Below are 63,683 nucleotides of genomic sequence, written 5' to 3' on the forward strand. Positions count from 1 at the left end.
CAGCACTTATGCAGGACACCCAAGAGCAACCTTGCATATGTCCATTCAAAATCAGTGGCAGCAGAGGACAGAGGCTGCTTAGATTTTACATTGTTTAATCCCCCAGGTTTGTTATTGATTCTACCTGTGACATTACACAAAAGCCCCCACTGACTACTTGACCACTCAGGGTGATTTCTGATATACCAGCATCCATCAAGTCAGATCTGTCTCAAGGTGATTTGCCAGCTCTGTCCCTCCATCACACAGCATGTGGCTGCTTCTAAAGCACCCTATTCTAATACTCCAGTTAAATACTGTGGGGAGGGAGACCTGCAGGTCCTGTTATCATATGAAATTAAAATTCATTGTCCTGGTTGCATTCCTAGGTTTAATGTATTGGCACTGCTAGCAAAACAGCGAGATGCCACACATTGTATTAGCTACACTGCTTTGTAGATGAGGAATGCACAAACTGATGGCACACTGTAGTCCAATATTAGAGCAAAAATGCCAATGAAATGTAATGCTGTTACAGAGATGTGAGGTGTTCCCAGGTGTACTAACAGTCAGGCTGAACTGGCAGGGAAAAGGTGGTGGTGTATTTGTTACTGAATATTCTTGAGATTCCATGTGGTAAAGTGATGCTGGTCTGTTTGACCGTGGGTGATGTTATCCTCAGCAAGGGCATGCTCATCCCAAGGTCTTTCGGGGATCATCAATATCTTGAGTCCTACTACAGATACTGTCAGCGATTTAATTATGGCTACTCAATCACTGGTGGTGGATTAGCTCCTGGTCTCCTCCAAACACCAGCATGCACCTGCAGCAAAAATTGATTTTCATCCCAGCTCCCAGGTAGCTTTGATTTCCACACGGTTGTCTCTGCACCCTGAATACCTTTCAGTCAAAGCCAGGTGGATGGGCATAGTCTTCAGCAGGTGTTTGCTTCTCACGTAGTGAGTCCATTTTCAGAGCCAGGGCAGAGCCCACAGGAAATATTTGGCAGTGGACTCCATTTTTGCAAGGTTTGAGATATTGCATAAATAATGAGCTGAGGGACTGGTTCAACATGCAATATTGCAGGAGGCACCATGGTCCCCCCGTGCCTATGACAGAGTGTGCTATATGTGCCATATGCATCTTGCTTCCCCAAAGGTTTCTTAGGGAAGACACTCTGCAGGGCATCAGATCTTAAAAGTACTTGACACTCAGAATCAGCCTCTTTTCCTCCCATTTTCATTCCAACCCAGTCCTGGTTGCTCCTGTCCCCACAACTTCTAACTTATGCTGCGCACAAACACTAAGTTTTTGTAATTTTTCCTCTTCAGTGGGTCAAGGTATTTGTCACTGACACCATGAACAGGAATCACTGGTCATCACAAGATTGATGGAGTCCCCAGAGGCCAGGTGGGACAGCAAGGTGGCACACAGGATGATTCCTAGGATATAGTTACCATCTATTTCATAGTATTGATAGATATGAAAATCAGCTGTGCACCTGTTATGAATAGTTTACTAAATTTAAGGGACTTCTAATACCCATGTTTTAGCTGTAATTCCGTTTTCCTATCAAAACCTAACATCTTCTGAATCCTATGTCACTGCTGACAAAAACAGCTCCTATTTCTCCATTCAAAAGAGGCAAAAATAACACATCAACAATAAGAAATATAATGGGTATATTTATTTTTTAGCATCATCAGGATGTCAGGGCCAGGATATAGAAATGGAAGCAAGAGCTATGGTACAGCCTTGTTGCCTGTGCTGCTGGGAAGCATCATTGCAGAGCAGCATAGAAACACTTCTCTATTTTATTTATTTTGAAATCAGAGGGGTTTACAGGCATCATAACCCCTGGGAATAAAACATATATATAGCAGTAAGGGGCAGTTTGGCAGGAGCAGCTCCAGAGAGCAGCAGGAACACTCGCTGGAGCAGTAAGCCAGACTGTCTCGGGCAGGAGCAGCCCAAGCACTCAGCCCTGGAACAAAACTCAGTGTTCCTGCTCCAAAAAAGGCTCACAGATCATCCCAGCACAGCCAGAAATCTCCAGTCAGCCCTGCACCTCCCAGGACTGCCCCAAGATCAGCCCAGCATTGACCTCCAGGCTCACCAAAACAGCCCTGGAGATGTGTGCTGCAGACAGATGTGTCAGCAGTGGGGAATGCACTGACAGCCTAAAGGAAAAAATCAGGGCAAGGGCTGGACATTTTAGGACATTCACTATCACTGGACCCAGATACCATCTTCTCCCAGCTGCAGAAATGGCTCCTTGCCCAAGATCCCAGGGTGCAAATCCTGAGGAGCAATCTCATAATTTCAGGAACTCCTTTGCATCAGAGCATGAACCAGGCTGAAAATGATGCTGATCACCACAAATTCTCCAGATGTCCCTCTGTCCAGCTGCAAATACACACAATGCAAGTTCCCTTTAGATGTGAAATAATGCGAATAAGACAACTCCAGAAAACCTCAACAAGGTCATCCCAGGACATGCCATAACCACTTCTAGTGCCTTGCTAATGAGTAAGATAAATATTTAAATCATGTATCTGCTTTCTCACTAGCTACTTGCAAAGCACCCAGATCAGTGGGAAATCTGGGCTCTGCAGCCCACGAGGGAGATGTCAACCTACTGGACAGCACAGAGCTTGTTCCTGTTGTTGAAGAGGAGGAAAAGACACCACAGGAGACGAAGGGTTGTCCAGCAGCATGCCAAAGGCTGGATGCTCAGTACCCTGTGCCAGTGCATGACCAGCCTCCTGGGATGGGACATGGTCCCAGCCTGCTCTGTCACCACTGAGCTGAGCTGGGGACACACAGAGACACTTTTGTATCTGTTTGAAAATACATTAAACCCTTCCTCTTGATGGACACATTTACAGTTTAAATAGTTATGTCCTCTTTATTTCACTCTGAGGTTTAATTAATATATAAATCAAATGCTTATAAAACTCACAAATGCTTGGGAAGATGTAAAATTTAATTAGTTTGCCCACACAACTCCATATGTCAATTGTTAGCTCAATTACTCTTTGCCATGAAATACTGACTGCACTTTCCCATATTAGTAATTTCCCTCTATCTTGGAGTCATGGTTAATCAACACCCTGAACTCAACACACACACTTGTGCTAAATTAAATATTGAGCACAAGGAGCAAGAGCCTCTTTAATGAAACCACAGCTGGATTTTGCTCAGAAATGAGATCCCCGCACAATATTGGGGCAGAGGATAATCCCTGGGGCACGAGGCAGGCTATCGTCCTGCTCTGGGATGTGCTAGCAGACCTGCTTGCAGGAGGTGCACTACCATGCTCATGCTTTTCCACAGAGTGCTGGAGGAAACACATCCCTGTCTCTGTTTTCTTGGGATGGGAGAGGGATGGAGCAGATTCTGGTTGGTCAGGGACTGGAGGAGGTGAGGGGAGGCTGAGAATGAAGTGTATGGCAGGATGGGCGAGAAGGGGCAGGCAACAGATACCCTGTCATTGGCTCAGGTGTGTAGTGAAGAAGTGCAGCTGTGGCAGCCAAAGACAGGGACGAATGACCAGTGTATCCATTAAATTCACATTAAAATCACATTTAAGTCAGTCCCCAGTCTGACAGCCACAGTCAGTACAAAGGAGCACCACCACTGCATTTATTCATATTTCAAAATTTTCAAGTGACAGCAAAATGTCAGATTTATCATCTGGAAAGGGTCGAGCCCGTAGCCTGCCTCCTCCCCATCCTCATCCACAGAATGAGGGCTCCGATAGCCCCCTTGGCTCACACAACTGAGCTCTGTGCCGAGCCGTGCCGGCTCCTGTGCCCGCAGCTCCCTCCCCGACCAGCCACGCCACAGGGTGACTTGGAAGTGACCTTTGTTGGCTCATCCACAGCACCCAGCGTGCTCGGCTGCTCCCGGCACAACAGTCAGCCAGTGGCACCGCATGGGCTCCCAGACGGGCCCATCCCACTGAGGACGGATCCTGCCCGGCTGTGGGAAGCAGGGGGATGTGGCCGTAGCAGCCTCACCATTGCCTATGGGACTGTTGAGTGGGGAGGAGGGTGCTGATGGCTGGATGTGCTGTAGCAGAGGGAGCAGCAGCCAAGTGGAAATTAAGAAAGCTGTGGAGGGATGCACTAAGCCATTTTGCCACTTTCAGGAGAACTCCCGTGGAATAAAGATGCCTCTAAATCTAAAAAACACTGTAAATTAAGCTCTTATTTTTCCCATTTGTGCTACTTGCCTGTGTATAATTTTCCTGTTTGTGCTGTGAATACGAACTATTTATTTTCCTTAAAACTATTTTCTTACTCATTTTGCTTTCAGGAGCTGAGCCCAACCACAACCACCATACACAAGCTGCCTGCCCCTGTGGCTTCTGCTCAGAGCCACTTGCACCGGGTTTTGACAGTCCTGGAAAGGTTCCTTCCACTGCCTTTCCTGAGGAAAATGTCCACCTGTCACTGACCCCTCTGGTTTCCCCTGGGGTTTGGGTTTTACTCCCCCTCCATAAGGTGGGAAATGCAGACCTTGCTACCTGAGACCTACCTCGTACCTGAGATGATGCTGGGAAGCCATAAGTCTTGGATCAAACTGTCCCATTTTACCATACATACTTCAAATCTCCCCTAAGCCCATGAGATCAAGTGAGTAGATCAACCATTTCCCTATGCACTGTGACCATCTCAAAAAAAGTTATAATTTCATCAAGTGTAAAACCACTTTGAGGGTGGTGGTTGGGTCTTTTTCATAAGTTATCCTATATAAACAGAGCTGGAACCCAGATACAAAATAAAATAATTTTAATCCTCCTTCTGCATTCTTCAGGCAATCAGCTTGTTTCTTTAATTCAAATTAGCTTTTCATATTCAAGTCTCATTCTGTTTAATCTTATTTTTCAATTAAATTCAGTTGTCTGTGATCTTCTTAACTTCCAATGCTTCCCTGCATGTCTAATACAGGCAAATTTTGCACTTGTTCCTTTCACATTCCTTTTTTTTTTTTTTCCAAGCTGGTGACATTTTGCTAAACAAAACCAATTTCCAGCAATGGGGGAAGAGCAGAGCCATGGCTTGGTCTGATCTTGAAGCATGTCTGTGTTGCCCATACACAAGTGATGGTTACTAAAAGGCACTGCTGGGAGGGGAAATGTGTTTCCCTGGTCAGGATGGAGGGAGCTGGGGAAAACCAGTGCCATTCAAAAGAGAGGGAAAGGAGCTGACAAAAGGAATGAGAATTTTTGGGACAGTTTTTTGTGAAGGACCCAGAGAGCAGAAGAACCGCCTTGGTGCTGAAGCTGCCACCCATCAAAAAAACCGTTGGCAGTGGGCAGACTTCAAAAAACACTTAGTAAAGGGGTCATGGAATAGAGAATCACAGAATGGTTTGTGTTGGAAGGCACTTTAAAGATCGTCTCGTTCCAACCCTCCTGCCATGGACAGGGACAACCTTCCACAAGAGCAGGCTGCTCAGTGCCCCATCCAACCTTACCTTGAACACTTCTAGGGATGGTGTATCCACAGTTTCTCTGGGCAACCTGTGCCAGTGCCTCACCACTCTCACAATGAAGAATTTCTTCCTAATCTAAACATGTTTCAGGATAAAGACAGGAAAGCTGCAGCAGCCCAAGGATAAACCTGAGCAATGTATATTGTCAACTACACCTTTACCTCGCCGCTTATCTGACACAAAAGGCAAAAGGCAACTGGAAGCACTCTGCCCTGCCCAGTAACCACAAGACCTGGCATTTGCAGGGGAAGTGCTCCTGTGGGATTTGCTCAGTTATTGCATTTAGGGGTGTTTTGCTGCTTTCACGCTGTAGCAAAGTCTGGCTGTTGCACCATCAGTGTTGTCACGATGCTTTCAGCGCTTCTGGAAAGGTTACAGGAACCAGAGGACCAGAGATCAGGTGAGAAATTCAGTTTCCGCCACCTTTTTTAAATACTAATAAATGCTGGTTATGATAAAAAAGCTAGAAACAGCCCCCGAGTGTATTTCAAAGACGGAAAGACCAGAAGGCAAGAAAAAAAAGTCCTCCAGTTTTATTATTTTGTATAATCAGAGTATAATTGGAGAGCAGACGCTGTCTGTAACACACTGCCATTGGGGACTCCGGATTTCTAATAAGAAACCCATGGGGGAATTAAATGCTGTTCCAGTGGTGTTCTGGCTGATTTACAGGGATGCACCTGGAGCCAGAATCCATGCCCCGAGTTGCTGTACTTCACCAAAAGCAAAAAATTTAGGTGCCATTTGTAAATCCCTGCAAAAACTGGGTCTGCAGTGGGAACAGCAATAGCCCCTTAATTATAGAAGTGCTTTTGGGAGCTGTGATAATTAGGAGTTTCCGGTGTTCTGGAAATCAAAGTGGTTTCTATTCTCTTCTTTAATTAATTCAGGCTTTTATCTGTGAAATTGGAGATGAATTAAGGTTCTGCTCTAGGCAAAGGGCAATGATGCTTGTGCAGTCCCTGGCAGGGTAAAGCCACTGGACCGCCGTGATGGTGATGTCACTCACACTGCAGAATCCCTGGCCTCCGGTTCTTGGTATTCTGGGGGATGAAGGGGAAAGGCCAGAGGGTGACATGCCTCAAGCAGGACTTGCCACAGCATACACCTATCACAGGGACCTGCTGCATGGGGGTGTGCATCCGCGTATCTGTGGCAGAGGACAGCCTGCCTGCCAGAGGCAGCAGATAACAGACATCCAGCTTTATCAGCTCCCCACACGGAACAGGGAGAGCCAAGCTGCGTAAAAATCGCAAGATTGGTATAAAATCATGATTTTTTTTTTTTCCCCCTGTTTAAAGGAAATTAGTGTTATAGGCCCTTTTTGTTTTACCCTGGGAGGGGTTGATTTTGGGAGGTTTTCCCTGGCAAAGCCCTAGGGCTGGGAAATCACAGTGTTAAAAGATGACAACAGCAGTATGGGATTTGTGGTAAAATCGTGTGATATGACCAAAGCAGATACCTCCATGATGTGAAATTGTACATGCAGGGGTGCAAGAGAGAGGTTTTCAACTGTAAGTAAAGCTCCAGCTGATGGGATGACATTAGTGCTGGAAACAGAAGGATCTACCACCCACCAAAGCTAAACCCAGTGTTTTGCAATTAAACTCTGCAGCTAATAAACCAAATTCAGCCCTGACAACGTTATCAAGGAGCTCCCTGGAAATGATTCTTTATGTCAAAGTCTATTTTTAGATCAAATAAATCCAGATCCATCCTGGACAAGTTGAGCTCCAGTTTGTGGCATCTCCATACCTCACCATTTCCCATGCAGTGAATTCTGCTGTGGGTACCCAGACCACGGGCTCAGCACCAGAACCATGCCCCAGAGCAGCTTTGTGCTGGATTAAACAGTTTTCCCAGAAAGAAACTGCATTTCTACATTCACCTTTCTTGGCTTTTGGTCTTTCTCTCCTTTTCCTACTAGATGGCGCCTGCATGACAGGCGGAGACAAGCCCCGGCACCGAGCATCTCTACCGTATCTCCTCCGTGAAGGGCCGATAAATTACACTTTTCTCTGAAAAGCCGGGCAGTTGTGAAAGCGATAACCTGCCGGGAGCTGATTAGCAGCGGGAAGCCGTTTTCTGGCAGCACCACGTGCCTATTTTTGCAGTCCCCAGCTCATTCCCCTACACGTGCCCTCTGTTTCACAACCGCGCTGAACCAATTTCTGGCCTCTGCTCACTGGCAATAATTAACCACACATTATTGATTCTACCCTGCCAGTATTGTACACACACCTTTCCAGCCCTTCGGCTCCTTTCTGGGCTCGGCAGTTTTGGCACTGACGGGCCACATGCCAGTCCAGAGTACCATGCTGGCAAACCCTGCTGTGCTTATAACCCAATTTCCCAACACAAATGGTATCCCAGACCCCAAGAAAGCAGATTCCAGCCCAAAATGCAGCTCTGGGAAGGCCAGAGGTGGAGGTATATTTACTGACCACCCTGCCAAATAGGCTGGTTTGCCAATGCTAGGTTTGCCAATGCTAAGTTTGCCACTCACTGTGTCTGGATTTCGGAGGAAAGTGGAGTCATTCCCTTGCCATGACATTGCAAGTGGCAGGGTGAGGTGATGTCCCCAAGCTCTGCTTTTATCACAGGGTCTGCTCAGGTGCAGCCACCGCTGCCCAGCACTTCTGCATCCCTGGTGTCCTCCGGGGGTACACCAGACCTTGAGATGCACCCAAGGGAGCCAACAAGTGGAGAGGGGCACAGGGAGGTTTGGCGACCACTCACTTTGTGTCTGGGTGCAACAAAGCCAGGGAATGCCCTGGGCCACCATCCCTATTGATTAGGTGTGGGACAGGAGCTGTCCTGGTGCACCGCTTCACACTGTCACCTCAGATGACTTGAGCATCCCAGCAGGAGCCCCAAGACACTGTGGGAGTTGGGGACTCCTCATGGCTCCCTGGCCTGGCAGCCAGGAGCTGTCAAGGTTCATCTGCTCACCAGAGCCACACTGTGCTGGCATACAGGCACTGGCAGAACCTGCCAGCCCCAGCCCTGAGCAGATCCAAAGCAACTGCCCAGCCTTCTGGGGGGGAAGAACAGGGAGGAGGGGGTGCAGCTGGCACTGTGGCTGAGGGGACGACAGGGGCACAGGGCACAGATGGTGCTGACAGAGAGTTGCAGTTCTGACCAGTGAGTGATGGGCCAGGATAGATGAATGCTGTGAGAAGAAGGGTCCAGATGACACAGGGAAAAGCCCTTGCTCAGGACCAGCAAGGAGAAAGGGGGGGGAAAAAACCAGATAAAGATACAGAAACACTGGCCAAGTCCAGCACAATCCCAGCACATTGAGTCTCTCTGGGTAGAAGAGAAATTAAGCCAACTTGCAAGGCTATATCAGATCATCTCATCAGAAAGACAGTTCCCAAGGGAATTTCTTGAGCAAAAGATAAAGTTAGTCAAGGTCTGGGAGCTGGGGAGGCTTTAGCTACCTGCTGAAATGGCTGAAGGTAAAATAGAGCTGCAGGGTTTAAACCATCCAGCAAAGGGGTGGCGTGGACAGGGTTTGAGGAGACAGGTGTAAAACAGGTGTTTATTCTGAGAAGCTTCTCTGTGACAGACAGGTGGAAAAGCAGAGTATGTTTTGGTGAAAGTGATGGGGATAAAATCTGCAAAGTTTGCCAATTCACAAAAAGGAAGAGAAATCTTAAAAAACCAAATCAAACAAAAAAAAAAAAACCAAACCCAAAACCAAATACACACAAACAAACAAAAAAGAAGTAGATTTCAGCATTTCAGGAACTCCAGTGGTCATTACCCACCATGGAAGTGATCATAAACCTGTGGCCTTCACCCATGCAAGGGAAAGGTACAGAGGGAGACCAACCTGGTGCAGCCATGGCTCTGCAGAGACCTGAGAGATCAGAGGAAACTGTAAAATGAATTGTGATGACCAAGGCAAACAAGGCAATGACTACAGGTTCTATAAATAAATTGAAAGGCAAAATTTGTCATTTACATAATGTGGGAGAGAAGGTAACAACATACATAAGGCACAAGAGAGTTCAAAAGTTTCTTTCCTTCAGTCTCCACAGAAAGGTGATTGTGGCATATAAATTATTATTAAGATAGGCATGAGAAGGTAGGGGTAAGAAGGAGGTAAGGAATAATCTGGATCTCTCAGCTGCATTCAGTCACAGATGGATATCACAGAGGCATGATGAAGTACAGCTGTCCCAATGATCCTCCTTCTCCTAACCATGCCAATAGGTTTTCTCACCTTTCCAGTATTGTCCAATACCCAAGGGACTCATATCTCAAAGTTTGCAGCTTGAAAATCCCAAGCCTCTGGAGCTCTCTCTTATCCAGGGTCCAAGCCACCGGGAGCCACCAGTGGGAGCTTTCCCTAGCAATCTCATATCTTTGCTGCAGCTTCCCATATTAGCAGGTTTCTATATCTCTCACTCCTTAGATCTGAGAAGGTGGTGAGTGCCCTTTCAGGCTGGGACTGCCCTGGCTGGCAGCTGACCCTGTTTGCAGGCAGCACAGAGGCAGGAGAGGGGGGATGTCTGTGTAGGGCAGCTGGTGACAATGGGCTGAGATCATTAAAATCATGGCCTGCCCAAGAGAGAGGAAAGAAGTGGAGTTTGTTTCATCCTAGGAACACACACCCCATGTGCAAGGTGGACACAAAAGGGATGGTAGTCAGCAAAGATTAGGAAAAGTCTCCTAACTGCAGGGACTAAACATCCTCTGCCCAGGCTAGAAACACAGATCACATCAACATATCCTCAAATATGCCACAGTTTGGGGCATGAAAGAGATGAAACCATCCCTTCGGGTCCCTCCCCTCCATGCTCCTCTCCTCTACTGAGAGAGCTAACCAAAGCTCCCGAGGGATTTGTTTTCGAGTCCCTGTGGGTTTGTCCCAGTGCTTTTGCCAGAAGACACTGCCAGCTCTCGGCAGCCCCGGAGCGTCTATCGGAGCTGGTCTATCGGAGCGGGGCCGTGTGGCTGTGTTGGGGTGGTTGCAGCAGGACAACTCTTTCTCCGAGTGTGGGTAAGAACCATTATCTGCTCCACACCTCGTGGCACAGCTTTTCAGAACAAGTGCACGGCCCCTGATAGCAGGGCCAGAAGCGCAACAAGCCGCACCCTTCCATTAAAATAAGACACCGGCTGGCTTTGAAATAGCGTTTATAAATAGAGAAATTAAGGTCTGCCTTCGATTCCTGTCTGTAATGGACACCGCGACCCCGCTGCCCTGGCAGCGGTGCCCTCCTGTCCGTGCGTGTTTAACCTCGGCGCGGCAGTGCCACCCGGGCGGGCGCTGCGGGACGGGGCTGGGGGTCCCACCGCTCCCGTGCTCCCACCGCTGGGCCGGGCAGGGCTGGCCGGGCACTGAGCCGGGCTGTGCCGAGCCGAGCGGAGCTGAGCGAGCAGTGGCTGCGGCCGCGGCGGGGACAACGGCAGAGGGCGGAGCCGGGCCTGACATCACGGCTCCGGCTCCCGCTCCCGGGACGGCGCCGCTCTCCCTCCCGCCGCCGCGCAGAGGTGAGGACCGCGGGGACGGGCACCCGCGCGGGACGGGCACAGTCCGCGGCCAGCGGGGCTGAGCCCACGGCTGGGGCTCGAACCGGCAGCCGCAGGCGCGCCGGGCGTGCGCGGTGCAGCGCCGGGGCGGGGTCGGCTCGCTCGGCCTCGGCTCGGCTGCCCCCGCCCGGGGAGAGACGTCTCGGGTCCGCAGGGGCTCCCGTCGCGGAGCGGTGCCTCCTAGGCTCCCGTTCCGGGATCCCCACGGCCGGGCTACGGAGCGGGGCTGGTCCCTCTCCGCGGCCCGCTCCGCCCATGGGCTCGGGCTGCGGGGTCCGGGCCCCCGGGGAGGTTTCGGACGCAGCCGGCTCGGTGCGAGTGTTGCGTTTGGGGCTGGAGACAGATCTCGGGTGGAGATTTCCGCGGGGGCTGGTGTGTCCCAGTCCGGGAGGTCACTGGGAAAAGAGGTCGGTGGGATGCTCGTCCCTGGTAGGTCCGCCGGGTTACGATGCGGGGTGCCCGCGGGAAGAGCTTTCCCGTAGCTACTGGACACGTCCGTGCGGATGCGGCAAACTCCCTGGCACCGGGCAACCCCCCCCCGCCCCCCGAAACAGCTCGGGTTTGCTGTTCCAGGTGATGTGGTCCTCGTGAGTGCAGAGGAGATGGATGGATGGATGGATGGATGGATGGATGGATGGATGGATGGGTGCACTTGTGTTCCTCTGGGACCACTTGGTGTTTGGGTTTCACTTTTCATTCTCAGCTCTCCAAATGCTTTGAGGAGATGAGTGGTTTCTTCCAGCCAGGGAGAAATCAGCACTGAGATATAAAAAAACTTGGAGAAAATCTTGGCCAGGGCCCAGGATCCCTCAGGGGCGAGTGGGGAGGGCTGTGTGGTTTCTGTGCTGATTTAGGGACTTGTGAAAGCTACAAAGATTGGATACTTATTGGGGAGGACTTCAGCATTTGATTCCTGTCAGAGTAACAAAGGATGAAAACTGTGAAGGAGTTGGAGAGCTGACTTTGTAGTATGACCATCCCTCAGATGATGTAACCTGTGGTGGGACTTTCCCTGTATTGTGACCCTGGTTAGGGTGTAACACCTGCCTGGGGGGTACACAGGGCCGTCACAGCCCCATCAGGGAGCCTGGGGAAGGGTTTGTGTTCCTAATGCCTGCACCACACTGAGCAAAGCAGAGGGCAGACAGGTACTGAAGACCCCAGATGATTTCTGTCAGAATAGTCTAAATAAAACTAACACAGAGAAAATTGGCTCCTGTGGCCAGAAACCAAAACTGAGAGACAGCAGGAGAGGAAGGCCATCGCCTACAGCATCAATACTCTGTGGGCTGGGGAGATGCAGGATTAACAAGATTTAAATACTGCATCAAGCTTAAGTTTTCTCTTCTTTTAAAATCACATTTGCCATGAAACAAAAGTACAGTGATATAAGATGCCACAGTCACTGCACATATTTGATTTCCTCTGTGATTGTAAAGAAGAAAATGTTGATGACTCAACAAGTCTGTGTTTAACAGAACCACATCAAACCCCAGGAAAACGTGCTCTTTGAAAGCATAATAATTTTTTGTTGTTTGCTTTGCTTTTTATTTTTGTTTTGGGTTTGTTTTGTTTTGCTTTTTATTGTTAAGAAATATGCTTTGACTGTGACCTTGTAACATCACTCCCATAAATAGAAGCAGGTTTAGATTCAGGGGAAACACATTTTTTCTGATGGTGGAAGAAGTAGGCCAGCCATGCTCTCTCTCTTGAGAGGTGGGAAAGGCAGTGGCAGCTGTGTTAAGAAACATCACATACCAAGAATTAAAACCCACCAATTTGTTATCTCCAAGTTTACCATCAGTGATTAGAGTTAGCTTTTTGTCAACCCCATAATGGAAGAAAATGCTATTTTCAAATTTTAATTTACTGCTTCTCATAGGGTAGTGTCATGGATTGACCCTGGCCAGATGCCAGGTAGCCACTAAAGCCACTTTCTCACTCTCCCTCTGCAAGTGCACAGTGGAGAGAGAAAAAAAGCCAGCTAAGGATTCATGAGTTGAGATAAGAGCTAGGAGAGGTGAGTTACTGATTATCTTCACGAGCAAAACAGACTCAAAGTGGGGATAGTACTTAAATTTATTACTAACAGGATCAGAGCAAAAGAGTGAAAAGTAAAATAATCTTAAAAACACTTTCCCCCCCATCCCTCCTTCCTTCCATGTTCTCCCTTCTCGCCTCCAGCAGTGCAGGGGGATGGGGAATGGAGGTCGTGGTCAGTTGTTGTCAGCCACTGCTCAGGGAGAGGAGTCCTTCCCCTGCTCCCGTGGGGTCCCTCCCACGGGAGACAGTCCTTGATGGACCTCTCCGGTGTGAGTCCATCCTTCGGGCAGCATTTCTTCCCAAACTGCTGTTCCGTGGGTCACTCCTCCATGGGGTGCAGTCCTTCACGGATGAGCTGTACTGACGTGGGTCCCCCACAGGGGCCACAAGTCCTACCCAGGAAAAACCTGCTCCAGTGTGAGCTTCCCTCTCCATGGGTCGCAGGTCTCCCGCAGGACCCCACTCCATCTTGGGCCTCCCGTGGGGTCACAGCCTCCTTCGTGCATCCACCTGCTCAGCATGGGCTCCTCCATGGGTGAAGGTGGGTCTCTGCACCCCGATGGTCCCCCATGGGCTGCAGGGGCACAGCTGCTCCACCCTGGTCTGCACCATGGGCTGCAGGGTCTCAGCTCTGGTGCCTGGAGCACCTCCTGCCCCTCATTCTGCACTGACCTTGGTGTCTACCTTGTTCCCATGTTCTCACTCCACTCTTCCCTGGCTGGAATTCCTTCTGTGCCACAATCTTCTTTTCTTAAATATGTTCTAACAGTGGTGTTACTATCAATCCTGACTGGCTCGGCCTTGGCTGGCAGCAGGAAGTCTGTCCTGGAGCCGGCTGGCATTGGCTTCACGGGACAGGGGAAGCTTCTAGCATCTTCTAACAGAAGCCAGCCCTGTAGCCCTCCAACTACCAAAACCTAGCCACAGAAACCCACTACAGGTAGTTTTCCCTGCAGACCTGCAGTGGATTAAGCAGCTTCCCATCTTCATCTAAGTTTAAGTGAACTGTTGCTTAACTGAAAGGATAAAACATTTTGAAAGCATGTTGGTGATGTGGGAGTTTCCATCACATTTCCAAAAGCCATTACATACTCTGGGGCCTGAACCACTTGAACATTTTGAAAATTTTCCCATGGTTTAAGGAACTGAGACAGAAATTCCTCCCATCCTTTTTCCAGGTTCTCAGATTTTCAGTGAGTCTCTCTAAAGCCTTGGTTGTGGCAACACATGCGTTTCCATTTAGTTTATATGAACTATACTATGGTAGTCTTTGGAAAAAAATGTCCTAAGAGGTCCCTATGGACTGTAGGCTTCAAGAACCAGGGTCTGTGGTAACGTGTCCACCACTGAAGTAGGCTGATATCAACTACCCATCATGAGCAAGCACTGATAGATCATAGAGTCATAGAGTAGTTTGGGTTGGAAGGGACCTTAAAGATCATCTTGTTCCAATGCCCCTGCCATAGGCAGGGACACCTTCCTCTAGAACAGGTTGCTATAAGCCCTGTCCAACCTGGTCCTGAACACTTCCAGGAATGGAGCATTCACAGCTTCTCTTGGCCAGTCCATCGCCACCCTCAGTGAAGAATTTCTTCCTTATACCCTCCTTCAGCTTAAGGACATTCCCCCTTGTCCTGTCACTACAATCCCTTGTGAAAAGTCCCTCTCCAGCTCTCTTGTAACCCCTTTAGGTACTGGAAGTTGCCCTAAGGTCTTCCTGGAGCCTTCTCTCCTCCAGGCTGAACAACTCCAACTCTCTGAGCCTGTCTTCTTAGGAGAGGGGCTCCAGCCCTCCGAGCATCTTTGTGGCCTCCTTTGGACTTGCTCCAGCAGGTCCATGTTCTTCTTAGGTTGGGGTTAGATACTAACCTGCATCACTTCAGGTGCTTAGAGTAAATTAACTTCTCACCACAAGGCTGTCCTGGTCAAACATGGGTGCAGGAGTCAGTGCTCCAGCACAGCTGGCTTTACAAAACTCATTCAAGACCATCAAAGAGAAATCCCAGGCAGACAGACTCGGCCAGACAAACAGCATCAGCTCCCTCTGCAGCTGCCAGCACAGCTTGGCACAGTATGGCTCTCCTGAGCAGTGGTGAAATACATGGTGTTTGTACTCATTCAGCACAATGAGTGGGGCTCCCTAAGTCTTTGGGGTCCTCAGGAGAGACATGTTGTGCACACCTGCACATATTTGTCTCTCTGGGCTGAACTGCAAAACCCCTGCCAGTGCAGTGGAAAAGTTGAAGCAAGCTGGATCTCCTCTGTGGGATGCTGGACCAAAGGCATGTTTTGGCCAGGCATAGACAAACAGTGGGGGAGGAAGGGGAAGGCAGAGTGCTCTGGGATCCTGGCATGTCAGGGAAGAGAGTTGATTTCCAGTGAAGAGCATCTCTCTCCCACCCAACTCCACCCATCTGGGTCCCCAAAGACTGACTACCTGGTCAGCCGATTGCATTTGCCCTGTCTCTCCCAGGATCTTTGCAGGAGCTGCTGGGAAAGGTGGAAGAGGCAGATCATGGGCCTACATGAGCTTTTTTGCCCTTCCTGGGCAGAGCTCCATGTTTTCACCACTGGGCTGATTCAGGGCTGGCTCAGAGCTACCTGTGCTGTGAACACGGTGTGTCACGCCTGTGCTCCCCAGGGGGAAACCAAGGGATCAGCAAGAGTTGGGCTGGCCCTCTGCCATAGGCTGTGTCTTCCCTTCACCCCACACTGCCCCCCAAGCCATCTTCTCCCCATGTGGTCCTGTGCATCTTCTGAGTCACTGGGAGAGGCAAAATCAGAAAGACGAGGGCGTGCTGATCTTGGAGACCCTTCTAACAGGCACTGCGGTGTGGAAATAGCCAATACAAATATTTAAATGCACACGCAGTGCAATTCCTCCCTGTCTTTCCTGGAAAGAAACAAAGAGGTTTTAAAGAGCTGGAGCCTCTGCCAGCTCCCTGCAGTGACTGCTGAAGTCAGGTCTCGCCATCCCTGAAGCCCTGGAGCTCCCAGCAGAGCAGCACGTGCTGCCCGGAGAGGAGCGGAAGCACCAGCTCATTGCAGGCAGGAGCACCTCCTCTCAGCGTGTCTGGCCGCAGGGCGTTACTAGATCTACCTGAGAAACTTCCACCATCCTGGCTTTTGGCTGCTTCCCTGTTCTCCTTGCACTTTAGAGAGGGGAAGGCTCAGAAATAGGTGAGTCACTGAGATGATCATTAACTTGTTAAGAGCAGCAAGAGATTGAAGACCGCCAAAAAAAGCAAGAGAAGCCCCATAACACTTAAGTACAGCACCTGAAGTTGTTGTAAACCACCCCTTTATATCGCTGAAGAACTGTGAGCTGATAAGCAGAGGAAATAACCTTTTCATTCCAAGTCACATCAGCCAGATACAGTCCTGTGTGCTATGTCAGCAGCACTGCTCTACCAAGCTCTGTCTTGCTTCAGGTCTGTGCTCTCCATGGTCTTACAGTGAAACCTCTGGGCTTCCTAGACTTTCAGATTCCCATTTTATCATGTTTTATTACAGGGCAGGTCTTTCCCAGGCTTCTCATTACTCTGTCAACACAGTGGGCACAGGCAGCAAGATCTTTTTGCAGAAGAGCAAAGGAAGCTCTTCAAACAAGGACTTTGCTGTAGAGAAGTGGTACTGCAAAGGGGGGCCCCTTGCCTTTGGAGACAAATTTGGAAGTGGAGAGTTTGCAGGCATCTATGGCAAAACCTGTTGGTAACTGCTTAAAAGTACATAATTTTGATGAAAACAGACCAAAAGTTTGTTTTCCAGTTCTGTATTATATACGGGTGATTTTTCTGCTCAGCACTGGGTGTTTAACCTTGGGGAGGGAGATTATTCCTACAAAGTGACCACAGGCTGGTGTAGTTCTATACAAAAACTGTAGCCAAAATGTCTGAACTTATGTGGGAAAAAAAGAGACTATTTTGCCCCGTAGGAAATTCTGGTTGGCCTTTCTCCTCTACTTTTCTCTGTTTTGAAAGATGTTCTTGACTTTTGGTCATGGTGAAGAACATCTTGTGGTCAGGGACATGCCTTTGGCTTCACTGCTGGCTTCCAAAAACAACATTCTCAATATTTATCAATGTTTAAACCTGAGGGTGTGCGGAGTGGGGAGGGTCAGTGCCTGTCAGCCCATGTTTTCATTAGCGGGTGATGGAGTAGGGAGGCACATACTGAATTTGTAGGTGACACTGAGCTTGGAGGGACTGGAACCATTTTAGAGGAGAGACTAAAAATTAAAAATCGTTGGAGAGCTGGTCTAAAAAAACAGGGAGAGTGTTATGTCCTGTGTGGTCGGACTGACTGACCGCCTGGACACTGGGTGAGCGACCGGCCAGACAGTGGCCGTGGGGAGCCAGAGGACAGGGTGATGGACACTGTGCCCCATGAGTCAACAGTGTCACACAGTTGTGCAAAAGCAAACACTCTTCTGGGATGAAGAAAGAGAAGTGGCGCGTTGGGGAAGCGGCGTCTCTGCTCCAGCTGGTACCTTTTAGGGGCTCAATTGGAAAATGCAGTTCTGGGCATCCTCCAAGAAAAATGAGAGCAAGGAACAGAGGCTGAGTTGTTGGACACCCTGTAAATAACAGCTCTGATGGAGAGTTGGGTTTCACGTGGGCAGGAAAAACTGAAGGGAGATATGAAACCTGTTCTCGAAATGCAGAATGTGTCTGCAGAGAATGACAGGGCAAATCATTTGCCGAGTCCTTTGGGGGTAAAAGAAGAAGCGATGAGGTTAACTGGATTGAGAGATTAAAGACGAGAGAAAGCAGGTCTCTGCAGGAGCTTATGGAAGTGGTTTTAACAGACAAATACCTGATAAATGAGATAATCAGGTAAACACCTGCCCTGGGGCAAGGGAAGGGATGAGGACCTGAGAATACAAAGTGCATTAGAGTGGAGAACAGGGCAGGTCTGTCCCCACCGCATTGCAGGGGACAGACTCAGCACCCCGTGATGCCTGCTTGGGGCAGGACCATCTACCCTGGGACACGTCCCTGTCCCACCTCCCCACCCCAGCAGTAGGGTATGGGGTCAACAACTCCCCGTTCCCTGTCCCATATGCCTGTGGGCAAAGAGGCCGAAGGACAGCAGCAGGGAGAGCCTAGCCCCCAGCATTTCCTCATTCTCATATCCTGGCTGGCAGCCTGGGTAGGTTTGCAACATGGCTTTTCTGGCTGAGGCAATACCGAAGGGTGATTTATACCCTTTGCCAGTTCCTGGTTTGAGCCACTGGGGATAAAACTCTGCTTTGGAAGGAGAAAGAGGAAAAGGGGCAGCAAGCTTAGTTTCCCCAACTCCTTCTCTCACCTGCAGAGCAGAGTAAGTCATTTCCAGTCAGCCTGGGCAGCACTGAAAGGTCTCCAGAAATGTGCACCAGAGCCAGGATTAAAGCGGCTTTGGATAAACCCTTTTATTACTTAAATCTCTTCCAGTTCCAACAGGTTCAGGTTCATGGTACTTGCTGTGTTCCTGGGAGGGATGCTCTGTGTGTGGGAAAAAGAGTTAAACATTTGATTTTCCTTGGAAATAAAAGAATTGTAGCCAAAAAAATGAATATTTCTGCTCACAGCAAGACCTGACTGAAGGCTTCAGGTCCTGAACGTTCCTCTCCAGCTGGGGGTTCTCGAGGGTTAACACAGCTGGAGATGCTCTGCAAACAGAGGCTGTAGGGCTTTGGCTTCATTGTTCAAAGGTCCCTCCATGCAGACTGAAAGTCCTCTGGAGGCAGAGATCACCCCTGTCCTCCAGTGTGTGTGTTTGTGGGGCTGTGCTCCATGGAGCCGGATGCCAGCCATGCAATGACCTCTGCAATGACCTGACCAAGGGCTCTGCTACGTCATTTGATTCCTCATGTGCCTTGCTGGTCTTTCAACCCATGTGCTCATTAAGGAATGTAGATTATAATTGTGTGCTTTATGTCAAATAACCCCCAAGCAGAAGCTGAAGCACAGAGCAGGCTCTCTGATGACCTGCACTGGGCTGAATCCAGAGCTTCTGGAGACTCAGCTGTGGAAGGTCTAAACAAAACCTGACTTCAGGGGAAGACACAAAAGCAGTTGTTTTAGCCAAGGTAGTGCATCCTAAGACTCCATCCGTGAGGCTGAGCTCAGAGATGAGTTTTTGTGCAAACAGGAACCAGTTTGCTTGCACAGAACAGGATATTATTTGAGCTCCTTATGAGATTGCTGCCATGTTCTTCAGCAGAATTTGACTCAGTGATAAGTTTAAGGCACTGCCTTTTTATTAGAGTTATTGTAAAACTAACTTGTCTTTTATCTGATAAATCTGAATAGCAGGGCAGTGAAATGAGTCTTAGTTTTTTTTGTCCAGAACTGAAGCGAAGCTCGTGCTTTGCCGTTCGAGATCCATCCTTCTTCAGAGTGTACAACTCAAACACTTCCAGACTGCAAATTACAGGAACCAGCTAGGCTATCCTGCTGCACCAGAGGACGTGAGAGGGGCCCAGAAAGATGGTCTCATTGTTAAAGACATGGTCGAAGATATCTGGGTCATCCCAGACAAACTTGCTGGAGTCTCATCATTGTTACTATCTTAGTCCTCCACGTCTGTTGAAAGAGGATAACCTATGAGCTGGCTCCTCATTAGCTGTGGGGGATGATCTGCTTGGCAGATTGACTCTGCTGTGAGCCCAGAGACACCTGAGTGGGCTCCTGCAGCCCAGCTCCATCCAGAAAGTCTGTCCTGCTGCAAAACTTGTGTGAGGCCTCTCAGTGTGGGCAGAGAGGCAGAAAAACCTTGTTTGCCTGGCACCGAGCCTAAGCTAACAGCCTCTGCCAAGCCTCAGGTGCAAAATATGTAGAATTATCCCTGTTTTTCTTCTGTGAGAACCCCCCCCTCCCTCTGCCTGGGCAACAGCGATTTGACTGCTTCGTTTCACTCAGCTTCTCTCTGTCTGATCCCATTCTTTGGGGCAGAAGTGGCCTTCTGGCCAGTTTTTTAGGGTGCCTGGCAGAGGGGAGGTCCCTGTCTTGCTCACTTGCCCATCATTGCTCTTCTCCTACAAATAATAGCAGTAATTGCAATGCAGTTGGTGAACTGCACATGGGAACAAGTGTGCTACAACTGGACAGACCATCCCCACACAGTGATAATAAGGCTGTCAATTAACAGTCTAGCTCAAGGGCAGCTCTGTATTGTATTCAATATTTTAGTTATGGAACTGCTGCGCAGTTAGGATTGAAGTTAGTTTACTTCCACTGGGCTGCGCTTTAAATCATTTTGTAGCTTCCTTGGTAAGAAACTGATCTTGAACTGGCTTTGGATGGGTTGACCTTGCCCTGGAGAATTAGCTTTGGCAGGGAGAGTTTTAAGCAGGTAACCCATTGTCCATAGCTGCAGAAAAAGAAGTGTGGACTCAGGGCGGTGGCAGGAGATGGGGGTCTGAATGCTCTGCAGAGATACAGAAGTGAAAAAAAGCTGTTGCCTAATCAGACAGTTCATTGCCAGGCATCTGTTAGGCAGAAACCACAGTGTTTGTCTCAGTGAAATGCGTTCATGGTGAAAGAGGGATTTTCTCTTCCTTTCCTCGGGAGGATTTCAGCGCATGACAGTGACAGCAATGCAACCCACGGGGGTAAGCAGCAGCCAGCAGCAGGGATGGGTCCTGCTCCAAAGCCCCAAAGCCAGAGCATGACTGAAATAATCACACCAAAATCCACAGAAAAGATTTTGCGTCTTTTTAACTACCCTGCTGACTTCAAAGGCCATTTAATTATGTCATCCCTTTTAATCAAAATAACTGGAGACAGCAAAGCTGTTTATCTCCAAACATTGCCAACATCTCTATACATGTTCAGTGGCAGATACAGGACAGAGAAAACATACTACAAGAAAATTTGCTTGCAGCAAAATTTACGTCCCAGTGGGAGCACAGAGAGAGCTTTTGAGGTGCCTTAAAGCAATTATGAAATGAGTCTGTGGGTAACAATCACTTCACCACCCTGAATACTGATTTCTCTCCGCTTGGCTGAGAGCCAGAGATGTGTTTCTTTATTTTGGGATAATATTTTGTGAGTACAGGTGGTGGAAAAGGAGGAGGGGTGCAGGAAAGCAAGCTCATTATGCTAAACAATAGCACTGGCCCTAGAACAAATAGTTCTGGCCATGAATAAATTTAAGTGGAGCAAGAAGGTTTCTAGAAGGTAAAGCAGTGAGTGTTTGATAAAGCGTCTGATAAGAAGGGACCAGGGAAAAAAACCCACACACACCATCTTTTCAGATAGAGCTGCTTTACTTTACACAAGGGGCTTCCTGTTGACCTGAACTCCACTTGTGAGGTCACTCCTCATCTCCAGAAGTTTCAAATGGTCCCTGCTCCCTCCTCACCCATGTGTTTCTTTTCCAAGCTGAAAGCTCTCATCATCTCTCTCACTCGTTCCCTATGACCCTTCCTTAGGTTTATTCCCTTTTTTTTTTTTTTGCAGTGGGATGAGCAGAACTGCAGTGTGCTGTCCAGTCTATGGATTTATAGACTGGTATAGTTGTGTTATCTCCACTGTTTTGTATGCCTTTCCCACTAATTCCTGGTGAAACTTCCTAGTGACTGTGATACACATGGAATACACCTAAGGCAGGGGTGTGTGCACAGGCAGCAGCCTGGGTTAATCACTGACACAGCCAGCATCACCAAATCAGCTTTGCTTGGTGAGAGGCAGGGAGAGCAGACAGACCTCTGCCATAGAAACGGTATTGTCTCTGAAGCTGTGGTGGTTTTGTATCCAGGACAGTGAATTACAGTTTCAAAGTCCATCTGCTGAAGGTGTTTGGCAGGCTTTCGATGAGGATCAGGACTGAGATTGTGGTCACTGTGTGAGAGTAACTCCCTCAGTAACTCGGCTGTGTTTGATGTGTGTCTGCCAGGGACCACCAAGTTGGTATTTTCAGAGTAATGTGACACTCTGATCATTTTTCTGAGTGTTGCTAATAAGATTACAGCTCATTAAAGTGTACATATATGCTATGGGGGATTATGCCCATAGGCAGTTCTTGGCATGTATCAGTAGCGAATTTTGGTGCTCAGGCACTTGGAATGAAGAGATCCTTCTGCAGATTCTTCACAATAGACCGACTGTCTTAAATGATTTAGATTAGATATTATGAAGAAATTCTTTACTATAAGGGTGGTGAGACACTGGCACATGTTGCCCAGAGATCTTGTGGACTCCCCATCCCTGGAGGTGTTCACAGCCAGGCTGGATGGGGCTCTGAGTAGCCTGGTCTAGTGGAAGGTGCCCCTGCCCATAGCAGGGGGTTCGAACAAGATGATCTTTAAGGTCTCTTCCAACCCAACCCATTCTATGATTCTATGATCATCACGCACAAGCTCTATCTTCTCAATAGTCACTCCCTTTCCCAGATCACTTATGAGCATGTTGAACAGCACAAATCCTCAGGGAAATCCCTTGACAACCTATTCCCATTATGAAAATCATTTATTTCTTCTCACCCTTTGTTTCCCATTGGTAACTATTCATGCAGAAGTGCCCTTCCCCTTTGCACTACTACTGCGCCAATTCCAGAAAAGCCTTGGGCAAAGGATATTTCCAAAAGCCTATGAAAAACACCTCTGTGCCAGGGACCAGGTCACCCCAACTGAGTGGTAACCTTCACTTTGAAAGAACTTGACCAGCTATAGGGCACTCCAAAGCCAAGTTGTCTCCCTCCCCAGTATATCACACATGGTCTTTATTATAATCTCTAGCAGTGTGCCCAGTACAAAAGCCAGATGTCCTGGTTTGTAAGTTCCCTGAGCCACCTTCCGAGCCCTTTAAAAATCTGACCTCCAGGAATTTGCCATTCCATAAGGGTAAATTTGCTGTTCCTTCAGTCGAGAGGCAGATTTGAGCCACAGGAACAGGCTGAGAGCAGTCTGGCAGTTCCCTGCCCAAGTTTCTTCTGACCTCCAGGTCTAGCTGCTGTGCTGCCTGTGAATTTATTGATCTGCTTAAAACCTCTCCATGCCCTCAATATCTAATCTGTTACAGGGCAAAATTCATTAACGTTTGTAAAGCTCATCAAGATCTTTCATGAGCAAATCTCATCATGTTTTAATATATTTTTTAAATGTCACGAGTAAGTTCTCATTACTCATTAAAGAGCTGAAGCAAACAGCACTTGCCAGACCCAAATATTCGAATAGGCAAAGGCTGCAACTCTCTTCGCTTACCACTTTTAGAACACTTTCAATTCAACTTCAACTCCCTGCATTGATTCTGCTCCTGCAAATCAGAAGCACCCACCCCTCCGGCTTTTCCAAATGTAGGCTCAGGGATCCTCTTAGACCCCTGGACCAGGACTTTTCAGGAGATCCCACATGGGGATCTGAGAGCTGCTGATCCCGATCACTCGTAGCATTGCCCTGGCTTTGCAGTGTGAGATGGCAGCATGAGGAACAGCAGAGGGTGGATGAGTGCATCCATCAGGTGTTGGATCACACAGACCTGGGAAACCTCCCTAAAAGCCTTCACCTTCCAACCTAGAATGGTATTGTGTCCCCCTCCAATGGTGCTTGTACATTACTGCACCCTTGCTGGCGGGTTTGGCAGTTGGGTCCTGGGCTACTGGGGCCAAAACCACATTCACCTGTTCAAGTGGCCTAAGTGGCACTTTTCCCCATGACCGCAGGTGTGATCTGGGTCTCTGCAAGAGCTCCACAGTGAGTTGGTATTTCTCCTTGGTTTTCCTGCCAGGATGTCCAGAGGAGACATGGCCAAGCCCCTCCTGGGCCATGGGAGCACGGAGGGTGACCCCGGCGTGACGCCTGCGTCCGGCCGCACCATCGGGGTGCTGGGGAGCGGGGACTTCGCGCGGTCCTTGGCCATCCGCCTGGTGTGCTCCGGCTTCAAGGTGGTGGTCGGCAGCCGCAACCCGAAGCGGAAAGCCAGCCTCTTCCCTTCCGCGGCAGAGGTCACCTTCCAGGCCGAGGCGGTGAAGAAGACAGACGTCATTTTTGTGGCAGTTTTCAGGGAACATTACTCCACCCTCTGTGACCTGGCTGATGTGCTGGCGGGCAAGATCCTGGTGGACGTCAGTAACAACACAGAGATCAACCATCACAAGGAGTCCAACGCAGAGTACTTGGCTTCCCTGTTCCCAGCCTCCACTGTGGTCAAGGGGTTTAACGTGGTTTCTGCATGGACGCTGCAGTCAGGTGCCAGAGATGGAAACAAGCAGGTATTGTTTTCTTCCAACAAGGGCTAAATCACAGCTGCTTCAGCAGCTAAGGTCTGGCAGCATCAGCAAATGGCCTTAGGCTCCTGGAGGAGTCTGAGTGCTGGCCATGGCATCCACCCCTTAGCTTCTGTGTTTCTTTGCTCAGAAATGAAGTACCCTCACTCACTTCATGCTTTGTAGTCTTTGAAGCATCTGCCTAAGTGAAAAGTATTGTTTAATTGTCTGTTTATCTAAACAGAGCCAGTAAAAAAACTGGCGGTGTACACATGAAAGGAAACCTGTCCAGGAGAGAGGTCTTCGGCAGTTGTGGTAAATCCCTGTCAAAAAGCTTGCCAGGAATCATGATGCTCAGTGGAATAATGATGGCTCCCTGTAATACAGTATCCTTCCTGATGCACTCGATCCCAGAAGCCTGATCTCCTTGCCCTATATGTATATTTCTGTTTGTTGCAGGTTCTGATTTGCTCAAATAACCAAGAAGCTAAGCGCACTGTAGCAGAAATTGCTCAAGTCATGGGATTCACCCCTGTGGACATGGGCTGCATGTCGTCAGCCTGTGAGATCGAGAACATTCCCCTGCGCCTCTTGCCAGCCTGGAAAATCCCCATCTTTTTGGCTCTGGGGCTTTTTCTTTGCTTTTTCACTTACAACCTGATCCGGCAGGTCATCCACCCTTTTATCAGGGAGCAGAAGAACAAGCTGTACAAGATCCCCATCGAGGTGGTTAACACGACGCTGCCTTGCGTGTCCTACGTCATGCTGTCCCTCGTCTACCTGCCTGGGGTGCTGGCAGCCTGCTCGCAGCTCTACTATGGCACCAAATACAGGCGCTTTCCAGACTGGCTCGACCAGTGGCTCCAGCACCGAAAGCAGATCGGTCTCCTCAGCTTCTTCTGTGCAGCCCTGCATGCCGTGTACAGCCTCTGCCTGCCCATGCGCCGCTCCCACCGGTACCTGTTAATCGAGACGGCCGTCAAGCAGGTAACGTGGGTGCTCCTCAGGTCAGCACCCGGAATAATCTACATCCAGGTGTTGGGTGGCAGGCTTAATATCTTGGCTTTTTTTCACTTGCTTTCCAAAGCAGGTGTGGGACAGTGGGAATAAGCTGTTACGTATAGGAGTCCTTTCCCCGCAGGTCAGTCACACACCACACACTGGGCACCCACCCATCCATGCTGAGGACCCACCACCTCAGAGGGTGTTCCCTGTGCACTTACAGCCAGGCCTAGGATCAAAGTGCCCCATGCCATTGCTCCCCAGTAGCACAGAGAAGCCTTTGAAACCAGCCTTGCCTGGCACCTGGCATGTCTGAGACTAAGGCAGAGGCAGGAAAAATGCCAGGAGAGGAGAAATGGGGGAGAGAGCAGAGTTTCCCTCAGCTTTTCTCTCTAGGTTTTGGGATATTCCTGTTTGTTCATACTGATGTTCACAGTATGTGCTGCTGGAGTGACCAAGTCATAACCCAGGGCAGGTTGTGTGTCCTTATCACAGTGTGCCTCCAGGAGCTTAACAAAATAGTGGTGAGGAACTGGTCATAGTCTAAGAGAAGGAGTAAATGGAAAGGGACTTTATTGCCTCATTGAGACTCTCGGCATTGTTTGTCCACTGTGAGATTGCTGCCTTCAGGCTGTTCAGCCAGCTCTGTAGCTCAGCAGTGCCACAGGAGAATGTAATTTCCCTCTTTTGTGCCCCTAACTTCTCACTGCTCCACCCTACTCCCTCCTGGGATGGCACAGGCTTTGTGCAGCTGAGTGAGGAACCTGATGAAGGAATTACCTCACAACCAGTCTGCTTTCTGCACTGGGGTATTTGCACAAGTGATTCCAAATGTGTATCCCAACACAGAGGAGGGAAGGGGCTGTGGGGGCAGAGAGGAGCAGGATGGCTGGTTTCAGCAGCAGTGCCTCTTCAGAGCATCCATCAAACACCATCCCCAGCCTCTCAGCTCCAGCCTTGAGCAGGTCCTTCTCAATTGCCACAGTTGCACATTAATCTCAGGCAAGCATCCTGTGTTCATTTCCCCTCTGCCTCCTGTTTTCTAGCAACATCTTTGTTTAGTATATTAAACCCATTTAATGGGCTAAAGAGGACAGTTCTAAATGTTCCTCTTTGCCATGCAGTATAAAACCCATCTTCCCTTCCATTAGCATGAACAATTTCCCCCCTAAATGCACTTAAAACAAAGGTTATTAGGAGAGTACTGCATATTCAAGCATCTGTATTTGTTTTCTTGTCTTTAAACTAACTTCTCATTGTAATTATCTTTCCAAATGTGACTTTGGGGCTTGCTGCTGTGGTTACGGGGACGGGAGCTGAGAGCATTCAGCAGTTCTTCCCAGCAGGCTTCAAATCAAGTCTAGCTTTGGCCAAATGGTGGTGGGATAAGGGAGCATTTCCACATCTCCCAAATAGGCAAATAGTGCTGGAGGTATGAGTAGGACCAATGCTCACCCAAGAAAGCTGCTTCCAAAACCAAAACAAATAAAATTCAGTTCCTCTATTCCTAAGTGCTCCATTTTAACAAACCTTCATTGTCATGCCAGGCTGTGGAGAAGAAGATGAATATCTGGGTAGAGGAGGAAGTCTGGAGAATGGAGATTTATATCTCTGTTGGAATTATTGCCCTGGGCTTGCTGTCGTTACTTGCCATCACTTCACTTCCATCCATCGCAAACTCTCTCAACTGGAGGGAATTCAGTTTCATTCAGGTAAAGTTGACATTTGCCAATGCCAGAGAGTGATTCTGCAGAGTCAGGCCCTCACACAGGCCAAAGAGGGCAGGGTTTGACCTGCTGTCCCAGCCCATCCCTGCTCCAGCACTGCAAGCTGTGCACTGGTGTCAGCAGCAAATCCTGCTATGCCACAGCTCCCCCTGCACCCCAGAGCCATGGATCCCTTGTCCAGGAGGTGACACCAAGAGGGGTCAGAGAGTAGAGGGCTATAGTGTGTCCTGGGGTCCGTGCTGCTCTCACACAGGAGTTTGTCCTGTCTGCAGAAGGTGCTTCTCTCAGGGGGAAGGGGAAATGCAGTGTGTCAGTGGCATGACACATGAGGATCAGCGGCAGCAGGGCTGCTGCAGGGAGTTTGCACCAGGCTGCAGAGGGCAGGCAGGTAGCCCACTATGGAGGCAGCTGGCTGCAGGCCACAGATCTGCCCTTGCATTTCAGGGAGAATGAGCTTCTGAAAAGGAAAGTGCCTGAGAGGACAGTGCAAGGGAAAGACAGGTTTGGCAGAGCTTGCATGCACCCAAGTATTCAGCAGATAAGTTCGAAAAGGCTTAGACTGGTCTATAAAGTGCCAGAGCTCAAGCAGCACAGAGAACTGGGTATGATGCCAATGAAAAGTCCCTGTCTGATTCTAAAAACTGAATTAGGAAGGTAATTTTTTCTTTCTCCAGAGTCAATCAGTGGTTTAGGAACCGTTTTCCTGCTTGCACCAATGCCCAAGTTCCTGAGAGTCAAATTCCCTTAGTGACCTGAGTCTAGTCCATGGGACTTTCACAGACCCCAAACTCGGGAACTGCTGCCTTTTCAGGAATGTGCTTGGAGCCAGGCTTAGGGCTAACTAATGAGGATAGCAGGGAATGAACCTTCCAAGTATCCTCTGCACATTAGAGCTGATTTTGAGGCCAGGTTCCACTCACTGTGTCACAGTCGTATCCCACAGCCCTAAACCCCCTTGTTACTTGTGCCTCTTACACCACTGCTTTTTAGCATGCACCAGGCTTCATGTCCCACTGCAGTGACCCACGTGGCACCCCAACATGCATGAGCCCCCATAGGACCCCTGCTCCTCCCCTGCAGAGTCTCCCTGTGCTCCACACTGGCGCACACCTAACCCTTCCAAAGGGGAGGGCAGGGTTCAGGGATGCAGAGGTGAATATCTTATCATCCAGCCTCTGTTAAGCTCTGTTGAAGCTCTTCAGTGGTACATAAATAATTCAATATTCATTGGAGCAGGAGTTTGAAGTCTGCTCCCCTGCTTCCCCCACAAGTGCCCCGACCAAGTCAGTTTGTCTTTTTTCCTCTCTTGCTATGGGCTAGCCAGCAATTATTTACACTGAGTAGAAGAGCTGCACCAGGAGAGCTTGACCCCAAGAGATCATCCCCTGAGGAGAAGAGAGACCTGGCTTTAAACCTCTCCTTCAGATTGGACAATGGAAGCATATTAATTCTCAGCATGTCCCAGGGGAGGGCTGCAGCTGCTGGGACGTTGGATAAATTGATCCTGACTTAGGCATCTCATACCAGGAATCCTAAATGAAGGGAAGTATCTTCTTGCAGCCTGGAAGGAGGCTTTGAAACCCCTTGCATTTCCCTTTTGCTCCCCAGGCAGCCTGGCAGCTGTCCTGGAGAGTGCTGGCATTGTGTCATGTAATATATATGTTGTCACTGCAGGTAGTGCTGCCATGTCCCACCACTGCAACACGACTGTCGCATCTGCCCTTTGGGAGCCCTTCCCGTGTCTTTCTAAGGGTATGTCAGCACTGGGACCAGACAAATACATGATGGTCGGTTCCAAAATAGCTCTTGGCTGCCCCACATGGGAACTGGCTTAGTTCGTGGAAAGATACACCTATTTCTGTCTGCATGGAATAAAGCATGACAGTGTGACATGAGCTGATCACGTGCCGGAGAGGCATAGCTGGTATTGAGCCCTACTGTGGAAATACCATGTAAAAAGAGCAGGTTACAGGTCTCTTGGCATGTTACCTTCCATATTTATTTTTTTAATGAGGGTTGTTTTAAATTATTTACTCCTCAATAGGTTAGTGATGCCTTTCTTGAGGAAATTAAAAGAGCAGCTACAGCTACTGCTCCCAGGCTCCAGAGGTTACATTCACATAGCTCAGTGTGAGCCTCCCTGAATTAATGCACAGTGGCACAATGTAAATACAAGGGGTGAAGCATGAGGCTGCTTTCTCAAATATTTGGGTTTTTTAACATTTTTACAGCATGAAAGAAGAGAAATGCAGAGCACAGACATCCCAGCCAGATGTCTTCCAGAAAATGCATCAATTTGTTACCATCTCAGTTTAAATAGATGATGTTTGAGAGATGCTGTACCAAAAGCCACATGTGAGACAAATTCAGAAGCCACTTTAGTCTCCTCCTTATCCAGAGCATCACAAGTCTGACATTTTCCAGTGTTTACATCTGTATTAGTGTCATGGGATATACTGCCACAGTCTTAAAATATACATCTGTTGCCTGATGGGATGAAAATCCTGTTTGTGTTGTTGCCAAGGCTATAGAAAAAAAAGCTAATTTTCACAGTAGCTCCTGCACATACACCAATTTCAATTAAATGTGGTTAAATTGGATACACAGTTCCCCTATGTGTCCAGTTTTGATTAACAGGATATAGACACTGGATAGCAGGAATGATTTTTGTGTAATTCAAGTTATAGGAGACATTTTTAATGTTCCCCAGTGATTTACAAATCAACTCTAATTGGTTGAGAAGTAAAAATGTGTATGATTGCCTTTACCTTCCCATCCTGAAAAGTCCTCCTGGAATTTGAAGGTTGAATTGACCTGGTTTCTTTCATAGTTCATGTAGCATGAGATGTAAAGAATCCGTAACCAGACCTTTTCTAACCCTCCTGTCGACAGAGTGCGAGAGGCCAGAGCCACTTCCATGGAGCTAATGACTTCGTGGCTGCAGAAGTCAGGAACATATCTGGGTCAGGAAAGGGCTGTTTGCTTTTGGTGCTGCCCAGACATTTCTAATTGAGCCACATGTGACTGGATCAGCTTCACTGATGCATTACAGGGAGGTCACAGACACCAAGGAAATAGAAAATATACACAAAGGCTGCATTAGTAAGATAACAACTTCATGCAGCATCTTTCAGAGGGCTTTAACACCGTATGAGGGTACTGGCCCCACGTTCCCCATGTTGCGACAGTGCAAAAGAAACCTCTGCCTGTTTAAGACAGAAAGGTTTCATAGTCAGAAACTGCATAGAGAGGATAAAGGAGAGCAGAGACTCAAAACTCTGTGTGGTATCTGGGCTAATCCTGCTGGCAAATCAGCCCCATAGGGTGCTCAGCAGGCTCTGCATCGTACTATACAGAATGTATGCAGAGCTGTACATACTGAACCAAGCTGCAATCAGCAGAACTTTTGTTTTTTGTGCACTTACAGACCAACCTGTACCCAGCTGTCAGCTTGTCTGGCGGGTGCAGCCATGGGGCTCTACACCACTAATCCCAGGCACCCCCTGCTCTCACCAATCAGCCTCTCATTTGTGTTACAAGCAGATCAGCCCATTGCTGTTGTCAGAGGAGCTGCCAGCCACCAGCAGCTTAGCCATTCTCTTTTTGCCAATTAGCTTTTTGTTTCATGTGCCCTGCCATTCACACACAAAGGTGGGTTACTCAGGGCCTGGATATTGTCCTACTAATTTCCACTCCTGCTCTCCCCCAGTACCATCAACAGTTGAAAGAGAAATTGTAGAGGAACAAACTAATTATCTCCAGCTCTGGCACCTCTGCCATGCATAGAGCCCTGCTCAGGCTGACTCTGAACACTTCCTCTGCCCAGAGCAGAAAGCATCTGCTGCCCTTGGACTTCATTCTGTCCCCTTTCCCCTGCCCTGCTTTACATCTCTGCTCTGCCAGATGAGTCCCAAGCTGATACTTCCAACCTTTTGCCACCCAGAGTTTTTTTTCCTGTTGGAGAGAAGCTCAATCAATAAATGATGAATGATCTGTGGGTCAGGTCCTGCTGTTAAGTTCAACTGCGACCATGGCACGTTGCAGCAAACTCCTTAATTTTCCAAGTGCAACTAGTCTTGCCCTTGTTCAGGTTTGCTGCTTGTTACCACTTTAGTTTGGACTTGGACATGGCTTCTGGTAAGAATGACATCTATCCCTGAAAGAAAGGAAAAATGTGGGTTTGCACGCAGGGCTGAGGTTCAGTTCACAGAACAGCTCCTGGCATGACCTTGAGTAATGCTCAGCTGTAACACAGAAGGAGTTCCTTACTTTGGCAGGGGTCATATAGGTGAAATGACCCTTACTTTGGCAGGACTCAGTGACACTCCCATGACTGCCTGACAGATGCTGTAAAAATGAAGTACCGAGATCTGGTAGCACATTTTAGAGCTGTCCTTCCCTTCCTTGCCCAGTCTTCTTAGCTGCTTAAATGATTAGCTCTGAAGTTTAGAGGAGTCTTGGTCTAGTTTTTTGGTAACACCATGGTACATTTTTAAAAGTCGTCTGGGTTTTTTAATAGTTTCCCAGCAATCAAAAATAGGAGGGGAAGGTTTGAATTGAGTAGTTTTCCAGATGAGACTGGTTTTTCAAAAGAAAACATGAATCCTTTCTCCCATCTTGCCCTGGTCCCTTATTTCCCTGCTGTGCCCTCTTTCCTGGACATATCTTCAGGAAGACCCTGTTTCTTGCTGATTTCTGATTAGCTGCACCAAGACAGATATTTTGGCTTGTAAAGGCTTCATTCCCTAAGTTAGGAACATGAGCAGCAAAGCTTGGGAGCCCCCATCTCTGATGCCGGCAGGAAGCCACAGATGAGGGAAAAACAGTTTAAAACCCCTCTTTGAGAGCAACCCTCAGAGGGAGCTGGAAATATCCAGGAGAAACATTGTCTCTATGGGTGCTTGGGAGCATGATCTCAGCTGAAAACGGGGGAAGTTCTTGTCTGCAGAACAGGGGCTGGGTTCTTGCTGCCTCCCTGAGTGGCTAAAGAGCTCTTGGCTCTCCATTTCAAAGGCTTAGTCTACCACACAGCCTGATGGTCTGGCTCATGAACTAACACAGATCTCTAGGACAGAGAAGGAAACCCTTCAGGGCTGTTGCTCACCTCAGAACAGAGCACTTGTGTCTCCACAATCTCATTTTCCTGTAGGTGATACCAGTTACCTGACAGTGTCTTCACTCCGTGCGAAGCCACAGCTTCACAGATTTCCGACAGTGCCAGCTGTGGGTCCAGAGCCACGATGCTGATGCTTCATCCCTCTCGCCAGCCATGGACTGGGAGGCAGCAGAGTTGGCAGCTGCAGCTTGGGACGAGCATTTGGGAGCTGCCTGTGCCCACCTGCTCAGCAGGAGCTGGGGCTGCTGCTTCACATGGATGTAGGAGCCCACATCTCTGCTGAGTTGGCAGCATCTTCCAGGAGACTCCTGCTGAGTTTCTAATATCACACTTAACCTCTGATTAGAAAAAGAAAAATGCAGTCTGGCACTCTACCCAGGAAAGGTTTCCAGTCATGTTTTATTCTGTCCAAGAAACACAGGAATGAATATTCATTGCTTTCTCCGTGCTATGTACACTTACAAAATGATGTAAAAAATACAGGAAAATAGCCAGGCACAAGGTCTTCTGCTAACTGGCATGTGTTTCTGTTCCTTTTAGTCCAGCCTTGGATTTATTGCCTTGGTGGTCAGCACTCTGCACACGCTCACCTACGGATGGTCGAGGGCCTTTGATGAGAACCAGTACAAGTTCTACCTGCCTCCCACCTACACCCTCACACTGCTCGTCCCATGTACTGTGATCATTGCAAAGGTCATCTTCAGCCTGCCCTGCATCCGGCACAGACTTCTGCGAATCAGGAGGGGCTGGGAGAAGGGGAGATATGTCAAATTTGTTCTGCCCAGCGCAACAGGGGAATATTCAAGTGGGGAGACCTCCAGCAATGTCTGACAGCCCCAGCTGTGATGGAGGATTTCAAAGCACTGTCAGTGTTTCTATAAAGGTGTTTCTTTTTCTTAAATATATGTACGTTTTGGTATAATTGTGTTGTGGATAAAAAATAAAATTTGGTGACTTTAGAAAATGGATAACCATGAAACTAGTTCGGACAGTAGCAGTTAAATTGTATTGCTGATTTTGCTAGAACAATTATTGCCTTAAAAATGACTGTGAAAGCTGAGCTAGGATCACTAAAATATGTGGGAAACTGATGGACTCTGTTAGTCAGATCAGTCACTTGAAGTGCTGTCTGGCAGCTCCCCAAACCAGTTCTTCTCAGTTGCTTCCCTAGCTGCTCTCATAAATTTCAATGCCTTCTTTTTAATATGAAGTTGCACCGATTTTCTGGGTTTATGACAGCAAAGATACCCTGCCTCTTGAGTGTCTGGATCAATCAAGGTGGTGAGATCTAGAAAGATCAATCCCCTCTGGTTTTGTTCTCCTCAATGAACTCTATGGACAAGTAAGAACAGCAATATCCATGTTACTAGTCAGTGCAGATATTACTAAAGCATCCAAACCTGACAGCAAGCCCAGTATCCCTGTTCTCTCAAATACGGACAGAATTTCTGGTCCTGGAAGCAGTGCCTGGTGCATGTTTATAAGCTGCAGAAACAAAGCACCTCTTCCAGCAGTATAAAAACATTTGAAGAGAGAGATAACCCTAACACCAGATGTCTGGTCTGCACTACTGGCTCTGAGATGAGAGCTACTGCTCCACGTTCTCTGTTTTACTGAGCCAGTTTCAAGCTGTATTTGATGGAAATAGAGTGAAGATAATTATTGGAAAGACCTGCTGCTTCACAAAATTACATGGAGAAAACCAAGGCCTTCCAGATGGCATTACATCAAATAATAGGGTGAAGCTTTTAGAAATTGCTGTCACCCAAACATTCCAATTTAAGCAAAAAAACCAGCAGCTCTAAACCCACTGGTTTTACTAGCAATAATAAGATCTCTGAACAGTCTTGCATGGGGATCAGTAAGTCTTGACCACAACATGAAAACACAGCAGTTGTACATTCTGGGCACAGTCCTTCATTGCCTTGCACCTTAAAAAAAGTCACTTGCTAAGTCACAAAGCAGATATCAAATGCTCTTCAGACTTCACACCCACTGCGGACAAGGTACAGGGCAGAGAAGATTTCTCTCCTAATTTCATGTTCCACCTGTTGCTTTCTGTGTCTAAGTTCTTGCTCTTTATCAGCATAATTCTTTATGTTTTGGCCATCCAAATCATCAAACAGCCAATGGACAGCCATTCACAAAAGCTCATTTTAAAGCAAGCAATTGGGATGACATAAGAAGACTACCTCAGTCAGTTCAGACACAAGGACATGCCTGGAATAGCTTTGTTTTCCTACAGTTAAGTAAAACACACCACTCAGTGTCAGTATTGCTTTGAGAAACAACAGCTGTCAGCCCCAAATGAGCTACAGTTTGGGGGACAAGAAAGTACTTTTTACTAGACCAGTTAATATAAAGGGTGGGGGGGAATTATCAACTTTGGGGCACATAAGCCCTTCTACAAGCCAACATTGCTTCTGTAGCCTGGGTGAGTTCTACACAGAGAATCTCAAGAAATCCCTGTTTAGCCTTAAGTAACTATAGTGAGTAATATTCTCCAAGTATTGTTCATGTGGCCAGTGATGATAGTGAGGGATTTCAGTTCTTGCCTAAGACTTACAGTAAATTTCCAAATGCTACTTGCTGAATAGAAAGAAGCTGGCTTGAGGGAAAAGCTTAGATTTCATAATCAGGTGACTTTGTTTTGTTGGGTTTTTGGTAACATGGGGAAGGTACCATTCTTTCCCACTGTTCCCTTCAGCAAGCTGCTGTTATCAGGTTTACACTTCCAGAACCCAGATTGGCACCTGACCAAATCACTCACCAAGTCTGCAATCACTGGCCCAACAGTATTTATTTGTGTTTAGGTGACAGGTTAAGTTTCCACATGGATCTGCGATAGTTTCACCTGAGTGTAATTCCACCCACTCCAGTTTAACTCATCCTTGAGGGAAAACTGCATTCTGCAATCTTGGTATTTAGTTGTCTTTTCCATTTTATCATCGAGCAAAGACAACATAAAAGCACCAGTTTACACTTTCTGGTTACAATGTATTTCAGTGCCTTTTTTTTTTTTTGCCCCATCTTAGCTTCTTTTCACACCTTTAGGCCAGGCAAAACTACTGCCTGGTGGCAAAAAAAAAATAAATTACAAGGCAGGGAGGCAGGAAAAGAACATCACACAGGCTTGCAGGCTTTGTCTTCGAGGGAAAAAGTGTGTTTTTATTGTGAGTCGCTGCAAGGTTAAAGTCTCACCTTTCTGTCCAGCAGAAATAAGGTTTGCACCCTTGCTTTGTTTACATGACTTTCATGCCCATATTCCCTTTCCCATGGCAAAGGGACAGTTTTCCTGAGCAGAAGTGGTCAGTGAGTCAGCATGGTGCTTTTCAGATGGATACAAGCCCAAAGGGACAGACAAGCCAGCTCAAAATCCCCACAGCATCTAAAAAAAGGCTGGTGAAGTGTCTCCAGGTAACACTTGTGCCAACACATTGGCCTGTCAGCCACTATCCCTTTTGAACACTGAAAACAATTCCTGTAAGTGCAGAACAGCATTTCACGTGGTGGCCTCTGTATGCATCTGGTCCTTAAAACATGTGACATGACAGTTTGAGTAATTTCTTCTGACTCTGGAATGCTGAAAATTAGAGTGAGGAATTTTTCAATTATCTTTTCTGTAAGCATCTTTTGGTGTGCATAGGACATTCAGTAAGATTGGCTTAAAATTTAGCAATTAACTGGTTTTGTACTTGAAGTTATTCTCTCTCTCTTTCTCTCTCTGTATATATGTACACACACATATATATCTTATCACAGAATATATAGCTGGAATGTAAATCCTTTGTATTTTTATTTTCTGTACTGCCTATTATGTGCCTCTGGATATGTAAGAACCAATTGAAAAGCTGTAACAGTAAGGCTAGTTTTAATTACTGGCATCTGTAGTTATATAAAGATATTCTGAAGAGTCTACATAATTATATCAGAACTCGTCTGAGTCTTTTTTTCCCTCCTCCCTCTAAACAATACCATTACTTTAATGGCAGTAGTAGAGTAGTGTGATTATCTAGAATTTAACCACTAAGAAATAAAACCCACTACAGCCAGCAGCTTGTAGAATCTCATTATCAAGGTAATAAAATGATCATTGCTGAGCCTTGTGCCAAGGCTCAATTATGGAGCTCCTATGCATGTGGGAGGGCACAAATGTGTCCAGACATACATTTCATTACAAGGGGCTACTGATATTACACAGCACTTGTAGCACAGGATGAAACAAGCTTAATTCACTAAATAAAATGTCCTGTTGATACAGAGTTCAAGGAAGAAGGAGGTCGAGATGAGGGTCTATGGAACTGCAAAGAAAGATGGAGTTTTAGTACTGTAAATTTGTTCCTTACTTCTTAAGTCACTTTTTCATACAAGTGGCACGCCAGATCAACCAACTTCTGGATCTGCAGCATTGCATTTTAATAAGCTAATTTGTAAGTTGGTCTTAATGAGTCCATTTAAATTCTGAGCTGAAGATTAACCTGTGCAGGTACAGTTCTCTCACTCCTTCGGTTTTATAATACAAGACTTTTAACAGTGCAATTGGTTTCTTGCTCTTCAGGGATTTACTTAAAAAGTGATATATCAAACTACAGTTAAATCTTTAGGGGCATGCACTTGCTTCAGCACCTCTATGCAATATATTTCCTCCAGTCTCTCCAAGATGGCCAACACAGCTACAATCAACAACGAAACCTGGTGTTATCCTTCAGCTCTAAATTTCACACACTAAGCTAGTGGGATTTGCAGACTGTGCCTCAGGTTTGAGGAACAAGATTTGTTACACTAGGACACTTTTGTTTTATCTGTTTATTGTGCCTTAATAAGCAGCATCAGTTTTGCAGAGTTTCTGCAGGAGGTTTTTTAGCACAAGTGAGAACAATGCTCAATTTAAAGCTGAGCATACAATATACAGCAGCGAGATACACAGCAACCTGTGGTAAACCTGTAGCATGACACTAGTGCAATGAGGATAGAAGAAAGGAACAAGCAGCCCAAAACAGAAGGAAGTAGTTACATTACCCAGGCTTTACCTGCTGCTGTAACTTCCCTCTCTTCGATGTCTCCCTGGCATCTGCAAGCTGCTGCAAGGAAAGCAACACGAATCTCACCTTGTCCCTGTGTAAAAATTCAAATTTGCTCCTTTTACTAGGCAGTATCTATGCACACTTCAATCACTGACAGCACAAAGCTGTGCACAGTGCTCGGGTTTGGGCTCTGAAACTCATATCCCACCTCAGCTCATCAGAGGTTCTCCTTAGCCCTTGCACTACAAGGAAGAAATAGCAGGAGCTTAGAGTGAGAAGCATGGAGGATACATTTGTTATGTGTTTAAGCTGTGTTGCTGAAGATGTTTTGCTCTGCTTTGCACGTGTGTCTGTTCCGGATGGTTTTCCTTGTGTTTAAAAAAAATAGGCATACTTAAAATCTACTTTACAAAACCTCAGCAAATTAGCACTGATCTTTTCCAGACAATTCTTCAAATGAATGTTCTGCAAATGCCTCCTCACAGCATGCAAAGATTTAGATACGCTGGGAACTGGCTCCGCAAAGGATGCTCTCTAACAAGAGGAATTTAAGTGCTGATACCAGTTCAATTTGCCGCTTTTTGATTTTAATATAAAAAGAAATAGTTTCTGCAAGGAAAGATTCAGCTTTCATCACCAGAGCCCTAGCACAGACTTCACAGGCAAAACTAATTCACAGATAAGCACTTTTCATAAACATGACACATTTCTTGGCTTGCAGAGGTTCTGGAGAAGGAAAGAACAGGCTGTGCTGACATCTGGTGGCTTTCTCTGCAGGCAAAGACAGATCATGGCAATGGGTCTTGGCTTTTCACTGCCCTTTTTTTTTTTTGTTTGCATTCCTGATGTAACTTCTTCGTTTCCTTCCAGGATAAAAAGTATTATGATAAAAACATTTTTGTTTCCACTGACAGTGGGGCAGTGCTGTCCTATGCAATTCCTTCTGCAAAAGCAAGAAAGGATCCTTTGTTGTGCACTATTAGTGACAGTGTAGAAAAACTCTCCTCCTCATTTCAAAGCATATTTCTTCATGAATAAATTTTTAAAAATGTACATTCACTGCCATGGGAAATGCTGCTACTGCATATCAGACGAGGTGCAAACCCAACCATTAAAGCACTGCAAATCAGCAGAGGTGGCAGTAAGAAGCAAAGGGAAGTGGTTGGGGAAACACTCAAAGGTATGTCTGTTTCTGTAACTCAATAGGAAACAGAGAGTAGAGAAAAGTCAATAAAATGAAAAGTAGCAAAGTTGTCTACTGGGCGTGTTCCGGGACTCAATAATCATTTGCAAATCTGTGCCAATTAGTACTATGAAAAGGGAGTCACGGAAGGAGGATCAGGTGCCAACCAGGAAGACTGGGCTCAGTACAAACAGTTCAATAAGCAAAAGTGTGCACTTGCCTTAGGCATTTGTAATGCCTCCAGCTGTCTGCTGTGCTCTGAAGCCAGGATCCCATCAGTCACAGGAGACCAAGAATGAGTATCACATGTTCTGGTTTTTCCTCCTTGATCTCTGGACACTCAGGATTTCTCTGGCTATTATCTTCCGAGGACAGGACCCACAGATGTCCCATCATGGCTGTAATAACTCTTGAACTGTTACTTTCAAGCTCATTTTTAAATAAAGGTTTGTCAGGGGATGTGTTGAATACCCCCAGGGAGAAGCCACCACAGCTTACAACATATCTCTGGCTCACCTTTAAAACAGAATGTTTGCATCAGATAAAGCAGTTCCCCAACTGTAACTGCAGTTGCATGTCAGATCTTTGAGGGCTCCTTTAAGCCATTGGTAACTGTCAACATTTAACTCACCTGTCCATATCAGCAGTTTTCTTAACTGCTGCTTCTTCAAGAGGCAACATAATTACCCCTGGACAGAAAAGCAGACAACACTGTTGGATGCACAAAGTATAATGTGACAAAGCCGGAAAAAAAACGATGCCTGTTCCAGCAGTTCATGAGTTCGATTCCAAAAATTATTAAAAAACACCATTTTTATGCCTTTAGTGCTATAAAAAGCAGCATTACTTCAGCATCTCTGCACCAAGGGTGTTGCACAATTCACATTTTGCGTGTTTATTCAGTTACACCTTTAGTCTTCCTCTTCATGATAATTCCTTTCCTAACTTACTCTCTTTAGCAGCTATTCTTTCACACCTCTTAACCAAAGCTCCAGTCCCTCTGAAGTGATTTTTTTCTCCAAGCAACAACCAAAGGCTCCAAGGACATCACACTGAAAGATGAATCCTTATTAACTCCACAATGTCTAAGAACACTAGCAAAGCTGTATGACTTACCCCACTACAGCTTTGATTAAAAGCAACTGTAAACCAATGCCCAATGTAGTTCATGACCTCTGCCAGGATAAAAAACCATGGCACCAACTCTGATTTCCTTCAACAGAAAGAGGATTTCACAACCATGTGGGCAAAGACATCCCAGTCTTTACTGATTTATTAGCCAGTGTTCAGTTTTCATTCAGTACTCAACAATCCTGGAATGAAATCTACTTTGACACAAGGCTTATACCATATCCCACCAACAAATGTTAGAACAGCATATATCTTGACATGTTCTCAGTGGTTATCTGTGGTTTTGTGGGGTTTACTTGAAAGGAGCATTATAAAGGTCCAATTAAAAAAAAACAAACCACAACAACACAGTAGAAAAACACCTCAGGAAGAAACCAGTTTACAAGTATGGCCATTGAGAGCTTTACAAAAGGCTCTACTGTGCTGCTGGAGAAAGGAGCCAATGAAGTGCCATTGCCAGAGCGAACTGAGCTCACAAAGCAGTAGTTTAACTCTTCCCTTGGAAAGAGAAGCTAATCTGGAGTGCCAAGCACATCATTGAATATTTGCATTAGAACATTTAAGTTTTTTCTCACTGATGCTGTAGAATCCTTCTTTCACTGTGCCGCACTCAAAGTGGCACTGAAAGTTTGGAACTGTACAAGCCCAGAAAGAACAGTTGTTAAAATGTGGTGACTCTTTCAAACACAAATGCCTTAGGAAAAAAAGGATCACAAAACCAATCCAAATCTGTCTGAAAGGGCTGGAGACCAAATTCAAATCCCGAGAACAGGGGGAAAAGAATGGCAGTGTTTGCTCAGTCTGAAAGCAGTCTGAAAGCCTGAGTGTGCTGACTGACACCATCCAGATGCCTTGGCAGGCCAGTCTGAGACATTGATCTCTCCAGTACACCATATATCCTTACAAAGTTACCTTCATTATTGTAAATCTGGCTGAACAAAGCTGGAGTGCAATGCATTACCTTAAACTGCTTGAGAAGATGAGTACAAATCTGTATTAGCCAGATAGATCTGCAAACACAACACGACAGACTGTGTAAGAAGGTAGATGAGACATGGGCACATATTTGGAGAGCAGGTACCAGCAACAGAGAGGCTGGCTGGACAGAAAGAGGAGGTAAGAGGTAAGTTCTCATAAATTCATCAGGGCATGCATAACAGCGTCTAAATCCCAAAAGAATACAGGTGATTTCAGTGACACAAGACTCCTCCTTACAAGACAAAGGTACACTCACCCTTTTAATCACAGTTGAAAAAGTGTTAGAGTACTTTCAGAAGAGAATAAAACTCTGAAGCAAAGCTGTTGGTGAGTAACATCAGCTACAGAAACAGTTTAAACCAGAGAGTTGTCACAAAGGATGAAGAAAACAAGGCAGGAACAATACGTGGAGGGTTCTTTGGTCCTGCATCTAAATTAAAGGGAAATTTTTTTTTAGATACTTTGGAAATCACACATCTCCCTTCAGTATCATGTCAATTAAAAAAAAAAATAATCAAAGCTCCAGGAAACGATAAGCTTACTTCTCCAGAAAGTCTGTTGTGGAAATGGTATCGTCAGGTCTCATTCAAAGCTGAGGGTACATGTGTAGGGTACAACAACTGCATGTGAGGTCTCATCTGATTTAGCAGAGCCTATGCCCAAAAAACCTGCTAAGGCAGAGAGCCAGCATCATTCCTATTTCAGTGAAGAGAGGCTCAAAGGCACAATGTCCCATCTTGATACCTCCTAAAAAGCATTTCATAAGTGGTATCTATCTAAAGGTACTTTCTTGAATGCATGACTATTTTCTATTATTCTTTATTTGGTTCCTGTAGTAGAAAAGACTGGAATTACCAAGAACAAACACATAGCAACAGAGTATTTGGCTCATGGAAAGCAGAAAGCAATCAATTCCAGTCTTGAAGACATGTGGCTCACAGACTGGGCCTCTCCTCACAAAAATGCAATGATTCAGGTTTTAAGAATAAAACTGAAACCATGAGCTTTCACTCCATTTGAAAAAATGCCCAATTCCTACTTAGGCACACTGATGTTCTGGCAGAACTCGAGTTGTTACCTCTGCATGAAGGTGTCTCCACCAATTAAAGCTAGAAACAGGCTAGCTGGTCCTGAACACAAAAGCCTCCCGACAGTCATCTGTCCCTTTCAGCATGCTAAAGAGGGCTGGAAGAGAGGATAATGGAAAGCATTCACCAGTGAAAAGCATGAAACACTTGCCAGTCTGCACTACTTAAACAAAAGAGACCAAACATAAAATGAGAGAAGTAAAGCTACGACTTGAGAAACAGAGACATTCTCTTCTCAAGCTCTTTAAAATACCTAGTGATTCGGTCATAAAACTTTTCATTTAACTGAAGGAGGTTTTGCTTCATTTTCATTAGAAGTTAGTACTGTGATGGGATCTTATTGTGCATTGTATAATCTCCATATGCAGCTACTCTCTGCTGTAGGATCACACCAAGAACGTGTGTCACAGGTCAGAGATGGCATGCCTGAAGCATAAGAGGCAAGCAAAGGAAAGAGAGAAGTGAGAAAGAAAAAAGTAATTTATGTCCCCCAGTTTTCCTTCTCTCAGTCGAGGCATATTGACAGAAATTAATTTCTATTGTAAGGGAATTGCACTGCTTGCAAAGCAATCCTCTAGGATTTATTGATCTTTAAGAAAAATCTCATTAAGCAGAATAAGGGAAATTTACAACAGGTATGGGAAAACAAAACAATCTCTTGGGATCTTCACCAGGCTGAAACAGGATTAGCTCTGTAGTTCCTGTAATCTTCCCCACAGAAGAATGCTAATTCCGTCTCATTTGCTGGAACGAATAAAAAAATTAAATATTTAGCACACCGGTAAATGAACCACCCAACAGCCAGCTATTGAGAATCTTAGAAGACAATTATAACTCTACACACACTTTTCCTTCTCATATCTTTGTAAAAAAGACTCCAGTATTAAAGATGTCAGGTAACCTCGTTAAAAAACACCCCAAACAAACAAAACCACCAAGAACATGAACATATAGAAGTAAATATGTACACAAGACCTCTCAAGATTTGTTTAACAGTCTTCAGAATTGTTTGTATAAGCATCCAGCAAATTAAGTCATTGCATTTCTAACACCTTCAAATGGTAGGAAAATAATGAAGCATGATATACTCCTTTTTTCATGCATTTTTCTGTTAGGAAAGGGGAAAAGAAACTTTTTTTCCCATTAAATTAGCCTGTAGGTATAATAATTTAATACTTAGAGGATCAGTAGAATATTTTACAGATCACTTTACATTCTCCCTCATGACCCATCAAAATATGTGTCTGAAGAAGTTAATTTTTTGCCCTGCTGATGATTAATTCATGAGGCTTCAACAATATGCAAAGTGAAAGACACAAATTGGCTTCTCCAGCAATACCTTCAAATACCTCTAATTATTCACAGGGGATATAGCAGAGCTAAAGGACCCACAAAGGTTCAGAGCAGTCACAATTCTTTCAACCCAGTAGGTCAAGGACTTCCTCTTTTAAAACAATAAGTCAGCAACATTACTTATTCAGAACAGAGACAAATCTGATGGAAAGCCTTCGCAATTATTAAACATGGAATTCTTAAGGTGCTGAGCCAATAAGTTCCACATTCTTTTTTTAAATTAAACCTTAAGTTAATGAAGTCTGCCTGTCTTGTAAAAAAAAAAAAAAGAGCAGAAGGGATTTTAGAATCTCAACTAGAAAACAGACAAGAGTGTTTGCAATGAATACTGAACACTTTATTAACATACACCATACTTGAAAAAAAAAAAAGCAAGCATGAACTTTGCTGACTAGATAATAACTGTAATAATAATCACTACCACAGAGGCTTTCCTGAGGATACTTATCTAATGTCCTCATAATTTATAACTCTCTAGCCCAACCCTGTATAGTGCCAAGGGCAATGAACTGCAGCTTCAAAAAAATGTTCTGCATGTCTCAGAATTTCCTAGGTTTTCTAATGGCCATTCTCTGTTTTATTCTGGTAAATCTTGACCAGACTAGATGTTGGAAAACTGTAATATCTCAATAGGAGATTTCAAATCTTCTTACTGATTTAAAGAAACTGTACAAAATGAGGACCACTGGTATATGTTATCATACACTTTCCTGGTTTACTCTTTTCCACTTCTAGTTGAAGAGGAAAAGTAAAATCTTCAAAATTTTACTACAAAGACCTCACTTATTCCTAACTTAAATAATTTTCACATCAAGATATGCTGGAACATATGAAAAAGGCATAATGGCACATGGTATTTTCCAAAGAAAGGGTTTTCTTCTTCTATCACTAATATCCTCTATACACTAATGACTAACTGCTGTTAGTTATTCAGAAAAGAAAATAACTAAAAGCAGTTTTAAATCATTTTCTGCCCTGAATAAAGCATCTCTCCCTTTGCACAGAGACACAGAACAGGCTGGTCTATTCCTATTTCCTTTTTCTATAACAGTTATTCTGATGTTTTGACACCTCTTTTGAGATAACATCCAACTGTTTCACTGCGGTAGCTACAAATCTAGTTTCAAAGAGGGATAATATATACAAACATTTATCAATACCTTTCTAAAAGAAGCCAGCTCTGACAGTGTTGTTTCTAATTCAACATTTGGCACTGTCATGAGTCCCTCTCCTGAACTGTATTGCCTCTTAGGTAGATAAAAATCATGCTTAAATGACTCCTCTGCTAACTAAATTACAAATCTATAAGGCTTAAGTGCCAGTAATCTTCCTTTCTTTTTTTTTTTCCTCCAGATAAAAATACCTGCTTCAGTAAAAACAAGCAGAGAATAACTATGATTCATATTATAGAAACACCCAAAGACCTTTAGGAAAGGTGTACTGAGACCAGTTGCAGTTCACCCCAGAGAAAAACATTGAAGAGACATCCCGAGCCACATAAAACCAGAAAGTAAATGGCAGGAAACGAAAGAGCCAAGAAACCTGTGCGAAAGAAATCATTCAGTAGCTGGGGAGCCATCAGTGGGCATCAGGAACAGGAAGGGGCTTCCTCTGTGAAGCCCCTGCACTTAGGGCACAGGCAGTTAATGTGTTCTAGCCAGGCAAATCAGATTGAAATGAGCAAACGTCCATATCAAGGTGGAATGCAACTACCTCCCTTAAGTACCCTGCTGCCACAAAGTCATTCAGCCACGTTCATGAGAAGCCCAAAGGACATCCAGGGACTATCAATTTTATCATGACAGACATTTCTTTACATTATTACCAAAAGACATGCCCTATATGTAGTCTCCTGTCAAAATGTGAGAAATCAGGTCAAGTTTCAACTCTTTGCCATGTTCAGCACATTCTCTAAATGATACTGCTCAAGCTTTCCTGAGCAATCTGACTATCAGGCACTGTATGCAGCACATTAAACAAATCTAATCTTATTTCATTATTCCATCCTGGTTCCACTACTTACATTTCTAACCAAAACATCAGTTTAAATGTTACTGATAAGACTAAGCAGACACGATACTAATAACCTATCTGTCAATCATTTAAAATTACTCTCAGCAGAATTATAAGCATACCCTCCAAAAATCACAATTTGCATTCTGAACATTTGGAGTGCAGATACCTGCTGCCCTCAGACCAATGATTTGAATAATTCTTCCCTGAATAATTATGAAGTCATGTAAAGAGCATCAGGAATAGCATTTACTTTTCAGCAGCCTATCCAAACATAATCAGACAGTTATCAGTTTAATGCAACTACAATGAACAGCATCTCCAGTCAATACAAATGTACTCCTACCTACTCCAGCTGCTTTCAGTGTACTGTCTTCTTTCAGAATCAGTTTGTCATCATCTTCCAAACTCACTACAAGTTCACCAGTCTACAAATCAGAGAACCAGAATACAAAATAAGAATTTTTACTGATTTTCTCTGCCCAAGTCTTGTTTGACAATGCAGAGATCTCCCTGCATCAAAGCACATAAAAGGGGAAGAACACAGCTAATAATCTTACCTTAGATTTGTGTGCTTGGTGAATAATCTTCATTGTATCTGAAAGAAAATACAGTGTTTTCCTAAAATAAGGTTTAATAAGCAGATAACACAAAGTTGTACTTGGGGGGAAAAAAACAAAGGTAGAACCTTCAAAATCTTTTGTTACTAACAACTTTGCTTATTCAATCTTAATCTCCCAGTCCTGCAGCCATAGCCTTAAACCAGTCAATGCTACATTAAGGTACCACATTCTAATGGGCTTCTGTCAGCTGTCTGAATTACAATAACTAATAACCATCCCAATGGCCAGTCAAAAGACATCAATTTAAATGCCACTTAGGGTGTTTTAACAGGTTTTACACATGCAACTGGGGCGGGTCCAACAGCATTTATGCACTGTCAACTATTAAAGCTACGCTGATAGGCAACAAGTGATTAAGACAGTAACCTGACCACTTCAGATCATCCTAGAAATTTTCCACGGTAGAAATTTTGTTAAGCAAGTTCATCTTCCATTAACAGATACAGGCTCTTCTCTTTTTAATGCTATATCCTCTTCAGTAATTTTTATCTCTAATATGTTTGTGCAATGTAGTACTTCTAGAAATTATGCTATTAAAAAGAAAAGAAAAAAAAAAAGAAAGTGCCATTTTCTTCTGGCAATGTGGGCAGAAGGGAAAACAAGGGGAAAATTATGCAGTCACTGAAGCAACTGGATGAGTGCAAGGATCCAGAGGGAATGGAAGTCGGCACTTAAAGTCATGCAGCATTTAAAAAAAAATAATAATCAAACTCCAAAGCTGCTGTGTTAGAACAAATTCAGAGTAATACATCAATCCCTTCCCAGCAAAGAAGAAAAACCAGTTCTGCTTGTCGGCTCATTTTCTCTTCTAGTTTGGGTTTGTGCACTGAGTGAACACTATGTGTCGAAATAGTCTGGTAAGAGAAGGATGCAACAAAGTAAAATATAGACTAAACCAACTCACAAACTACCAAGAGTAAGTATTCAGATGTTCAGAATAACAGAAATCACATTCCCACTCAGAAGTTTGCTTCCATACCCCTCTGGCCCATTTTGGACACTATCTAAAACACTACATAAGGTAGAGAAACTACTCTATTCCCACCACAGAGGTCACTAAGAAGGCAGCCTTGGTATGTTGAAATAACTGTGGCATAAGAAGCAAGACAGACATTAAATTGCAATTACCAGGATCCATCTTGCATAGAAGCATTGCAAAAAGACCAAGCAACCACAGAAAAAACATACTGCAATCAAGAAACCTTTCTACCACAGCAAATAAAACACAGCCTCTGCCTGTCAGTTTTAAGCTTCTCTGCCTACCTTGCCACATTCCCTTTTCTCTAGTCTTAGCCATTAGTCTTCATTCCCTGAACCATTGTCTCAATTTCACTTGTTCACAACTCCACAACTGGCACTCAGCAGTTTTCCTTGTCTTCATCTGAGCTATTAAATGGTTTCTCTAACTCTGTTACAGAGATAAAACTACAGTCTCTTCTCATCCTAGCTAAAGCCTTAAGTCCTCCCACTAGCCTTTGCTATTTCATTCCCATTTAGTTCCACTCCATCATATTGACAATTTTTTATCTTGTCTTTTCTGTTAATAGGTCTTTCATGACAGTAGATAAGAAATCACTTTCTGAAGTCTGATTCTGTGAAGCATCTACGATATTGCTCCACATTCAAGGAGAAAAGAAATAAAACTAAGAAGCAGCTTATGAGACAAGATGGCACTATCTTCACTGCCCTCACCAGTGGAAAGAAGGCAATGATGGGGTAGGAAGATATGATTGACTGAGAAGAGCTCTAGACCAGGGACAAGAATTATGCGTTTAAAGAAACAAAGAGAAAATGAAAGTCACAATCTTTGAGATGTGAGTTAGAGCACCAATCCACAAGGAAAAAAGAGATGGCATTATATACGATGTTGAGAGAACAAAGCAGTGCTGAATTCTGGAGAGAAGGAAGCTGAAACAGGCAAGGTGAGAGACAGCCAATCCAACTGAGATTTCTGGCACTGCCAAACAAAGCAGAAGAAAAAATCTGACTCTTACGAGCACTGTTCATGCAAAAGTCTCACTGTCCTTTTCTCACAAAAATCCAAGAAAGACAGTGGAGCAGTGTAGAGACAGCAGAGATGGCAAAAACATGAACCTGGATGATTCACAGCCTGAGGGGAAGGTGAGGAACTTGGCTTTGATTTTCCTGTGTGAAAATTTTCACGCAGCTAGCACCATACCAGTAAAAGTAGGCCCCCACTAACTGGTGCAGCAGGTTTTAAAGTTATGCTCAGTCCCACATGGCACAGTCAGCTGCTCAGCCACAACTTACACCTTGGGAAAAACTAAACTGATCTCCAAGAGATGAAAGAACTAGCAGCAGGGATAGGCAACACCAGGAATACAACCGATAGCAGCAGTTCTAGACAGGACCACCTCATCTGGCCAAAGCCACTGATGGAAAGAAGGGCATCTCCAAATTCAAACTTAGAATTACCTAGATGTTAAGTAACATATTAAAAATAATAGTAACATTCAAGTCCTTGCCACTGGCATATTGTCAATCTTAATTCCTAACTCCTTTTCTGGTTTCATTTTGCACTATCTCCTTCATCATCAGCAAGAGCACAAAATGAAATCCTTGGCTTTTTTTTTTTTAAATAGGCAAAGAGAGTTTATTACCATTCACATGTACTGAGTAGGTTTCTTATTCAATTACTTGAATCACTGTAGAGGAAGGAGTCTGTCAGCTCCAAGAACATCAGAGACAGAGGATCACTTGCAGCAAAACTCCAAAGGAACTTTCAGAATTGTCAAGTTTAGGCTATTTCATTCCACCAACTTGTATTTAAGAGCTTTCATATCTTCTCTGAGCAAAGTTCCCCTGCTTCTCTTATATAATGTAAACTATTTAGGCACAAAAGTCTTCAGCATTTTCTACTTACTGCCTTCAGCTCCCGTTTCACCAGCCTTTCTGACTTCACCATTAGTAAATAGATACTGAAGTACATAAGCACATAGAGAGCTACAATTTCAAAGTGTTTTGAGATCACAAGCTGCTCATTAAGGCAAAGAAAAAGTTAAAAGGCACTCATAAAAACAATAAAAAATTAATATTAAAAACCATCAGTACCCAAGAGTAAATAATGCATAACATGCAGCCTAATTCAAAGATTAATATGGATCTTCAAAATAATGGTCAAGTTCTGCAGACATGATCCCAGTGCCATAACCCCAGTCACAAGAGCTGGCACCAGCATGAGTATTCCACAATAGTTATCTTTTAAATTGTATAAGCACTGGTATAAAGTGCTTATGTGTGCATTTTACAGTAACTAAAACAAGAAAAAAAACCCCACACCTACCATACTTGTAATTTTTAAAGGGAGGAGGAAGTCCTGTTCTTGAAGACACATCTGTTAAAATAAAAGCACCAAGTTAAAACAAAGTTCTCTCTTTTTTATTTCCAATATTTTATTTTCTATTACTGTGCAGTGTATGCACAGTGTATGCATCCTGGACATCCTGTACGTCAAAATAAATCCACAACACAGGAGACTTGGTTGAGCATCCAATACTAAAACACAGCCTTTGGCTCAGATTCTATCGTTACCCCATATGTGATTAACTTCACTTGAGCATGAAGTCCCTCTGAACAAAACAACCCATGAGGACAGTGAGTCAGTGCAATTTGGATATGATCACAGGAGTCTGATCCTTCAGAAATCTGCGGGGAGTACCCTTCTAATGGTTTGCATAGCATCTCTCTCTACTTCATACAAACAGCTCACAACTGTCATTCATAACTGAATCATTCAGTAAACACAGCCATGAGAACCAGCCACAAAAAAAGAAGCCCAACTGTAGAAAATCAACTCTCCAGCTGTATACAGGATACAGCTCACAAGTAACTGCAAGAACACTGACACTTTCCTGTGTGCCAGTGTTCCCAGTGACACCCAGGGACTTAACCAGGGCCTCGGAAGGCCTGTGGAATGCTTGGCAGCAAAGCAGCTGAAACCATGATTTCATCCACTACTTTTAACAATTTATCTCAAACTTCCCCTTCAAAACAGATCACAGTAAAGCAAGGAACATGAATTTTGGACCAGGAACAGCACTATCCCTCTGTGGAATGAGGTTCCAAAAAGTCTTGTTCAAGGCACTGGCTTTGTCTCAAACAACTGTGAGTTGCAATACTGCACACATCAAAAGCAAGTTTCTCAGCATTGTTTTTTATTTTCTTCTGTACCATATGTTCTTGTACCATATGTTCTCGTAGTTTTCTAAAAGTATCCTGAGATCCTGCCATCCCTATCACTGTCTAGAAGTATGCAAGTCACCAAAAGCACAATATAGCCATGAGTCCCAGGGCACTGTCCTAGGAGTTGCTCAAATGTTATCATCTACAACAGTTCAAGACTTGTTCAAGATGACTTCATGTGAAAAAAGCAAATGATGTTATTCTGTTCCCTTTGAATGTCTCCATTTAGGTGTGTGGAAATCCATCTGCAACATCAAGGGTAACACCCTAACAGCTGAGTGGCTGCGTGGGCTGGTCTGCACTAATTAACTTTTACATTCACTGTCACTTTCAATGAGGCTCCTAAAACAGAGAGCCCACAAAGCCTAAGATGGAGACAGAAACTCAGAAACAAACATGCATAGCAAGACCTCAGAGTGTCAAAAACAATTTTTCAAGATTCTCTCTTCTCACAAATAGCAAACAGACTTGCATTCCCACATTCCACATACTGGTGTAGTTCCTTAGGATCAAAGGCTCTCTAAATTCTGTTAATTTATTCCTATTAATTTGTGAATATCTGCCTGACAGCACCACGCAAGGAGCCTGAGGTACTGAGCTAAATGCCCTTGTTCCTTTTGGACTTAATGTGAGGTTTGGGCAGGGGGAGCAGTCTATCCAAATTTAGGCATGGCACACTGACCATGGAAGCTCTTATTAACTCCAGACCCTTCATCCAAGGGAGAAAAGCATACAGGGGATGTAAACACAAATCTGGCATCTCTACCAAAGCCACAGAACTCCCATTCATTTGCTCCCCTCCACTTTCCTGGGCAGAGACAGCAACACATGGGCCTGAAACGAATGAACAAGACAAGCACCCCCTACCCTTCCTCACGAAAGTAATGAACTCCTTCACTGTCTGATCCAAGGCAACCCCATGGTACACCACAGGTCTGAAATTCCGGTGCTCAAAAGAGCGAACAAGACGAACTGTGACAGTTGAGCTCTCTGATGACATGAGAATTAATTCTGAATCACCTGGAAAACATTAAAGAGAGGAATTATTGCCTTTCCTTTGTGCATGGGCACAGCTGGAAAACAAAGGTGCAGGTTGGGCCTCATGCAAAGATTAAAACATGGCAAGAAGTTCAATAACATTGTGTCTTTCAGGGTTTCACTTCTATTATTCCTACAGAAGCAGTAACCAGGTCTCAAAGCAAACAGGACATTACTGATACTGCACACCACATGATCTGCACCTGTACTGTGTGGTGCCATATCAGACTTCACATGCAAAAATGTTGTGAGTAAATGCAATTATGTTGTTTGGGTTTTAAGTGACTTCACCTGCTGGGTGAGTAACCTCGTGCTCTAGAAGAATGTGCTAATATGAACAAAACCTTTTTAACGTACTTATGTTGCAGAGAATGTAATACCCTGAAAAATGCCTAAGCTGTCACACAATGCTCATTTTCACCTCCCTAGAGAAAGTGGAAAAACCACCCCCATATACACATACAAATAATCCTCTTGGTACAGTTCTACATAATTAAGGGATTTCATTTATAATAGTAGGTCTCTAGAATGGCTCTACAGGGCTTATATAATTTAAAAGAGAGCAGAACCTACAACAGAGTGGCTTCATCAACCCAAACCCCTCTTCAAACAAGCCCATATGTTGTTCTGTCGGATTCTTTCTCTCCACAGGAAAACATAACTGTTTCCTACCCCAACCTACTTCTCTATTTTTGGTGCTGGGTATCCCTCAGCAACCTTGTTTCCTGGTCACATGGTAAACTGCTGTGGCTACAGCAGCAGGGAGCATAGACTGCAGTGCATGTGCTGTGACATCAGGCAGGGGCACAGCACAACCCCTGCACCTCCCATCCCGGAGCAACCATTTCAGTCACCACCTCCAGTCCTGCGAGGGATTCTCTCACCAGTTCATCCCTTTATGTTCTTTTTGTGTGTCTTTTATTTTTTGCCTTTTTTTTCCAGGGGTGGTTATTTAAGTGCCCCATCACCATGCAGGCATCCAGGTACATCCCAGCCTTTCCTGTATTTATTCTAGCAAAGCAAAGTAGCAACATTTTCTTCAAGTATTATCTGCAGAACGAGGGCACAGACCTTCCACAAGACAGGGTAACTTGCTTTTACATCCTCTTGGCTAATAATTCCCAGAGCTCCAATTCCATTGCAAATAAGCTGTGACACACAAATAAAACACGCCAAACAAAAAGCACACTTCGCACCTGAAATAACTAGATTTATATTAAACAGCTGCAGAGACCCTTCCCCTTAAGGGTGGGTCATCACAAAAGCAAAGGTGGATATTTTCTTGGTGCTATTCCGCATGGACTGGAGATCTGGAGGGCACAGCATTCAATTCACTTTCTCCTGAGCAGGACGGAAAAACACTGTAAGAGCATAGATTTGGAAGCACAACCAGAAATCGCCGATTTTCACATCTACTACTCAGAACGAACAGACCGATCGCGCGTAGAGCTGGGACCCGGTACTACCCCGGGCCTCCGCAGGGAGAACAGCGCAGGTCAGAGGCGCTGGTGGTAGACTCCTATTGTAGAAAGGACCCTTCCCCCGTCCCGCAGCACCGCTGAGACCCACCCCAGCACAACCGCACAACCCCACACCATCACCCCCGACTACGCCTGTTACCGGCTCCCGCCGGGCACTTCCGGGTCCCGCCTCACCCGCCTAACCAATCATGTGCCCTGGGTGACACCCACCGCAGCGCGGGATTGGCTGCGCTGCCCTCCGGTCCCGCCCCCTTCTAGCCCCACTGATGAATGGGCGGGCCCGCGCCGCCTCCGCATTGCCCTTTGCCCGGCGCGTGCCCGCCACCGGCGAGCGCCGATTGGCCGCGCGCGGGGCGCGGCGCCGCTGATGGGCGCGGGGGTGAGGCGAGGGGAGAGGCGCGCGCGCGGCGGGGGCGGCGCTGGCAGAAGCGGCGGCGCCGGGAGCGCAGAGGGGCTGCAGCGATGACCGAGGTGGGGGGGAGGGACACCGGGGGCTGTGGGGATACGGGGGGCAACCGGGCACACGGGGGGCAACCGGGCGCCTTCCCCTCATCACCCACTGCCGCTTTCTCCCCCAGGCCGCGTTCCAGAAGGCCGCCGAGGAGGTGAAGCAGCTTAAGTCGCAGCCCGCGGACCAGGAGATGCTCGACATCTACAGCCACTACAAACAGGCCACGGTGGGCGACGTGAACACGGGTAGGTGCCGCCCCAGGCGGCGCTGGGGGCAAAGCCTCTTCCCCGCTGTGCTTCACGCAATCCCGCGGCTCGGTTTAAGTGACTCAGAGCCCACTTGGCTCGGATTTACGGCCAGGGCATATCCTGGCCCGATAAGGGTTTGTGCAATCTCTGGTTTTTAGATTAACCCAGCTGCAGCCGTCCGGATCGTGCAGTGAGGGGCTGGGGATCCTTTGTGTGTTAGCTTAGTGCAAATAGTGGGATTGGGATTCTTGCAGACCTCTGCTGGTTTAATGCAAACACTTCTCGGGTTAAATAGCCTTAAACAGCAAACCAAGCTATAGAAGTGTAGAACTACAGTACGAGGGTAATGACACACACAATTTATATAGACTGGACAAGCTGCTAAAAATAGCGTTGGAAAGCAAACCCAGAAGAATGGGAGAAAACTCTTACAGGAGCTGCAATTAAATATATTTTGGAAAGACTGTGGCAAAAATATGTCTGCAGGTACACTACACAAAATGTCTCCTGCTACTTCTCTTGCTACATTTCTGCCACTGGCAGCTCAGCCCCCGGAATAACATTTAGAGTGAAGCCTGTCTCTACTGACCTTGTGTAACTGGAGTAGCTAGGATTAGAAAGGGGAAAGGTCATTTGTTTAAAGTGCTGGCCTCCTAACCCAGTAGCTGGTGAAGTTTATTGGATGTCTATTGAATTAAAAGCTGGCAGTGAAGTGTGCATGAAATGGTAAATGCAGTCTCCTTTTTGCAAGGTGGGCAGCGTGGAGGGAGAACAGAACCGACTTTGGGGTTAAGATACGATCCTTTGGTGTGGCTGGACCCTTAGCATTTTTAATGCTTGACAAGGGGAAATGGTGTTCTAGAGCTGTGAATATACCACCATTTCTGTAAGTGGTTGCCCTCTTGTGAAGCAGGAGCCAACGTGAGCTGGCCAGAAAAGCAGCCTGTGAAAGAGTGACTGATGGGGTTTGTGTTGGAGAGAAGTGGAGCTGCCAAGTAGCTCTGCAGGTCACTGTGCCATGTGAGCTGCACAAGGGTATTTCTGTGGCTACTGTCCAGTTCCATTTTATACAATTCTTAAGAATAATCTTTAAGGAGACAGAGGGGAACTAAAATCGCAGAGGGGACTTGACTTGAAGAATAGCCATTTATACATCATTCATTCTCTACTTGGCCACACGTAGCCTACAGTGAAGTGAGTTAGAATTCCAAGGTTATATCCCTAGATGACAGAACAAATGTGGAGCTATAGATTAGAAACATACCCTTAGCTTGATGATAGTGAGTTCTAAGTTGTATGCTACCAGCTTCACTTCTTATGTCTTTGCATGTAATGGACCTTAGAGTATTTTTGCTTTACTTTAGGGCTGGTGTTCTTTAATTGGATAGCTGTCAGGTTATAGCAGGCTCTTCAGAAAGCACCATAGAACCAAATCACACTAGTTGGTGCACTTCTGCTCAAATGCTGCTGTCTCAAGGGAACTTGACAGAGTTGTCACCAGCAGTGTTCTAGTGTGTTCCCTTGAGGTGATCTGCTGACTACAGGTTAGTAAGTAACAGCTGCAAAGATGAACCATTGTATTTTGTCATAGTTAAGAGCTAAATAGCCATCAGGTGGGTATTACCTACACTCAGATCACACAAACTAATTCTGCTGCTTACCTTGTCTCTCTCAGAACGCCCTGGTATGCTGGACTTCAAAGGCAAAGCAAAGTGGGATGCCTGGAGTGCATTGAAAGGTAAGTGTCTTCTTAAAACACCAATAAAAGTCAGAAAAGCACGTGTAGTTCAGCAGGCAACAGAATAGTGTTGCCTTATAATACAAGAGTTCTAGAAGTTCAGAATGCTATGATAATAAACTTTTGATTACCTCTGCAAGGCGCAAGTAATCATGAAAAATATTGCCTGTGTGAAAGGGAATTAAGATGCAAAATGCCCACCTGGCTCAAGATGTTAAACCAAAGAGAACAGTAACATCAGCAGAAACCTAAGTCTGTTTTCCAGGTCCCTGCCTAGTACTCCAGAGACTGAGCTCTCCCCCTAGTTGTTATGCATCTTCCAGTTAGGAAAGCTGTAGAAGAAACAACTGACCTCTTGGCTCCAAACAAGGAGCCTAACAAGTGGTCTAATCTATGAAAATGGGGAGATGTGTTTTCTGGTGCTTTAAAGAACCAGCACTAACATCTAAATGCAGTCTTAAGTTGACTGAATAGGTTTCCTGTAATAATTGGTGATGGCATTAATAGAACTGATAGACTGTTTAGTTGCTGTCTGTCCAAAAACAACTTGGCTGTGAAACACTGTTTTATCATGGCTGATGAACACGTTTGTGTAAAACTTTAATAGTGGATTCACAGCCAACTGACCTTCCTGGCTCCTCTGGTGTCTGGTAGCCATGGGCTACACCAAGGAATTGTGACTTGTAAGAGGCATTTTAATCTGCAAAGGGTAGCTGACTGCTTCCTGTGTTCTGTCCTTCAGGAATGTCCAAAGAAGATGCAATGAAAGCTTACATAGCAAAAGTGGAAGAACTAAAGGCCAAATATGGCATCTGAGGTCTGGATATAGCAGCCACATGCACGCCTGAAACATGCCTTATTTCTAATACTGTGGAAAACTGGTTTCCAAGAGTAATCTTAAATACCTAGTGTGTTACAGTTGTTTCTCCTCATGCCTGTACTTCAGGAGAAGTTATGTACCTGCCTAATAATGTACTGACACATTATAAATTCCTTCTGGGAACAAAATCTGGAACTCATTAAAGTGAATTTGGTACTTAAACTGTTGTGCTGGTCATCCCTTTGTGATCATCCTTTAATTGCTGTGTTGCAGCTGTCAAATCAAACCAATTTCCCCATCGTTTTGCCACTAGAGGGGGCCGGTAGTCTTTGTTCGGGCAATGCGGACTTTGGCCAAGCCACTCCTCCGTTGCTTCCTTTCTCATGGAGATGAGTGGCAACCCACTAAAGCTGGAGCACCACAGAGCTCATCAGGAAGAGATCAGCTCTAATGCTGTGTATATTAAGAACAAGGTGCTTGATATTTGTTGCCTGGAACTTTCAGAGACCTAGCCAACAAGTGCCAAATCATCTTGCATAAAACACTTCTTGGACATGCTCTTTCCTAATAACATTGTGGGGCCATGCGTGGAGAAAAGGCAAATACTCACAGCTGACCATGAAACCTTCCCTGTGAAAGAAAAGGTTCCACAGGCAGTGGAGTTGATGCCTTTGGTGCTATAAATGCAGAGTACTGGTGTTGCCATGTTTGATTACAAAACACAGTTGTGACTGTTTCTAGTAGGCTTTTAATTGTTTTGGTCTGCCCAGTATGGTCTCTTGGAGTGGCCAATGACGGAAAGGGAGATTTTGCTTTTAAAATGTGACATTGAACTATTCCAGCATAGAGCATATGAGAATGAAGTCCCAGCCGTATAAAGGAGCATTCTAATTCCTGCTTTACTCGTTAGCATCTGAACAGGTGAGGACTTAACAGTCATCAGATAAGCAACTGACTTATAGAAATATATAGAGATGAAAGCTATCATTACATATTTGTCTAGGTAGGTAAGCACCATTTTGTAGTTAGTTATACAGGCTTAGCTGTGTGTAGTAGCCTTTGAGATTACCTCCCATGTTTTCAAAAATTAAAAGTTCCCCCTTTGCTACTTTTATTGGGAAAAGCTCTTAGAACTACTTTTCACCCTTTAAAATATGTTGGAATAAAGAACAAAAAGAAGTTGTTTATTCTTGTTCTTCTGGGTAAGTAAAAATAAGTATTTGGGTTTTTTACCTCCTATTGTCTGCTGTTTGACGTTGTGTTAATTAAATTCACTTTGCAAGAGAGAGGTAAGAGCAGTTGTTCAGCACAAGAAGTGCTTTTGCTTCTTTTTCCAACCCTAAATTCCACAGCCAGCTCTATCTTCACAGCTGTATTTTGTGGAGCTGGTTATCCTTGGAGGATTCTGCCAACCTGTGTCAGAATGGAGCTCATACTGGAAAACACTTCCACTTCTGCTTTTGTTTGCTGGAAGTCCATGCACTGTGAGCATGCTGTGCTTTGCTAACATGCTCTCTGTCAGAACAGGTGTCAGAATTTTTGACTGCTAAAGCAGTGGAGTTGGGTATAAAGGATGGGCTGGGAATAGCAAGTTCGGTATTCCAGTCCTCATTTGGCTTGATTTCCCCTGTGAGACTTTAATTGTTGCAGTACTACTCTACTCTCCCATACCTGTCCAGTATCACATAGTACTTATCCCAGAAAGGGCTTGCTCTTGACCAGGCTTACAAATAATGCTATTTGCCAAGTTATACAAGTGACTGAGAACTCTGCCTTGGATGTCTTTATTTGGGTGCTTTATTTTTAGTGTAGTAACACCTTTCTGCTTGCAGCTTAACCTTCCTTAAGAAAGTAACACAAGTGGTCTTACTATTTAGCTTGCCATTTGGCAATCAACTGTGTCTCTCAGCAGCAAGCTGAAAGATTCAAGATGTGGAAAGAAGAGCTCTGCAGTGAGAGACTGTACAGAAGGCACAGAGGTAGCAGCAAAGGTGCTGCGTGTCTGTGCACAGTGTGATGAGAAGCAGCAACACAACATTTGGCTGCATGGCCATTAACTGTGGGTACTGCCACTGCAGGGAGAGGGTTGAAATAGGCTGAGCTGAGTTGAGGGGCTGGTTGTGGTTGTTCAGCAGCAGGATGAATGTCTGTAAATGTATGTGCTGCCTGAAAATATTGCTGACCTAGTGACCACGTAGTGCTTGCAGGTATGGTGTGTGAGGCACCTGGGCTGCATAAATAACACTGGCAGTAGTGACACCAGGACAGTGGTGGTTTAAGGACATCCACAAACAGATTTGTAAGTAGAGGTAATTGATTTTATTAAACTAATAAGGTGGTAAAAATAGACAACCACATGCAGCCTTGAGATCGGAAACGGAAACAGAAACAGCAAGCCTCAAACCAAAATATAATTTCGGAACCATTGCTGTGACTGCAGTAAGGTACTCTTGATGGAGGAACGGATGCTTTGGATGGCTGGGCAGTGCTGCAAAACGGGGGATTGTTCTGACACCCACTCAGGGAGCTGCTGCTATTTCCTCTGTATTAGATCAAAGAAAGGCCAGCAACATCCTGATCCTCACAGCGCTTGCGAAGGGGAAGAGACGTGCGCTGAAACAAGCCCAGCGTGCCGGAGGTCAGAGGCCAGCTGGCACGCACGCACTCGGGCCTGGTTTGCTGAGTCTGCAGTGTGCAGGACGGAGTCTGGACTTTGGATATGGCAATAATAAATGTTAACTTGTGTCTGATAAGACAGTGTTCCTTCTATCTCACTTCTACTATTAGTTCTTGCACAGGGCAACTGGCTGGTTGGCACCCACTGCAGTTAGAGATAAGCTCTAAAGGGGATGATGTTTTCCTTGGATTTTTTTTTCTCGTGGCTTTTGCTTGCTTTCAACAAAGATATGTGAAGATACAACATTCCTAGCACAGATTTAACAAACCAGTATTGCTCTGCTGCTTAAGGCCCCTACCAGATTTTTCAACCCTGTGAATTAAATGTTTAGTTTGATGAAAAAGCACTCTGGGGCCAACTGCAGTATGCAACTGTCTTTCTGTCAAAATTCTTCACTATTCATCTAGAATGATCTTGTTTCACGATCCAAGTATTTTAACCTTTGAACTCATTTGACACTGATGATACTGCTAAAAATAAATGACAATTGTATTTGCTGCTGCTCAAAATATTTGCTCTTCCCCCTGAGTGCTCAGAGCAAACAATATTAGGCAATACCACTTTGGGGTGACTGGGCGTCTGAGCTGTCTTGTGGGATTGATTACAAATTGGAAAGACAAAAAAAAAAGTGTATTTTGGTTGGGATAGGTTTCTAAATACCACAGCCGTCACCCAAAAATGGGTTACACATTCCTCCAAGTTGCCAAAGCTGCACAGAAGTAAGATAAGTTGATACTACACAGACATAAGACATTTGAGTGTATTCACATTAATAAACTCGGAAGGGTAGAAGTGAATAAAATAAAACAAAAATAGAATCTAATTTTCCCCCTACTCACAAGTATGTGAAGTACCTTCAAACTCAGATACCTGACCTATAAAATAGCTAATTTTCAGCTGCTCATTTAAAGTCCAAATAACATCAATCCATTCTACATGTCTTCATCATTTATAGAATAAGCTTGTATTTCCTCTAAAACCAGGGCATCTGTGAAAGTTAAACACAGCTTGGTTGTATTATTTTAGAATAGGGAATTCACACTGAGCTTGGCTGCAGTGGTCTTTTTACTTTCATTTCCAGTTAGTCCCAGTATACACATATTTATGAGCTGCACCAAAAGAAGCATCACCATATGCTTTCTTTCCACATCCTGGAAAGAAAGAAAATTACATGACTTGGCTAACACAACCAGGAAGACACCTTGTTTGTCCCCACCAAAATGTACAAGGCGCGGACTTGTACTGTGTTCCCCCAAAAGGCTGAGATAGTGATATGTCATCTCCTCCTAATAAACACTACTCATTTGAGTAAGTTCTGAATCTGAAAGTAAGCTCACCAGCATAATGTAGTTGGTATTTTTAAATCTGAATATTTATCTGCATTGATCTGATGTTTTACTGAGAGAAGAAATATACATAACAGCTAAAAAACTGAATAATATGATTTCCCCCAGATTACACAGTATTGAAATATGGACTCAAATTTTTCTAGTAGTCCTAAGAGGGCTTATGTATTGAATGTATATTTCAAAGCATTGATTTGTCAGAATGGTCAGATGCAAATACTTTCATGTATGCCCTAAACCAGTGTAACTATTGCCAGAGATCTGTGGAAAGGGCTGAATCCAAAGCAGAATGAGCGAGTGCCCAGAGTTGGATCTGTGCAGTGTGATGCTGAGATAGGTCCAAAAGCTGACCAGAAGTGAAAACACAAATTCTTTCCAGGATACAATATGTATTCCTTTAAGCCTGTCTCTCTTCTTTGACTTAACTGAGGTAGGGGGCAAAATCACTGTAATGGCCCCCCACATTATAGAATGTTTCTAACCCAGCTAGGAGTGCCTTAACAAGTACTGGTTGATTTGGATGGGCAGTAAGACCTAGACCTTGGTGATGGGCATTATTTGGTATTGTTGGCAGGTCCAGCAGCCCAGGTCTCTTGTGCACATACAGCAGTGGGTGGCAGAGCCTGGGGCTGCAGGACACGTGGTAGCCCCTGACTGGTGGTCAGTCTGCCTTCCCGTGGCACAGGAGAGGTGTCCAGGCAGGAGGCAAAGTGAAACCACCTGGCTCAGGAGCTGTCTCTTTACATGCTTTTACATGCCAGGATGAGTCTGTCTGCTTGGCTGCAGTCACTTGCAGTGATGGGAGGAAAATCCTGAGGTAAAGTGGTTGTGATAAGGGGCTGGTCTGAGCTGTGTGGGCTTTGGCACAACCCAAACCCCCCCTATGTTACATATGCTGCTGCCTAAGGCACAATTTACTTAGGATGACTGTGCCTGTGTTCCCAGAAGCTGCTGGTCTTGAGCAGCTTGCCAGCAACTTGCTGACTTTTTGCCCTGTTACAGAAGCTCTGTTTTGGCCAGCTAGGCTGAACCCAGCCTGAGCTGAATGCAGCTTCTTCAATTTGTATTTTCAATCTACTATCAGGAAAAAAGAGAACGCAAAAGAGCAGTGACAGGAGACAGCTAGCTTCTTTCTTCTTCACAAAATTTTCTGCACGCTCACTTTTTTTGGAAGATATCACTAAAATAACATTTCTCCCCCCCACCCCAGACCCTGGGCATCTCCCAAAGTCTCAGTCTGCAAGACACTCGAGGTCTATTTCTCTCAAAGATAGGTCAACTTCTATCCAGAAAGACACCTTGAAACAGGGACCTGACAAAAATGAGGGTTTAAGTGCCTGCCCATGTCAGTTGCTATGCCAAAAGCTAAAGATATGATCAGAAAGAATTTTATTAAACTGACAAATGCATTTACAGAAGTAACGAGTTTCAAGATTAGATGAACCCAGACTGGTCCCTTGTGTTCTGCTTTACTTCGAAGTGAAATACTTCATTGGGTAACTGTTCCCTAAGCCCCTGGTGACTCTCAAATTTCGGTCCTGAACCTCCTCCAGGCTTCTGCAGGAGAAAAGCTGGAACAGATTCTTCAGTGTTAAACTTCTCATGATTTTAAATGAACCACATCAAACTGTTTCTATGTTTTACAACAGTCTCTGGTAATTTCCATTATTTATGAACACATTTCCCTGAAAACTTTCTCTCCAGGGATAGGATGTGAAATGTCCACTTAAACAATAGAGAAGAGGGACTTTCTAAACAAAATAATGAAACTGGCAATGCACCAAGAACTCTGCATTAACACAACTGAACCAAAAATACTTCTGAAGTGCTTTAAAGGTCATTTACTCTGTTGTTATTATGTAGGTAATGTATTTTTCAGACATTTTTCTTTTCTTCTAAGGCACTGAGCTCTTTTTATTGTAAAATAATGTTTTCACATATGATTTTCACAAATAATAATCTAGAGGCATTTTTCTTTAAAAAGCAGATAATATATTCAGCTTGTTTTGTTATAGACAATGAAAATAAACTCATTTTGTTTGAAAAAGGTGCAGAGTACTCACAGGCTTCATAAACCCAGGCAGCTTCACCAGAAGGTATCTCCAGCCAAGCAACTGTAGAAATGAAGCACTAATAAACTCTTTGTTACTCTTCTATTTATTTACATGGCTGTTAAAATTATCCTTTCTGGGGTGACTTCAGGAAAGAGTGAATCTGAAAGTGCCTATTTAATGATGATAATAATTCTAGGTCAAGTTTCATTCTCGTTTGTATTTGAGAAAACTAAATTAAATACAAAATATTAAAGCCATTTTGCTTTTTCAGTAAAAGTACCATTCCCAAACTACCCTTTTTCCTCAAAGAACCAGCTTGGCATATTACTGTATATCTACTAAAGAATCCAAGTATGACAGGGAGCACTTTTGGTTTCAGAAGTGACCACTTTAATTTCCTCATTCCTCAAAGCTTTTTATGCACGTGTTTACTCATGTGAGCCTTACCATGGGCTCATACAGGAAAAAAACTTATCTTGTTCAGCAGAATACCCCTCAGTATTAAAAATTAGAGGTTTTAATTGCTAAAGTCATTACAATGACTCAGATGCAGATCTATGCTTAATGATTTTGCTAATTGTGGGACAAATTGCCTAATGCTTTGCAGGATTGAGCTTATGTTACAAAAAGCATAAGTTACGTGAGGTTTTTGCCAGATAAGAGTTGGTGTATTTTGTCTGGTCCAAGTCTGCATTTGCTCAGTAGAGTTACACATAAACTGCATAGACAACGAGGTATTGTTATTTTTGAGCTAAAAATACATATATATTGTTTAATTTAGAAGTGGAAGGGTGTAACAGCAAATGCATGTGATCAGTCTGCACACTGTGAGGCAGAAATGCTGTTTAACCTGTGGAATAAACAGCCCAGGATTTTCAGAAAGCTATTCTATCAGCTGATGAACCTAAAATGAAAGGGATGTGGCAAGCATCAAGTTTGCTCGCTTGGATAGCATGTTCAAAAAACAAAAAATGTTGCAGACCACAAACCCACAAAAGAAGTTTTAACAACAGACCTTGCAAAAATTTGCCAAGTGTTGCAAAAGCTGAAAATGCCAATTTGGTGTATGATAGAAGTATAATCTAATACTGTATACCACTTTGTAGAGAAACATTTAAACAAAAGGATTTTGCAGGAAGAGAGAAATAAAAAGGTCAGAATTTATCATTAAAATGCAAAGTATGAAAACTAAAGTAAACACGTTGTTCAGAACACTCTACTCTTACTAGAAACAGCATTACAGAAAACATCCCCAGCCAAATCATAGCAGACATACATGTATTTTTGAAGGGAAACACAGAAAGCCCTCATGAAATTGCATAGAGATTAAAATAATGAGTCAATCTGTATAGACACCTGATTAGTTCAGAAATGGAAGCTGGAAGAAGGGTAAAGTTATAACTTCTACCACCCTAGATAACTTCTACCATCCCAGGTTGAAGGAGATCTTTCTAATTTCTTTCAGCTATAAAGGGAACAGCAGAATTCTGATCCCAGATGCACATGAGGGAGGCCCAGAACAACGACCCGTGGGTCTGTCCAGTGGACCCTGTGGAGTCACTGCAGACCTCCCTGCTGGAGTCAAAATCAGAATTTGGCAGTAAAACATAGAATTTCTGATGACACAGCAAAACTCAACTTCCTTGGGGTTTTTAAAAGCTGTTTCTTAGAAAAAAAAAATAGTAGAGCAATCAGTAATTCATTAGAGGATGGTAAAACACGAGTGAGAAAAAGAGCAAGGGCATAAAACTTTATGAGCAGAGACGTTTTTGCTGACAGCACAGGTAGAGATAGGTAAGGTTGAGCAGGCTGGTCAGAGATAAGAGTGCACACACAGCCCAAGGTGCGAGCCCGTCGCCGCACCGGGAGCCGGTGCCAAACGACTTCGGGAACACAAACACGGGCGCAGATACCACGGGGAGGGCAGGACGGGGTGTTCCTCTACCCACAGGCGTCTCGGTGGCCGGGTGTCACCGCAGTGCCCAGCACCGCAGCCCGGAGCAGCTCCCGGGGGGCTCCCGCGGTGTCCCGGGCGGGCGGGCAGGGCTGGGGCGAACGCCTGGCACCGGGGCAGCACACCTCGAGCCCTCCGGTAGCTGGGGACAGAAGGGGACACGGCAGGGGTGAGGCT

General features: G+C 45.1%; 3 protein-coding genes across 4 annotated transcripts; 2 read left to right on the forward strand and 1 right to left on the reverse strand.

Annotated features, from left to right (window-relative positions):
- Window positions 1-10,914: 10,914 nt before the first annotated feature.
- STEAP3 (STEAP3 metalloreductase) lies at window positions 10,915-36,029 on the forward strand. 2 transcript variants are annotated; one of them, XM_018072639.2, is made up of 5 exons: window positions 10,915-10,986; window positions 23,781-24,264; window positions 24,718-25,245; window positions 26,808-26,972; window positions 32,644-36,029. In XM_018072639.2, exons 2-5 carry the CDS (start codon window positions 23,782-23,784, stop codon window positions 32,932-32,934), a joined length of 1,467 nt encoding a protein of 488 aa, XP_017928128.1. In that variant the 5' UTR covers window positions 10,915-10,986; window position 23,781; the 3' UTR covers window positions 32,935-36,029. The 2 variants fall into 2 exon arrangements, with proteins under 2 accessions (XP_017928128.1, XP_017928129.1); XM_018072640.2 differs by lacking the exon at window positions 10,915-10,986 and adding an exon at window positions 11,322-11,598.
- Window positions 36,030-42,066: 6,037 nt separating this feature from the next.
- Window positions 42,067-52,285, reverse strand: CUNH2orf76 (chromosome unknown C2orf76 homolog). Its single transcript, XM_029959882.1, has 6 exons — window positions 51,934-52,285; window positions 50,567-50,719; window positions 48,801-48,851; window positions 45,434-45,471; window positions 45,220-45,301; window positions 42,067-42,251 (listed from the first exon to the last, which is right to left on the reverse strand). The coding sequence occupies exons 2-6, from the start codon at window positions 50,697-50,699 to the stop codon at window positions 42,175-42,177; spliced, it is 381 nt and encodes a 126-aa protein (XP_029815742.1). The 5' UTR covers window positions 50,700-50,719; window positions 51,934-52,285; the 3' UTR covers window positions 42,067-42,174.
- Window positions 52,286-52,621: 336 nt separating this feature from the next.
- Window positions 52,622-55,697, forward strand: DBI (diazepam binding inhibitor, acyl-CoA binding protein). The gene is made up of 4 exons (XM_018072731.2): window positions 52,622-52,689; window positions 52,797-52,914; window positions 54,593-54,655; window positions 55,398-55,697. The coding sequence occupies exons 1-4, from the start codon at window positions 52,681-52,683 to the stop codon at window positions 55,469-55,471; spliced, it is 264 nt and encodes an 87-aa protein (XP_017928220.1). The 5' UTR covers window positions 52,622-52,680; the 3' UTR covers window positions 55,472-55,697.
- Window positions 55,698-63,683: the final 7,986 nt, after the last annotated feature.

This window comes from Manacus vitellinus, unplaced genomic scaffold, assembly GCF_001715985.3.
Source record: "Manacus vitellinus isolate BGI_N305 unplaced genomic scaffold, ASM171598v3 scaffold_22_pilon, whole genome shotgun sequence".
In the NCBI taxonomy this organism is placed as follows: domain Eukaryota; kingdom Metazoa; phylum Chordata; class Aves; order Passeriformes; family Pipridae; genus Manacus; species Manacus vitellinus.

Bases quoted from the DNA above. Each gene is read 5' to 3' on its own strand.
- CUNH2orf76 (XM_029959882.1), bottom strand. From the start codon at position 50,699: ATGTCATCAGAGAGCTCAACTGTCACAGTTCGTCTTGTTCGCTCTTTT. The intron at 48,852-50,566 runs GTAGGGGGTGCT...TTATTTTAACAG, and splicing joins CATTACTTTCGTGAGGAAGG to ATGTGTCTTCAAGAACAGGA. The intron at 45,302-45,433 runs GTAAGATTATTA...TCTGATTTGTAG, and splicing joins ACCAAGCACACAAATCTAAG to ACTGGTGAACTTGTAGTGAG.
- STEAP3 (XM_018072640.2), top strand. From the start codon at position 11,474: ATGCGGGGTGCCCGCGGGAAGAGCTTTCCCGTAGCTACTGGACACGTC. The intron at 25,246-26,807 runs GTAACGTGGGTG...TTGTCATGCCAG, and splicing joins TCGAGACGGCCGTCAAGCAG to GCTGTGGAGAAGAAGATGAA. The intron at 26,973-32,643 runs GTAAAGTTGACA...TGTTCCTTTTAG, and splicing joins GGGAATTCAGTTTCATTCAG to TCCAGCCTTGGATTTATTGC.
- DBI (XM_018072731.2), top strand. The intron at 52,915-54,592 runs GTAGGTGCCGCC...TGTCTCTCTCAG, and splicing joins GGTGGGCGACGTGAACACGG to AACGCCCTGGTATGCTGGAC. The intron at 54,656-55,397 runs GTAAGTGTCTTC...TCTGTCCTTCAG, and splicing joins TGCCTGGAGTGCATTGAAAG to GAATGTCCAAAGAAGATGCA.